The 59,730-nt window shown below is 42.4% G+C and overlaps 3 protein-coding genes across 4 annotated transcripts; 1 reads left to right on the top strand and 2 right to left on the bottom strand.

Annotated features, from left to right (window-relative positions):
- Positions 1–16,626: 16,626 nt before the first annotated feature.
- On the top strand, positions 16,627–20,119 carry pdcd2l (programmed cell death 2-like). The gene is made up of 2 exons (XM_030053064.1): positions 16,627–17,169; positions 19,097–20,119. Exons 1-2 carry the CDS (start codon positions 16,709–16,711, stop codon positions 19,770–19,772), a joined length of 1,137 nt encoding a protein of 378 aa, XP_029908924.1. The 5' UTR covers positions 16,627–16,708; the 3' UTR covers positions 19,773–20,119.
- LOC115360264 (nuclear factor of activated T-cells, cytoplasmic 3-like) lies at positions 19,905–38,445 on the bottom strand. Its single transcript, XM_030053057.1, has 10 exons — positions 38,056–38,445; positions 34,835–35,537; positions 32,532–32,948; positions 31,661–31,823; positions 28,376–28,575; positions 27,546–27,718; positions 26,395–26,535; positions 26,110–26,165; positions 25,006–25,702; positions 19,905–21,236 (listed from the first exon to the last, which is right to left on the bottom strand). Exons 1-10 carry the CDS (start codon positions 38,126–38,128, stop codon positions 21,094–21,096), a joined length of 2,766 nt encoding a protein of 921 aa, XP_029908917.1. The 5' UTR covers positions 38,129–38,445; the 3' UTR covers positions 19,905–21,093.
- A 3,898-nt stretch (positions 38,446–42,343) lies between these two features.
- dus2 (dihydrouridine synthase 2) lies at positions 42,344–58,267 on the bottom strand. 2 transcript variants are annotated; one of them, XR_003928326.1, is made up of 17 exons: positions 58,206–58,267; positions 57,366–57,493; positions 56,740–56,785; positions 56,395–56,486; positions 56,246–56,289; positions 55,906–55,966; positions 55,760–55,807; positions 54,951–55,016; positions 54,221–54,291; positions 51,352–51,438; positions 49,915–50,083; positions 48,843–48,964; positions 47,595–47,735; positions 47,034–47,121; positions 45,931–46,004; positions 43,567–43,967; positions 42,344–42,356 (listed from the first exon to the last, which is right to left on the bottom strand). XR_003928326.1 is itself a non-coding variant. In XM_030053059.1 (16 exons), the coding sequence occupies exons 2-16, from the start codon at positions 57,480–57,482 to the stop codon at positions 43,703–43,705; spliced, it is 1,491 nt and encodes a 496-aa protein (XP_029908919.1). In that variant the 5' UTR covers positions 57,483–57,493; positions 58,206–58,267; the 3' UTR covers positions 42,935–43,702. The 2 variants fall into 2 exon arrangements, 1 of the variants encoding a protein (XP_029908919.1); XM_030053059.1 differs by lacking the exon at positions 42,344–42,356 and having other exon boundaries at positions 42,935–43,967.
- Positions 58,268–59,730: the final 1,463 nt, after the last annotated feature.

Here is a 59,730-nt window from a genome sequence, read left to right on the forward strand (position 1 = left end):
TTACCAGAAGTCATGTGACCACATTTCAAAAAGAGCGTGGATTAAAAAAGCAAAATTCAGAATTACTACCAAAGGTCTTTCTCTCTCTCTCTTTCTCTCTCTCTCTCTCTCTCTCTCTCTCACACACACACACACACACACACACACACACAATAATTTGACAATAATTTAATTTGACTTTAAATCCAGACTGAGAGCACTTGAGACAGCCTCCTTAACCTGTAACTGTTTTATCTAATTTGTATGTCATTTTAATTGTGTTGAAACTGGAAATGTAACTTTTTGCTGCCTCTTGGCCAGGACTCCCTTGAAAAAGAGGTTTTTAATCTCAATGGGATATTCCTGGTTAAATAAAGGTTAAATAAAAAAAAAATAAAATAAAATAAAGACCTGCTGAGATTAGTCAAACAGTGACCTGAAACTGTGTGTTACATGTTATTTTTACAGTCGTGAGGCATCAGGATATTTAAGCTGTTTTAACCTCTGACACTTTTTACAGTGCTGTTGCCCTTCATGTCTCTGTGTCCTGTTGGTTTCCTTGTCAGCAGTGGAAAAAATGAGCGAGCAAGACAGTGTATGAAGTGAGAGAGTGGCGTAACAACCTAGTATAAAGTGAAGAGAGAGAGAGAGAGAGAGAGAGAGCAGCGGTGGGCGAGTGAGCTAGACGGTGAATTCAGAAAGAGCAGAGGAAGCCAAAACAAACATTTTGCAACGGTTTTGAATCACCGCAACCACAAGGGCTTCTTCATCATGCAGGCAAAAAAACACCTTACACTGAGAGGCCCAGTGGTTAGTGAGGTTAGCTGTGGGCACACACACACACACACACACACACACACACAGTCGGAGATCTCAAAAGGTTATGAATGGATTTGCACAAAACGTTTTGGAGAAAGATTTGTCAAGAAAGATCTGATCGACTTTTCATGTTGATTGGTCACAATCAGGATGTGGCGGCGCATCGAACTTCCAATGAGATTCATCAAACACGGGAAAATTTTGTGAAAAGCTCGGTCATGGGGCAAGAAAGAGCTGATTACGCCAAAACGGAGTGTGGTGGTGGGCGTGGCCTATCACAAAAAAGGTGCATCTGAATTTACTAAAGAAAACATTTGATTTACTCTGAATCAAAAGCATGAAAAGCAAGATGTGCCCCTCCTGCGGTGGCCCCCCCGCTCTGGAGCGCAGCCAATTAAAACTCCATTCAGCGGCTCGGCGTCCTGCGGAGAGAGCGGCGGCGTGGTCGGCCTGATAAGCGCCTCGATGTTCGTATTGTCGGCGTATTACAGGAGCGTCACCCTGCCCGCCGAGGAAGCACCACTTAGACCTGAGCTGTCTGCAACACCGCCGCTAACAACAGGCAATTTGTGGGAGGTTACACAGGCTAATTAACAAATACGCCGAGCGCCGTGCTCCTCTGTTTGTGCCTCCCTCGGGGCGTCTGACACACACACTCCTCCCATGTAGGAGCAAAGCGCCGGGTGATTGGAGTGTAAATGAAGGCAGTGTGTTTTGTTGTTGTTGTTGTTTTTTTATTGTTTGTTGTTGTTTTCATATAGCAGAGTGCAGCATCGCTCAAATATTGACTCTTCATCTGGCTCTTTAATTGATGCTGTAATCCAGAGCGGATTACTGATGATCACAGCGGTGCAACGAGCCTCAGCGCCTCATCAAGAACATCACAAGTGACCGACAGCAGGGAGGTCAGAGGTCAGAGGTCACAGCACCCAGACGACAGACGGAGCAAAACATCCCCACGAGCCCAGAGGGATCGTCGCTGATGAGGAACTGAAGAGCATCATCACGCCGTCACTCTGCGATGAGCGGTGCATTCAAGTGCGTGATCTACTGTCTGTGCATCTGCTTCTGTGTGTTCGTGGTTTCCTACATTTCCCAGAATGCCGTTCAGCAACCAACAGAGCACATTTAGATGTTAATTGCACTCGCCTGTGTGGTACAAGTGTAGGTGCAGAGATGAAAAGAGCAAGAAGGCAAGAGTTTTTCCAGTTTAGGAAAAGTGAAAGTAACCCACCCACGCAAGCTGCTGCACTGCATGCTGGTCTGTTGAGGCTGCAGCGTTGCATTCTGGTCTGTTGAGGCTGCAGCGTTGCATTCTGGTCTATGTGCTGCTCCTCCTTGTCCTCCTCTACGATGCATTTCTCCAGGTGTGCTTTCTGAATGTGGGTGCAAAGACAGAAGGCCTCGCTCTGTGACGGACACCAAAAGGTGACGTCGATGTTTTAGACCCTGAAACGTTTTTCTGAGGTCAAACTCCCCCGGAGCCGCAGAAACATCCGGACGTGACGTCAGCTCGTCTGCGATCGGCCAGAGGAAACAGACTCTGAGCTGCTGCACGGAGACAGAAATGCAAAGTACATCACCAAGAGCTGCTTTTAAAAGAATTAAAGGATTTGAGGAGCGAGAGGTTCTTCCTTTAAGAGCTCAGAAAGGAGTAGAGAGGATTTTTTAAAACTCCAGACAGGAGCTAATTAGAGCGAGCAGAGAGGGAGGACTTGTGGGAAGTATTTCTCTTTTAAGCAGAAGTCGCCTCAGTAGACTCAGCGGACTGGACTCTGATGAAGACAGATTTAAGCCGCTGTGATGGACGAGCTCCTGCAGCTCAACGCGCCGCTGGAGGCTCCTTCACGTGACAAACCAAACGCAGAGCGCCGCGTAAAACAGCGCCGGCGTCAGGCGAGGTCAGAGTTCAAACCTTTTGAGCTCTGAGCGTCGCCACTAAGCAGAAATTTAAAGAGCTCCATTATACTACAAATAGGGGAGAGTGGGGTAATTTGTGCCAAGGGGCAAGTAGTGCCACCCCTGTTATCTAGAAAACCATAGAAGAAGTTGGTCATGTGACCACATATTTTTGAAGAGGCATCCATTTCACTCATCCTGCAAAGAAGGGAGACACATGGCTTGAGAGGAAAGCACATTTCAGTTCAAAAAACATTTTTTTGCCCTCCAAAGTAAAATTTCTATGATCAAGGTTTTTTGATTGCTGTGTTTGAACAATTATAGAAAACTTTGAAAACAGTTCACACAGGTTTTAGTACTTTAGTAAGCTACACCATGAGTCTATACAGTTAGCATGATGTTAGCTCAAAACAGCTGGGGGATGCATTTTTTTCAAAATGGTGGGCTTTTATTGTTATTGTACATTGTCTTCTTACCTTTGATCACTAAAACTATTCAGATTCAGATGAAGATGATTTGCAGATGCTCATTTTGGAAGTTTTATTTTGTTCTGGGTATGTGTTCATGTGGCGCCAGGCCTTGTTATAGAAAAGTGGCCTGCGATCTTGTTAAAATAATAAATAAATGTTAAATAAATAATTTTGTATTGAATTTGTTTTGCTTTTATATAGCATTATCATTTGTGAGATTAAAATGATCTGTTTTACTTCAATTATCAATGGCACAATTTACCCCAGTGTATTCTCTCTAATGGCACAATTTACCCTGCACCGGGGGCAAGTTGTGCCACAAAACCGCTTTTTTTTCAAAAGCTATATTTCTCAAACAGTTTATATAAGATCCAGAGTGATTGTTCCCAGGGATGCACAACATCCTAAACTATATGTGCATATTTTAGTTGGAGGCATTACTGTAATCCCCTCGCTTTAAAGGCACTTTAAGTAAAAATTGGCACTACTTACCCCACTCTCCCCTACTGTTGATGCTGTTTTGGCTGCCAGTGCTCCCTCCATAGGGAACGACTGCTTTGACAACAAAATTTAGATTCTTACCATGTTCAAGCAGCTGCACCCATAATGCATCATTCAGCCTCCGACAAAGAAACTTTCACTTGCGAGCCTTCATTTACATTTGCAAATTCAATAGTACAGGTATACTTTGAGATAAAGGTTTACTTTTTTAATTTCTCATGCACATATTTTATTTTTCTTATTTCCTTTCTATTTCTTATAATTTCACTTAAACGTATATTTATTTTTCTCTGGAGCGGTTGAGCAGCTGTGACCGACCCAGTTTCCCCTCGGGGATCAGTAAAGTGTTATGAATTGTGTTTTGTGTTGTGCTGGATGTGACTGCTCTCTCTCCCTCCCTCCTCCTCTTCTCCCTCACTACCTGCAAATCAGTGTGTTCAGTTGCAGGTGTGTGGGGTGACTGGTCAGCTGGCTGAAGGCTGGTAGCTGATTGGATGGGCCCGACTATATCTTCCTGCTGGTGTTGGTCTTCCTCTTACCATCCCCAATAATGGAGGCCATGCAGTGATTTGTTTGAGATGTGATTTGTCTGTCTTTGACAGTCACTTAGAGAGACCCTTTGTTAGCTTTGTGAAAACCTAGTGAACTAGGTTATTTTGTGTTGTAAATTGTAAATAATCTATTGTAAAAAGAAAAACCCAGAGCAGCCTTGCAGGAAGGAGAAGCCTTTTTATTTTGTAACCTTTTCCTCATGTTTTTGAATTTAGGAGGAAGGTAATATGATGTCTTTTGTTTCATTGTTTTCGGTTAGGTAAGGGCAGGGCTCATTTAGTTGTTTTGTTTGTTGTTTTGGGCATTTGTCTCCTGTCCGAGTTATAATAAATAAGCTGCTCTGTAAACTTCACCCTGGTATTCCTACTTTCTTGGGGATGAGAAGAGTGGGGGCTCTTCATGTTATGGGTCCAGGTTTCCCTAGGCCAGGGACGTAACAAAAGTATTTCTGATTCTGATTCTGATTCATGGTAAACTGGTATTCCAAAAACACCAGACACAATCTAATCCAACCAAAAAAAGTATGATTTTATTTAGGAAAACACGATCATAAGTTAGCTCACACTCAGTGGTGTCTTGGCTGCTCGCCTGGTAGAGCGCATTCCACACGTGAAGTCCTCACTGCAGCGGGTTCGATTCCAGCCCAAGCCGTTTGCTCAATGTCACCTGTGCCTCTCCTGTGTCTCTCTGCACCATCAAAGAGAGAGAAAAGTTTTTTAAAAAGCTCCTGCTGTGTGATCCAGGTCTCCAGTATCCAGCTGGAGAACAGGAGCTTCACCAGGAGTGCGAGTGCCAGGGGATTTTATTTATTTAAGATTCAACAATCAAGATTCGTTAATTTCATTGTAGAAGGCAGGACGAATCTGAGATGCAGTCGTCCTGCCGTTGCATTCACACAGAACTAAAGAGCTCAAACCTACTACAACAGAAAATAGTAAATAATAATAATAATAATAATAATAAAAACTAACCTAAAGAGCTACTTAAGGTGCCAAATGTATTAGTAAATATAAAAAATATGTAAAAATATGTTTTCTGTAACCTGTTAAAACAAGATAAACAATGTAATAAAAAATAGTACAAGTTATTAGCAGCGATTTGGGAATTGCAGTGGCTCCGTGTGCAGAAGTGCAGTTAGGAATATATTCATACAAACTATAAAAATACAATATGGACAGTTAAGCAGCTGAAATAACAAAAATGATTAAATCCAAGGCAAACTGCCGGTGGTGTTGTTTGTGCTTTGTGAAGGCGGGTCTGCTCACTTCTCCGCTGTGTTTTTCTAGTTTATACGAACATTTAATGATGCCATGATGAACAGTCATTACCTGCAGATTCCACCACCTGAACACCAGCCACTCTTTATTATTATCATGATTATTTTTTTTTTTCCCTCTCTTCCTCCTGTGCCTGTCTTTGTGTTCTGGAGCTCGTCTCGTCTCGCAGCTCCTCTCCCTCCAGCTTCCTCTCCTTCAAACATCCAGCAGGCCTTGATCTCGCCGGTTTGATCCGGCTCTCAGATGGGATGAACGATGGTTTCATCAGAAAATCTTCCAGTGAGGTGAAAGATCTTCGTCCTGCCCTTCACAGGTTAGCTCAACCCCTAAACTTTTGGTTGTTGTTGTTGTTGTTGTTGTTGATTTGTGCTCAGGTGTGTCAGGGTCGTGTCGGTGACTGGCAGCGTGGGCGTGTTTGTTTATCGTCGCTCTGCGTTGTGTTGAGGATAAATTCTTAAATTGGATGTTGCAGTCGACATCCGTGAATGTAAAAAGCAGCCTGTGCTCAGCCACGTTCACAGGATCGATACAACCCTTCAGTTGTTATCCTGCTAACTTCTGCTAATGCTTGTACACTAATAAATTATAAAGTTTTCCCCGCAGCAGTGGCCCTAAACACTGAAATATAAAAATTAAACCCTTTTTTGTTTTCTAAGTCGTCCACAAAATGACAAAATGAGATTAATGTGAAGTTTTAAGGTTTTGTGACACGTTGGAGCCCTTAAGCTACAGGCGGATTATCACTTTTTGAGACATGAGGGTTTAAAAAAAAAAAAAAAAAAAAAAAAAAAAAAAGCAAGAATATCTACAACCAGGCAAGGAAGGTGCACTTTTTTGTGTGTGTGTGTATTGTTATTGTTGTTGTTGAGCTGCAAATTCTTTTTTTCCAAAGCGTCTGGGGTGAATCTATCCAAAATCTATATGGTTTAAGAAAGGAATGTGAACCTGTTTCCATCAAAACATTCTGGTTTATTTTATTTATATTTTCAATTCCAACACTGTGAGGCCTTTACTGTGAAGCTGCACTGCTGCCCGCTGTTGCCGGGATTGTGATTCACTGCTGCATGATAAAAAAAAAAAAAAGAAAAAGAAAAAGAAAAGAAAGAACATAAAACACCTCGATTGAGACTTTAGAAATCCCGGATTCAGCAGAGGCGGAGCAAACTGCGTTTCCTGAGCCTCTGCTCACGTCTTCGCTCCCCGTACGTTTATCTGAAAGCTCAGCGGAAAGACGGCCTGCCTGGTGTTTCTGCGCCTCCTCTAATCTCTCACAGTAACACAGGCCATGTTGTCCATCTTCACCGGGCCTTTCTCACCTCTGAAGTTCAATACCTGGAGTCTGATAAAACCCTGCGGAGATCAGGATTCGCTGGGAAATCAATTCCCTCTGAGCAGGATGAGCAGCGTCGAATGGGAAAGTTCAGACTCTTGGTATTCCCAGACTTCTGCCACTGCTGCTCTCCGAACTCGAGCCTCAGACAGACTTAACATAACCCTAACCTAACCCTAATATGCATTATATGGACAAACGTATTGGACACACCTGCAGGAGCTTCTCTGAGCTCCATCCTGAACCCAGAGGCTTTAATATGGAGTTGGTCCTTTGCAGAAGAACAGCTTCCACTCTTCTGCCAGATGTTGGAGTGTCTGTGGGAGTTTTGAGCCTTTGTGAGCTCAGACTCTGATGTTGGACCAGAGGGCTCGGCTCACAGTCTCCGTTCTAGCTGATCCCAAAGGTGTTGGATGGGGTTGAGGTCGGGGCTCTGTGCGGGCCGCTCAACTTCTTCCACCCCAAACTCAGCCGGCCACGCCTTTATGGAGCTGCTCTGTGCACTGGGGCTCAGTCATGCTGGGACAGGAAAGGGCCTTCCTTCCCCAAACTGGTCCCACAGAGCTGGAAGCAGAGAATCGTCCAAAATGTGTCGGTGAGCTGAAGCGTTCAGATTTCCCTTCAGTGGAGCTGAGGGGCCGAGGCCGAGCCCAGAAACACCAGCCCACAGCGTGACCCCTCCTCCAGCAAACTGCACAGTCGGCACAATGCGCTCAGGCAGGGAACGTTCTCCTGGAGGCAGGGAACGTTCTCCTGGCGTTCCCCAAACCCAGACTCGTCCATCAGACCGCCACATGGAGAAGCCTGATTGGTCGCTCCACAGAACACGTTTCCACTTCCCACTTCCAGCTGATGATGGAATATCCAGGAGGGAAAAAGCTCCAGCAGCTGACTTGTTGCAGAGGTGGCTTCCTGTTCCATCACTATTCCAGCAGCACCTGGAACTCTGTGAGCTCTTTAGAACCAGACGTTCTTTCACTGATGTCTGTAAAGGCAGACTGCATGGCTGCTGCTGGAGGTTATACAGACTGAATGAAACACCTAAAGTCAATGATTATTGGGGGTTGGGGGTCAGAATTTCCCAAATCAAAGTTGTAAAAACCTTGAATATTCTCTAAGATTAAAGTGGTAAATTTATGTGAGAAAAAAACTCACAAATTTTATGCATAAAAAATCAAAAATTCAGAGATTATCAGAAATTAAAAAAACAAACAAACAAACAAAAAAAACTCTAAGTAAACTAGTTGTTCTCCTCCTGTGGGATTCAGTCAGAAGGAAATCCTACTGGTTTGAGTTCAGAATCACAATCATCTCCTCAGCATCTGGACTCTGAAGAGACGTTGCTGTCCAGGGGCCTATTTTTTCTCAGGATATTTTTCTCACCTGGTTTTAGCCTTTAGTTTAGTTTTAGTTGACTGTAATGGCTTTGGCCTCGGTTAGTTCCTCCTCATTATTATGGAAAATGAAGCAGAAATGAGCTGAAACCTCTTTCTGTTTCCACGTCAGGGAGCATTTCAGTTCCATCTCAGCTGATCGTCCTGACCACCCGCCTCTGAATAATTCAGCAGATTGACCAGATTATTTTGTGTCAGTCATCAGTCACAAGTTATTACCGGATGTTGGATGCGGGAACTTTGCCGTAACTTTCATGTTCAGCGAGTTGACGCCCAGGACTTCCAGCTCCTTTTGATCTCTTGGAAAACGTCTTCATCCAAAGTGCCTCGGCTTCCATCTCAGACTGAAACCAAGAAAGTAAAAATATAAATATGTAAATATAATCTTCATATCCAGCAGATCCTAACTTCTCTGAGCCGCTGTTAGATTGTGAACTCTTTGGTTTGAAGACCAGACGAAATGTGCTTGGCATAAGATCTGAAATTGACGAGTTTCGTTCCAAAATTTGATATATTTGCTTTTTTTTTTTTTTTTTTTTTTTTTTTCATGACACCCACTCTGCCATAACTGGCTGCTGGCTTGAAAGTGAAGCTCATTATGGGTGAGTAAATTATCAGTCAAATTCTGCTTTTAAAATTAAGTTAACTTTTGAGGACACAGTCTTTTTTTTCCTCCCCAAACCTTTGACAGGTTGACTGATGATCAAAGTGGAAGCACAGTGAAATTTAGTATTAATTTAGTCAGTACAACAACTGCAAAAAATTAACAAATGAATAATAAAACAAAAATGAAGAAAAGAAAAAGAGAAGAGAAACAAGAAGACAAGAAAAAATATAGATATATGAATAAAACTCATACATAAACATGTATATACATATGTACACATGTAATAATAATAAAATAAGAACAAAATAAGTAAATAAATAAATGGAGATATATACAGCCATAAAATAAGAAATATGTTTTAGAGAGTGAAGTGCACATCAGCACCCAACAAAAGGACAAAAAAATAAATAAATCACTGTCAGATTCCACTAAAATTATGGCGTGAGAGTTTAGTGAGTTTGCAGAAACTTTATCATGTTTTATACATTTTTTAATCCACTACTGTATCTCTGGGTTAGTTTTCCTTTATGATATTACACCTGTTGTGTTGTGCTGACTGTGTAGTAAAATGTGAGAGTGCGGCGGGACACACTGCGCTGAGTTTTATCTGTAATGGAGCGTCTCGCGGCTTCATTGGCTGTTTTCTTAATTAAGCTGTTAACAGGGAGAAAAGCTGATTTTCTCTGTGATTCCTGACTGTGACAGCCACACTCCAACAAGATAAAGATTTTTGCCCCGAGGCGTCTATAGGAAATAATTGTAATTATAAACTATAACAGCAAATTGCTTGTTGTGATTGTAATCTGGGGAAGGCCGCTGGGTGCCGGCGTGTCTGACAGACACTGGAGCTGAGAGGGGAAAAAAAAAAAAAAAAAGAAAGAAATCAGTCCTGTGTACATGCAGCTACCGTATGGCTCTGCTCCTCCAACAGGAAGTGAGAACTGAAAAATTAAAGCTGAGTAACAGTGTCGTGTGACTGCCCCCTGCTGGCTGAACGCTGCGTGAACAACTTTATGATAGTGAATGGAAGGTTTTCACAGTGAAAGTGGCAAAATGACTGCCTGGCTTTACACTAAAAAACTACTATTACTACTGTTATGTGACTGTTTTGTTATTACAATAAGACTTGTGGGTTTCATTTCTGTTTAAGATCCAGTGCGGTGGTTTCCACTCACACAGAAAATATTTGACTTTGTTCTCTAGGTAGCAAAAGATATATCAATACTTTTTTTCAGTTTTTCATGGTTGAAATTAGAATTCAGAGTCAGAGCTACAGAGGCTTGGTGGTTGTGGCTGGTTTGGCTGCTGTATGCACACTGACAACCAATCAGAGTGTCCGTTAAAAATCTGGTTGTATGTGACATCACAAACGTGGTATTTCACCCGGATGGGCGTGTTTTTGCAGGACGTAGCAGCAGTGCACGCTTTGTCTCAGCCCGTGCTCGACTTTATTTAAAGATAACCTGCATGTATCCAAAAAAAATAAAATAAAAAAATCTAGAATTATGGTTTGATGAAAAGGAGAAGTTGGACTGTGTGGCAAAGTCTTGGCTGGTTTTAATTCTAGAGCTTGGAAAGTTAGGCAAACTAGCGCTGAGTAAAACACACATACAGTATGAACTCAGTTTATGTGATGCATGTCAAGCATGAAGGCATGAATCTGTACATGATACACTGATGTCAAACATAATATAGTCCATCAGACAGATGGGTTGTGCATATAAAATACAGGTCAAACAAAAAGCTGTCTGTGTCTGATCCCATTCATCCCCTCTTTAAAGAATCCATGAACGTGACCCTCAGGAGGGCGCTATAGAGCCAGCAACCAACAACATTTGCTAATTTTTTTTACAAAAGTCTTTCATCTTTCATACCAAATGCAATAACTCAATATAACAATAACTCAATAACTAAACTCATCAACACCGTTCACATGTTAACCAGGTCTGTTACTGTTGTCTGTGCTCTGTATGTTGAGTGTTTTTATCATTTATACATTTTTGTGATTTACTGTGATGTGTTTTTAACCAACTTGTGAAGCTGAAGGCGAATTTGCACATCTCTCTGGACAATAAAGAGATTGTCTTATCTAAATGTCACTATATTTTAGTATTATTTAGTTGTGCGTATTTTCCAATATAATGTCATGACAGCAAAAATGGAGCAAAAATCTAAGTGTATCTTTGTAAGTCGATAAAAAAAATCCAACATTATCTCAGTTTGAAGTCAGAGTTAGACGTGAGGTCTCCTGAAGGTTTAATCTTGCGGTTAGGGTAAACATTAGGTTAATAAACAACTTTTTAGCTTGTGGTTTTGCTAGCTCATCCAAAGCTCCGACGCAAGCCGACGAGAACAAGCATGACACCCCGAGTTTTTAGGAAGTCCTGCTGACAACCAGAGCAGAGTTTTTAAAAGTTCCCCGGTGCTGACGGTCATAATGATTTGATTAATTTTACATCAGCAGCTACCTTGTTAAATTATACCGTTAAATAAATAAATACATTTCTCACTGCACTGCACCTTTAAGCGCTGTCAGCTCGAGTGCAGCAGTTATGAATTATTATGTAAATGACCGACTTGATGAATTATGGAGATGATGAGGCTATAAGGCTATTAAATCACTGTAGCAAAGCTGAAGAGTGGTAACCAAATGCTGAATTTGAAGAGGGCAGCTTCATCCACTTCATGAGAGTTCAGCTGGAAAACTGAGAATATAAGCTGAGGGCAGCATGGACAGGTTTCTCCTCACAGCGAGACAAAGTTTGCAGCTTGAAATTCAGAAAACTCCAGGGCCACATTTGGTTTTCTTCATCTGGGAGAGCATGAAATGATTCCTCTAAAGTTTAGAGGAATCATTTCTCTAAACTCTTCCTTTTGTTAAAGGAAGAGTTTAGAGTCTAAACTCTTCCTTTAACAAAAATGCACCGTGAAAAATAAAGGTGAATCATATTACAAAACCTATGGCATTATGTTGTATGTATTAATGTTGAGGGTTTTGTAATATGATTCACCTTTTTGTAAAAATGCTGAAAACATGGAAACTGTGATGACTGTACTCATCACACCTGTAAACACCTCGTTTTGTTGTTATGTTATATTCACTGTTAGAAGACAATATTTTTTAGGAAGAAGCCTCTGAGTCTCTGTGTCATCACATCAAAAGTTAGAGGCCTTCACTTTACATTCACAGTCTCAAAGGTTAAAGCAGGACGACGGCAGGTTCAGCTTGAATGAGACCTGCTCGGGCTGAAAATTAAATGTCAAAATATGACTTTTTAAACAAAATTTCTCAACCCCTGGCCTGCCTTCACAGTAATTTTTCATGAATATCAACATCATATAAATGTTCTTCCAGCTGAGTCAGACAACAGGACAGACATCATGTGGCCGGCATGTAGATTTTGTTGTCTTGTTCATGTCCAAGAAACACTCAGCCATGTTTTTATCTTCAACAGGTGAGACCGCTCTAATTGTGTTTTTACAGGTCGAGCCAAAAAAAAAAAATCAACTCAGACAGCTTCAGCTCATCTACAACCAAACAGAACATGATGATTCAGAATTAGTTATTATTATTACCTTTGCTACTTTTAAATCCAGGCCTAAAACCTTTATGTTGAGTTGTGGTGTTCCTCAGGGTTCGATTTTAGGTCCCACACTTTTTAATCTTTACATGCTTGGGAACGTCGTCAGGAGGCATGGCATACATTTTCAATAGTGTGTTGTTTATTTGTTTTTATTGTTGTGCTCTGTGAAGGACTTTGTGTTTCATCTGTTTGCATGAAAGGTGCAATATAAATAAAGTCTGATTGATGGATTGATTGATTGATATTCTCTACTGTTTTCTCTTAAATTGATGTAAATTGTTGATCACTGATCACTTTAAGCTGTGGGTTATTTAATATGTTTAATTAGACAGAGGTTTTGTTTGCATTTTGACTTTATATTTCCTGTGCACTTTTTACTTTCTTATTTTTCCCTTTGATTTCTTTTTTCCTTCCTTTCTTTCTTTTTCTTTCTCTCTATGCGTTTAAATGACCTTTCATGCCTCATGTGAAGCACGTTGAGTTGCCGTTGTGTATGAAATGTGCTATACAAACAATGCCTTCACCTTTTTCACTTTTTGTTTTAGTTGAACGAGACTCAATAAACGCATAATATAGAAATTTAACTGAAATATATCAAACAATAAAATACCTGTTTGTGGTGGCACTGGATGGAGCCAGGACTTTGAAAACAGCCAATCACTTGACTTCTGTATTAAATGTGATTATGGAAGAAATTAATCACCAAAAATGATCAGTAACAGAGATTATAGAAATGTTAGAAGAACAAGGCCAGCTGCTTCAGAAAGACACTTACAGTTTTATGACATCAACACTTGACATCTAAAGAGCTTGTTCTCCATTGATCTCATCAGTAAGAATCTACAGGGCAAATTTCCATGGCAGAGTGGATAGGAAATCTATTTTATCCCCCCTTTTTTTGGCTGACCTAATTCCTCCATGCTCTAAATAAATATCCCAGCCTCATGAGCGGCCTGGCAGGTACAGCGTCAGCCTGGTCGGGGCCTCGGCGTTGGTCTGGTGGCTCCGGCTGCAGAGGAGAACAGGAGTTAAAAGCTCCACCGTGGCTTCAGTAATGGGGTCACAGCTCAGAGCCTCATCAGTGTTGGAGTTAATTAGCTGCAGCCCTGAACACACAGACAGCGTGACTGAGACGGGGTCACACCGCACATCTCTATTTATTTTTAATGATTGCTCATTTGTATTGGAGAATGGAGCGTGGTGGAGGGTGCACAGAGTGTACCTTCCACTTTTTCTGGAAAATTAGAATATCAGCATAATAGCCACTGAACTATACAGGAGAGTACAGCCACCTCCACCATGTACATTATCTCTGTAGCTGTGGATGGAGCCCATGTCTTTGTTTGGTATGCCTACATGTCTCCTAATCTTCTGTCAAATATTTAAGAGATCCCACTGATCAATATTCATTTCCCTCTCAAGTGTTTTGTACTCAGTTTGGTTAAAGGAATTCAGATTTTCTCTGTTTATATACATGAGTGATCAAAGATGATCAAAGATTTCATGAGAACATTAAATTTTTATTTTATTTGATCAGTTAAATTTAAACATTATTTGCATTTTGCCAGGCAGGTTCCAGGAAATGCATCACAACTGAACTTCATCCTGATTGGATCCCCAGCTAAAAATTTATTGAAAAAAAAAAAAAACATCTGTCCAATCAGGCCACTTTTTGCAGCAGGTCGACCTCATTTGAATTAGATGAGCTGCTCAGATCAGCCAATCAGAATCCAGGATTGTGGAAAATGCTGATCAGCAATGATGCAGGAGAATCCACCTGCAGGAAGGTGAGCAGGCGCTTTTCTGACTTTTCTCTAACTGGTGTTTTGTTTTTACTCTGCTTTCTTGGTGGACAGAGGGGCAATGGGAGAAAACCATGGAAAATTTGATTCTGTTTCTTTTGTTCCTTCATATTGTCAGTGTGTGTCGGTGTTAGAATCAAGTGTCCAAATACCACAATGAGAGCTGACAGTGATGGATGTTTAGTCAGCACAGTGACAGAGGAAGCTGTTCCTGTTTAAATGCACATTGTCCTTCCTGCTGCTGTTCTCTTGTGTTCTTGTCATTTGTCTGAACCGGCCTGAGCTTCTCTGTTGACCCGTCACAGCTCCCAGAGGAAACAGCACTGTTGGTTAACCTGCTGCATCGCTGCAGAGGGACACGGGGGGGTTCTGCTGCAGGCTGGAGGAATTTTAATACCGGCGTAACCTTTACCGCCCGGGTGCTGACCGAGCGCCGCCGAGCTTCAAGTCCATCAGCTGCTGTGGGAGTGAGTGGCCTGCTGCACACTAGCCTCACCTCAGTCCACATGTCTGCTCGTCTGTTTGCAGCGTCAGCCGAACCCCGAACCTGCAGGCCCACAACTCTGCAGGTTTAATACACAATGCTGTTTTTTATCTGCTCAGCCTCACCAGAGCAACTTCTGGCTGCGTTCAGACAGCCAGCAGGAAGTGACCAGCCCAGATCTGATTTTCTCAGATGTGGTTTGGATCAGAAATCATATTCAGTGTGGTTTTTTTTGCTGTCCAGATTTTCTAAAATCAAGACAATCTGCATATGACAGAAAATGGATTTGGCCTGGCAGTGTGAACAAGGCCTTTCGTTTGTGCTGCTAAATCAGGTTCGTATCTGATGCGCCGCTGTGAGAATGCTCAGATCAGGATTCATGTGATGAGGAGACCGCTCCTTGCCATGTGCACGGCGTCACCCATCAGACAGGAATCATGAATCTGTCATGCTGGAGGCTTAAAGTCACTGGATTTTGAAGAAAATTATCGTACAAGACAAAACAAAGAGAACCTATAGCTGTGATGTGTAATTTCACAAGAAAAAACTTGAGATACATCAGTTTGACTCACACACTCTGGCCAGTTCTATCATCAGCCAACAGGCAGCAGAAAACATGTAATTTGCTCGGAGCCGTGGCTGCAGGAGACCGACATCTCTCAGTCTTGTGGACGTTTACCCATCATGCAACAGCAAGGCTGGGATTAGACTCTCCAACACTGTGACTGCTGCAAAAGAAAAACTGATCCTGAAGCAGCAGTTTGGAAATGAAGGTCATTTCTGCATTATTTCTGTGAGACGGTGAAACGGTAATTATCGTACATCTGGCAGCGTCACCCTCAGAACCATAACACCGTGACAGCTTGCTGTCTGCGCTCAGTGGGCGGAGTCAGACTGGAGCGGTCGCTCTGCGGCTGCCGTTAGTAACTTTCGTCTCAGAGGTCAGAGGTCAGAGCCCGACTCCTGACTGAGACAGATGGAACAATTTAAAGAAGAAGAAGAAGAAGCTGAATTTCTGGTCTTAAAAAAGTTTTTTTTTAACCATAATATTATTATTTCCTTTTCAAACATACAGGTTATGTTTATTGTAGTTCTAGTAGATAATACTAAGACTTTACTATGTTCATTTTAATGTCACGGTGACACACTGCTAACTGAAACTTGGCTCTATGAAAAAAGACAAAAAATAAAACCACCAATCACATCAAAAAGCCGTTTGTCTCAAGTCTGAAGGGATGGAACTGTTTCCATTTTATTTCCATTTTATTGTAAGTCTCTTAATTGATTTTTACCCATTTTCCACAAACGGCTCTGTGATGTGATTGGTTGTTTGTCAGTAAAAATCCTGATGGAGGCCACGTTGGTTTCTGAAGCCATTCCTGTCTTCTTCCTCTTTTCTTCAGAAAGCTGTCAAAACAATAGAGGCCTGCAATACACTACACTATACAGTGGTGTATGCATTTATTTATTTATGTATTATTATTATCATTATCATTTATTATTTTATTTTACTTTACGTTTTATTGTCTTGATGCTTCATCTGTCTGTAAGCGATGTTATCTTCTTTGTTCATGACTTGAAAGAAAGATTTTCAAAAATAAATAAATAAAAAAACAAAAACCTTGACTCTTTTTTTCCTTTATTTGATTAAATTCGGGTCAAGTACATTAAGTACACATGTGACATACATTACAAAAGATTCTGTAAATATTCTTCATCATAATATAAAAATAAAAATAAAACTAATTGCGTCAGGCGGCGGGCTTGGAAAAACTCCAAGTCTTTAGTAGGAACTTTTCTCTGTGTACTGCCCACGCTCATTAATGTTTTTTAAGAGTTTCATGACCTGAGCTTTATGAAGCAGATTATTTGCGGCTGTTTTTGGAGAACAAGAACAACCTGCTGCTTTAAGAGACAGACCCCCGGAACCTTTGCGCTCGGCGTTTCCATCGTGTTTGCGGCAGGATTATGGTGACGCACCTTCCGGCTGCAGTTGTCAACATGTGAAAGATGGCGGCGCCTGATCAGGAGCGAGCCCTGATCGGTTTGTGTGACGGAGAGATCGATAAGAAGAAATACCAGACGTCGTTTCTGACCAACAAGGTGGGCGGGCGGCCGGACCCGCTGCCGGCCGTGTCCCGGCGGCGGCCCCGCTGCTCGGCCTGCGGCGCGGCGCTGGGCCTCGTGGTGCAGGTCTACTGCCCCCTGGCGGCCTCTCCCTACCACAGGACCCTGCATGTGTTCGCCTGTCCCGGGACGTCCTGCAGCGGTCGGCCGCAGGGCTGGGCCGTCCTCCGCTCCCAGAGCCTGGACACCGGGGACACAGCAGCGGCGGTGCGGGCGGAGGGCCGGTCCGGGGCCGCGGGGCCCCCCGAGGCCCCCGAACCTTCTATGGCCACCACAGACTGGTGTGACGGAGCTGATGACTGGGGCATGGAGGATGAGGAGCGAGGAGGAGGAGGAGGTTTGAAGTAGGGCTGCTTTACGAATCATTATTTCATTGTCAATTCATCTTTTAATTGGGGCCAAATTATAAGGACAAAATTTCATACTTCAGTATTTAAACTAAACATGTCGTTAGCAATTCAGTATATGACTGTGGGTTCACATTTATTTAAAATTTTGAGTATAAAAACAGTGAAAATTAAGTATAAAAAAAAACAGCATAACCCCAACTGGATGTAGACAATGTCTAGTTTTGTTTTTTGTTTTTTTTTTTTTTTAATTTGAATTTATTTAGCCAGTCATGTTTTTTCCAGATAACTTCTATGTTATTTACTTCCCAGCTGGTTACATCAGAGGTTTCAGAAACTCCTCAATGTAAATTCCTGTTAGTAACTGATTCAGATGTTGATGTGAACGCCGTTTACTTTTCTGAGGATGACACTTGAGGAAAATACCATAAAACTTAAACGCTGCAGCATAAAGGACAGGGATAGGATGATGCACGTACTTCACAATGCCAATTGATATGATATACAGTTTTTTGTTGTTGTTGTTGTTGTTTGATACAGCTGTGATAGCTTGATGAAAAAAGTTCCATGACAACAGCTGTTGAGAACTGCGGAGAACTGATTGTTTTTTGTTTGTTTGTTTGTTTGGATTTTTTTTTTTTAAGCCAAAAAAAAAAAAAAAATTCTAGCTATTATGGAATTGACCTGCTAGAATGTAGAGTTAAAAAACATATCATTACAAAATGCAAATAATGTAATTTTGATGGAGAGCTTGTGAAACTGCGATACATGAACCCTCTCATTCGACTGCTGCAGGGAAATGAAATGCAGCCGATGTCACAATTCATTTTTATCTCTGACCATATGCATTGTCACTGCCATATGTTGAATTTCTAAGTGTCTTCACTTCACTAACAGTCACTTAATCAGTTAGAGAAAGTGCAAAAATGATGATATTTAGGAACCGTAATGGATGGTTCTCTCTCTTTTTTAGCCACATATTCAGCATTTGGTGGAAAAAACTAAAATTGAAATTAGTTTTTTTTCCTCTCGTTGCTGCAGCCTGTATGTCGGTGCTGGACGGTGGTGATGTTATATCCATGCATGCGTCTTCACAGTGCCTGCCAGATTTTAAAGCCCTAAGTCATCACTGCTCCTTACACGTTCAGGCTGGATGGTTTATTCTTCAGCTTTGTCATATTTTTATTTCCACTCTTAGTTTGCTTCCATCTTACTCACGAAGCTGCATCCTTCAGAGCAGAACAGGAAGTTTTTGTCTTTGCTCCCAGGACATATTCCTGCTGTCCGTCCTTAAAGATCCCATGAAATGGACTCATGTTTTCCTGATTTTCTGTATTTCTACAATTCTATTTGAAAGGTTAGGTGGATGAGAGAGGATGTTTAAAGGTTTGTGAAGGTTTTATTGGTTGAAATTTTAATTCACACCCACTGCAGAATGATGTCGCTGTTTAAGATGCTCAGTTTTACAGGAGGTCAGCTGAGGTCGTTTCCTGGGGACTTTATCCTGCAAAATGACCTGAATCTCAGGGAGCTGCTCTTTTTAGAGACATTTAAAGTAATCCTTAATGACTTAATAACATCTGGCTGCAGATGTTTTGGCTGATTCATGACGTTTCTCTATGATCCATGAAGTCGATGTCTTGTCATGATGGTTGATGAATATTTTTGCTTTTTTATGATTCTGTGAATTATTTCCCATTTTTATTGTAACTTGTATGTGTGTTGCAGCCTGTCTTGGCCTGGCAGGAAACTCTTGTAAAAGAGATTTTTAATCTCAATTACCCTTTGCTGGTTAAATAAATATATGTCATATTTATGATAAATATAAATATGAATGGAGACAGTCTTTAGCATTTTCACTTGATGAATGATTAAAACAGCTGATTATCTCAATTGTAATGAGTGGATTTTCTGATGATTTCAGCGGTGGTGTGAAGGATGAAGGCCGCTCTGAGGAGGAGGCAGAAGCTCCGTCTGTCAACGAGCCGGACGTCAGCAGCCGCCTGCAGGAGCTGCGACTGGGAGAGGACGAGGACGAGGACAAGGACGCCCCCGTCTTCCACCCGTTCTACATCAGCGTTGTGGAGGAGTCAGACCTGGGCGGGCAGGACGACCTGGAGCACGCTCAGCAGCTGCTGAGGGAGTACGAGAACAGAGAGGGCGTGGCGGTGGGCGAGCTGCAGGGTGGCGAGGGCGGTGGCGGCAGCGGCGGGGGGGAGGAGAAGTATGAGAAGGGCGAGGCCAGGCACGGAGACGCCGTCTTCTCCAGGTTCATGAAGAGGATCTCGCTGTGTCCCGAGCAGATCCTGCGCTACTGCTGGGACGGGACGCCGCTCTTCGTGTCGGAGCCGCCCTCCAACATGGCTCAGATGGTCCCGGCCTGCGGCTCCTGTGGAGGCCGCAGGACCTTCGAGCTGCAGCTGATGCCGGCGCTGGTCAGCCTGATGCGCAGGACAGACTCGGGCTCCGAGGCGGAGCTGGACTTTGGGACGGTGCTGGTTTACACCTGCAGGAGCAGCTGCTGGGCGGCCGGCTCGGCCTCGCCCCTGGAGGAGTTCGTCTTCATCCAGAGCGACCCGGACCAGCAGTTCTTTAAGTGACTGAGGACTTCAGCGGAGTCTGAGCTTCACGTGAAGCAGGACAGGACAGGTCGCTGTTACAAACACACACAAAAATGGATGTACACATAAGAGCTAAATCCAACTTTTGTAAACAGATGCTGGTGATGCACCTCAAATTTCTGGATCCATTTTATTTCCATCACAGAAATGCCCGTTCATCACATGAAACTGCAGTGGAAGTTGGTCAGAATATGAAATACTTGAAGACATTTTTAGTCTGTTTTTTGCAGCTTTCTAATCCGGTGCTCTGGTGACAGACGTGTGAAATGTAACATTACAACAGAATAAATGACTGGGGAGATGCAGAGTTTTCATTACATTTACAACTTTGGCTCCAGTGCCTTCAATTTGATGTTGGTTTGAAAATACGTTTCCTTGTTGAATGGAGGCTCAGTTCATTGTGCAACAGGAATCTATTTTCAATCTCACAGACTTTGTCCTTTGCTGAACAGACTCAGAGTACACTCAGTTGATTTCAGTTTAAAAAAAAAAAACAAAACAAAAAAGAGAACATTGTAGTAGTCATGAGAGTCCAGCACACTGAAGCTCTTTAAAATGTCATAACTGATAAACGTAAAAAGACATAATGGTTATTCTCAGTCTGCACGCTTTTATGTTAAACAATGTTCTTTTCATCACAACAAAACACATTTTCTTTGAATTTATTTTACTTAAATCTCAACCTTATGATACAGTAAATATAGCTCAGTGTCTGAAGCTTCAGCTTGAACAGCACTATTGTTCAGCGAGGAAAATGGAAACTGCAGAGCGTAAACGCAAGCTAGAAAATGTAAAATGACAAGCTAGAGCACTTTGTTTGTACTGGACTGGGTCCAGAGTATCAAAAATAGACTTCTCAATTAATCAGCCAATAAATAACATCAACATTTCCTTATTTCTGCACGTCAGCCTCTGTGAAGACATTACTTGTTGGTTAGGACAGATAATGCACCGTTCACCTATTGCTTGGCTTTACAGTTAACTTGCACGTTTTCTTGTCAGATTCTACAGTTCCTCCAATTCTGTCACGAAAGGTCAGGAAATCTTTGGTGTGTCAGTGAGGTACGAGTCCGCTTTGCTCTGAAACGACCTTTCAGTTTGACTGAACGTCCTGAGATAGATAGAAAGTTAAGAACCTGACAGGATAACCACAGAGAAGGACCTGTCCGAGGCTGCAGGTGGGGTTGGAGGCACTTGTACATCGCCTTAGAAGATTCTGTGCAACAGCAGTCGTAAGATTTTCACAAAAAGCATAGAAGAAGCACCGCGGTGGGTCGAGTCCTGAAGAAGGCCGTGGAAGCTACTGCAGGCCTCCACAGAACGGTAAGGCAGCGTCACTGGAGCCCTGCTCCCAGTCATACTGGTACTGCTCGTACTGGTCAAACTGGCTGAGCTGGGCGCCGCCGCTCAGGCCACTGATGTCTCTGTCGATGATCTCATTCACTGCAACAGAACGAAAAGCAGAACAAACTGTTATTTTATCTACAGGCAACTTGTTAATGAAACACACCAAACACCAGTTCCTCTTTAAAATGAGTCAGAAATGATGGTTGGTGACTTGTAGTCTAACTTAGCTTTTACAAACTTAGCAGTCATGGTGCCATGGTGGGAAAAAACAAAAACAAATGACTAACGGACTGCGATTTTCTAACCTACTGACCACTCAAAGCACTTTACAATGTTTGCCTCAATTCACACACTGATGGCAGCGGCTACCACGCAAGGTGCCAAGCTGTCCATCAGGAGCAGTGAGGGGTTCAGTATCTTGCTCAAAGACACTTCACACACTGGAGGAGCCAGGGATTGAACCAGGAACCCTCTGATTTACAGATGAGCGCTCTACCTTCTGAGCCACGCTGAACATTTCTCATTTGTTTGTCACCTTTAAAACTACAATCCAGGTTGATCCAGATTTTTCCCCCTAAATCAAAGAGCTGGAATAACATGAAATGCATGAAGCAATGGAGATAATACAGTCCAAAATCAGGAAAAATGCTTTCTGCAGCAAGTATTAATGTAATTCCCTGCACAGCCAAAAGAGGGCGAACTTATTGTAAATTGACGCTTTAAACACCGTATATCCTGTACCACAGATCAGTTTGATACAGCGTCCTGTTTTTACAGATTTGTGTGTCAGAAGCAGTGAACTGGTGTCTCTGCAGGCCTGCTGACAGGTGCAGCACCTGATTCATGAAGCAGACGTCCCGTTGAGGCTGGGCGGCTCCATGCATGGGACAAGTAGGCAGAACCAACAGGCAGGAAGAGTCTGAAGTCATTTTTTTAAAAGCTGCTCTCTGCTGGAGTGACTGCATCTATTTGCAGAGCAACAAATGTCTGCATCTCTCTCGATCTGCTCGGACTATTCATAGCTCCGCTCTGAAACCTGAACCTGCAACAGAGAAACTGTCAAACCCCCGCTGCCGCTGTGCTGCCCCGTGACAAATCAATACAACTAAGCCAGTGACAAATAACAAGAAAACCAAATAATAAATCACTATTAAACAAATCAAACAGGTCAGCTCGGATCGGCACGTCATTATAAAAAACCTGGGAAACAAACCGCAGGAGAGCTAATTCAATTATTACTGCAATGACTGAAAAATTATCACTCATACCTGCCTTAAATTCATGTTTCACTACTTTTCAAGATTTAATAATTAATAAAAATATAAGATTTTCTGAACATACAGGCTGCTTTCTGCTCTTAGTAGTAGGAGTGCTAACATTATTAGCAGCAATAGCAGTAATAGTGGCTGCAGCAGCAGTAATACTAGTTTGAGTAGCAGTAGTAGTGGTATTTGTAGCAGTAGTAGTAGTAACAGTAGTATTTGGGATACAGGGAGTAGTAAAAACAGCAGTAGTTTTAGCAGTAGTAGGCTAGTAGTAGTGGTATTTGTAGTAGTAGTAGTAAAAAAGAAAAGCCTCATATCACTCAGGAAATTGTTCAAAGTGATAAAAAGCAGCTGATAAAAGACCAAAAAGAGTTTATTATTCATTTATTAAGAATTACACAGATTCCAGAGTCGAGGGGCTGTAATGGCAAACGCTCAGTCAGCCTGATTTATGCACTGCATCTCGGCTCTCTCTCTCCCCAGCACACACTCACACACACTCACACACACTCACACACACACACACACACACACACATCCATACGGTGACTTGCACATGGCTTCAGCCCTGCACCTCGACCATGCAAGGCCTCGTATGTACTGAATACAATTTTAAAATAAATTCTGAAGTTCACTGGTATCCAGCGCAGAGAGGCCAACAAGGAGAAATATGTGAAAAGCCTCTCATTTTTGTCAGTAGCCTAGCAGTGGACAGTTGCACAGTTTGAAGCTGTGCAATGGAATGGCAGCAATCGAGACATGGTGATTTGAAAGATAAGTAAAACATAAAAAAAAAATCTAATTTTAGAAATAATAAAAAGTTGATAAAAAAAACATGACTGAACCAGCTTTCTGGCACGCATCAAGCAAAATTAAAGGAATTAAGGGACCAAGAGATAACTGGATCTGGCCTGAGGACTGAACCCTGAGGCACACCACATGTAATTAATGACTCAGGAAATATTGCCGTCAATGAAAATTGAACATTTTCTGTGTCCTAAGAGAAAAGAACCGGCCCAGAGCAGACCCAGAGATACCAGCCAATGTCCTCATCCGTCTGTTAGGACGGCATTATTCAGTCCGCTGTGTCTCTCAGGCTGGCTGCTTCATGCCGAGGCCGCTGTGTTTCTGCTCCCAGCAGCAGCAGCAGGTTCAGGGTCAAAGTCAAGCTGAAGGGCGAAGTTCAGAGGCCTGAGCACAGCTGCTGCCGCCCTGATCGCCTCAGCCCGCCCCAGCCCGCCCCAGCCCGCCTCAGCCCGAGCCCATCTGCACGGTTCACATGGCAGCCAGCAACCAGCAGGCACGGCTATAATTAACCCAGATCTGAGAGAAACACAATATTCACCGACACAAGCCCCAACACATAAATAACTAAGATCATAGAGAGATACCATGTACACACACACACACACACACATAGCCAAGGCAGCAGTCATGCACTGTGTGTGTGTGTGTTTGGCCCATCACTGCACTGTAAAGACAAACAGGCTGATTCACAGTGAGTTGAGATGTTTTCCTGAGCAGAGAGCCGAGGCAGCGTCTCCTCTGCTCTGCACCGACACGTCTTCATCTTCCCCCAGCAGGACCCGAGGAGAACAGGAAGGTGTTTCTTACCTGACAAACCTGAGGCTTCCACAGCTGTGAGCGACACTAAACTCCCCGGGGAGCCTGAGACTCACCACACCACCACAGCAGGAAACTATCCAACAGTTTACAGAACAGTTTCACCACATTACTGGCTGACCCACACGTTTAAAACAGAACAGGGTTAATGTGGTTAGCTGTAGAACTGTTGAACTTAGCAGACACAGAGGATGTTTTTCTAGCCAAATGACTGGAAAACCACTGGTGGTCATTTCTCCACACTAATAATACCACTGGAACTGTTACTAGTGTTGCTATCATTACCACTACTGCCAGTACTATTACTATTACAGCTACTACAACTACATCAAACAAACTTAACCTCTTCAGCGAGTTCTCATCACAAACACCTGCTGAGCTTTGTTCAAAACTTGATTTTAAATTCTAGCACAGATCCCGAGGTTTCCAGAGATCCCAAACATGAGCTGCTGAGTGCCAGGGAAATGAGTCTAAAATGATGCACAAGACATGCAGATCTTTTCTATCTGATGTGATTCTGCAGCCATAAAACAACGACATGTTGGCTCTGAATATTTCCCTCAGTATCAGAGTGATGGAGCTTCAACATGGAGGAGACTCCCTGTTGAAGAGATGTGGGGGTTTTTTTTTAACTTTGAAGCGACTTAAGGGGAAATTTCAGAGAAAATCAAGATAAAATCAATTATTTAGTTTGTTTTATTTTATTATATATATTATTTTATTTATTTTATATTTTTAGTTTTAGTTTTTTGCAATTTTAATTAAGAAAATAATGGTAGTTTAAAGGTAGTTTTAAAATACCAAACCAACCATATACCACACCATAGAAAGGGATCGGCTGTTTTAACTTCTTGAACTCTTGTTTTCCCCTGAAATTTCCCCTTAAGTAGCGTCAAACAAAAGAATAAAGAACAGTTTTCTTCTTAGTGTTATTATGATATTATTTGTTGTTTTTTTTAGGCGACACAGCTTCCTACCATCGTCCAGGGTGATCTCCTGCAGGCCCACACACTCCAGGCTCGACTTCTCCCCCGGCTCCTGCTTGATGTTGAGCCCTCCCCGCGTGCCGGTGAGCAGGGCGGCCTTCTGTGGGTCAGCACCGGGCAGGACGGCTCTCCTGGAGCCCAGAGAGGGGGCCTGCTCCCCCCCGGGCCCGGCAGAGGAGCTCTGAGGAGGCACAGCGGAGGTTTGCTGAGGGTCGGGGACGTGAGGCGGGACGGAGGAGGTCAGGGGGGCGGGAGGCGCGTACACGTCAGGCTTGCGTGCAACCGGCTGGAAGCTGAGCCTGTGCTCTCCGGGTTGTCGGTTCGAGTCCAGCAGGGAGTCGAGGGGATCGGGCGAGGGGAGGTGCTGGTGGAGGAGGTGAGGCGGACCACAATGCACCGGGAGTTCACAGGAGTCGTAATACGCCGTGTCGGGACAGGAGAGCGGCTGGCTGGGGGCCGGGCGGAACACAGGTGGATTATGGGGGATGAAGTCCACCTCCCAGCGCTCCTGCTTGACCAGAGGAGCAGCGGGAGCGGAGGAGGCGAGGAGGAGGCGTCTGGCCGCCGGCAGGTAGGTAAAGCTCTGCGTCAGACTTCTCCTCCTCTTGCCGTTGGTGACATAGAACTGGACCTGGACGGGACACGAGGTCGCCTTGTGGTACGGAGGAATCTCCACGACGACGCTGGCCTGCAGGGAAACACACACACACACACACACACACACACACACACACACACACGGAGGAGGTATGCTGATGAAGGCAAACAGCAGGAAGGTGTGTGATGTGTCAATATAATCTCCATCTGGAAATTAAATCTATTTGATAAGTTTCATTGTTTTTTACAACTAGACACACACTAACATGTCTGCTACGCTGTGATTCAAAATATAATATTTTGTTAAAAAAATAAATATCTCACCTGACCATCCTGACTTCTTAAACACATATATTATGATCATCATTATTAATATGTGTTTATATGTTATGTATGTACATATGTATGTATTGTATGTTTACAGTTGAACTTTATATATTAATAAATAAATATTTTCCATATCATGTCTAGTATTGAATTGTCGTTGTTGCTACTTACCTCGCTGCTCTTCTCTGGAACAACTTTGACATCCACCTCCCACAGTGACCGTCCATCTGAGGCAAACAAAACATGTTGGTTATAATAATAAATATATATTATTATAATAATATTCTCTGTAATATCAGTGAGGGAGTCAATCAGGAGAGAAACTGGACACAGTGCTGTCTTATCCTCTGCTGTTAAAACTCTGCATTTGTAATTATAAATAACATTTTTCATTCATAAAAAGAGGTACTTAAGGAATTAAATTAAAGATGCATCCTGTCTAATTTAATCTCTTACCGGGCCCTTTCTCCATGAAGATGACCTTGGACTGGGTGGAGATGTTGGGTCCTCTGATGATCATCTCCTGCCCTCCGTCTGCCGAGCAGCTGGCCGGGCTGAAGCTCTCCACCTGAGGAAGCTCCTGCGCCGAGCGCTGGGCTGCAACACCACACAGCAGGTTCTTGTTATTACCGTTGTGTACATTTAATCCTCATTTCACCAGATTATGTCCCATCCAGATCTATAGTGTCTCTTCCAGCAGCAGCAACCGGAAAACATTAACACATGTATAGAAAGTAAGAATAAACACTGAACCTGACCTGAAGTAGCTGCTGTAAAAACTGAGCAGGCATCCAGTTTTATTTTAGTGGTTTTGCGCAACCTGTTGGCAGACCCTGTCAGTGATTATTTCCATTGCTGATTAGAATCAGAATCAGAATCAGAATGACTTTATTGTCCCCAGGGGAAATTTGTCGTGGACTCCAGTGCTTCAGCTGCGAGTACAGTACATCACACTCAATACAACATTTAAAATACAAAAAAGAAAAAAAAACTACATGACATAAACACGAGTCCGTGCCTGACTTCACACTAAGTCATATATTGCATCGCCCCACTTAAGTGTAAAAAGTGCATGAGTCCTTAGCACTGCAAAAGCACTTGTTGAGCTGAATTACATGAAAATAAATTACAATTATAAACATGGTAAACCATGACGGCGTAAGAGATAAGTTAAAAGTAACAATCAAAATTGCCCACCATTAATCTGTCAGTTATTTTTTATGTTAATCAATTACTCATTTGGTCTATAAAGTGTGAAAAATAAAGAAAAGATGTGGTGATGTCTTCAAATTGCTCTGACCAGCAACTAAAAAAACTAAAAGTATGAGTTGTATAGAGACATGAACAGAAACAAAGAAGTCAATCTTACATTTTACTTGATTAATTATTATTGATTACCTCTCTGTTGACTGACAGACTAATTGTTTCAGCACTAAAATATAAATTTAGCATGATGCCACCTGGAAGCCCTTTGCTGGGTTCTTGTAAAGTTACTGATCTGGAAAAGAGTCTTAGTCTTTTTGACGTCACTGTGAGTCGCTGAGGACAGGAACCTAAAGTGTTGAAGTGTTAAAGTGTTAAAAGTTTTAGTGCAGCGGGAGACTCACAGCACTCCACGGGGATGGACGTGGTCTGCAGCCACACCGTCCTGCCGCCGGGCTGCGGCACGTTCACCCGGAAGACGAGCCGCACCCTCGTGTTCTTCCGCCCGATGTCGGTTTCTCCTCTCTTGAGCTCGATGTCGGCGTTCCTCAGCTTCAGGATGCCTGCGCAGTCGAGGCTGTGGAGAAAAAACAGAGAGAGGCCTGAAGTGCTTGTGTAAAAATACGAGAAAAGAAAGAAAAAAGAATAGAAGATAGTAGAATGATAGAAGATTAACATCTTCCCATAGACAAACAGTGTAATATATCAATCAATTCTACACTAAATATGGAATCAATCAAATTGCACCGTATCAGAGGTGTGTGACAATGACATGCAGTTTACATTTTTTAATTAAAGGACAAGACTAATCCCAAATTAAATGCCTTAAAAATCAATCTTACTGCAGAAATGCCAAAAAAAAAAAATCTTACCAAAAAGACGTGGAAGAGTTCTTACATCCTTGACTTAACTTGCTGACTTAATTTATACTTTAATGAAAATAAACTCCTAAATAAATGCATTTCAAACGTTCCTTCAGTAAAAGTACAGCAGAATTTTATTCTCGGTAAAAAATAGTATTTCATTATGAAGACTGGTTCCTCTCAGAGAGTTAAATTCTTGCTGCATGAAGTGTTTTAATGTTGTAGCTCTGACTGCTGCACATCCTGTTGGCTGGTTTTCACTCTGACATGCGGCTCATCTGATGTTTCTGCAGAGGAATCAGATAAATGTCGAGCAGGAAAAGCAGAGAGACTGAGCCGTTCCACCAGAGAGCGGTTCTGACGCGACGTACCTGGCGGACATGTTGTTTTCTGGAAGCAGAGGAATCTCCAGGACCTTGTAGTTACCCACAATCCTCTCCTGGCAGGCAGTGGTGACCGTCTTCCCCGTCACTCGGTGAACCTGGTAGAAGGAGTGCGGTCGGACGTAGCGGTCGTCCGCCGTGCCGATGAACACCAGCAGGCTGACCTGTTGATCGCTGTATCCAGTCAGCTGCACACAAAATTCAACAATTACTGTCTGATTCATTAAAAAAAAAAATTTATATATATATATACATTTACACTGATTGGCCACATGGGGGAGCTATAACTGAATGCCACGTCACAAACAGCTGTCATCTGATTTTAATCAAAGGTGGAGAACAATGCATTTTGGCAATTTACATTAATGACACTGACTGGCCTGATGGGGGAGCTGTTAAATCTGTGATTAAAAGTCAAAATTTTAAATTCTGATGAAACATGGAGGGATGGTGAAGCCTGTCACTGAGAGCTGCCTGCATGCATTACGGTGGACGGCAGGTTGGCGTGTTCCAGAAATGCAAAAAATCAGATTTGCATTTTATTTGTTTGGAGGCCCTGTAACTGTCCAACCTGTTAATTTGAATTTATAGACCTCTACAGCAAAATAAAAATAAATAAATAAATAAATAAATAAAAATTCTGATGTTCCATCACTCTCTCTGGTGTATTAACATTTTAACATTTTGAAAAAAAAAAAAAAAAAAAAAAAAAAAAAAAAAGTCCTCGACCAATGCTTGAGGACAAAACATCACCATCTTCATCATTTTATTTAATTTAAAACCTCGGGAAACACATTTTCATTGGTGCCGAGGTGCATAAAATACATGCAAACGCAACTAAAAAGCAGTAATAATAAAAAAAGAATGCATGGCAAAAAAAAAACTTCAAGTGTAAAAGTGAAGTAAAAGTGTAGAACTTGACAAAGAGATAAATTAGTAAATGAAAAAATAAGACAATGACCTCATGGTGTGAAACTTAAAAAAAAATCAAATAAAGCTTGTGCCTTGGCTGTGTTTGCTCGGCACCGGCGGGCCTCTGGGTCTGCACAGTAAAGATGGTGGGCTTTTCTCAGCCGCAGGAACACAGCTCAGACCAGAATAGCCCTGCTGGTGTAAGTTACATATGGGGCCTCGATGGAGCTTCACTGGTCTGAGCCTGCCTCCGCTCTCTGATCCCGCATCAGTAAAACACAGCTGTAACACACCGGCGGGGCCGCTCAGCCAAAAATACCAGAGATGTTGACAGACTGAATCGGTGCGGCTGCCAGAGCGATGCGTTCTGGGAAACACTGAGATCTGACATGAAGAAGATTCCCTCTGCCGCGCTCAACCGGGATCACTCTCGATCTGATTTTTGAAAAACAAAACAAAACAGGCGCTACTTAAAGGAAAAGTTCGTATTTTGGAGCCTAGGCGCTATTTAACCAAACTCCAAAATAGAGAACTCGTCTTTCAGGTTTGCAATTACCGTTATAGTCCAGTCATTTTATGAAAAAACCTAGGACAAATTTCAAGAGAAGCAAACTCAACTGATTTTGTATCCTCAGTTTGTCCTGAGTGAGGGGGAAAAAGTCCCAAGAAATCCCATTGGTGGAAAGTTTTGAAAATCACCTATTTATGACCACATATTACCAAAAAACACTGTTTTTAACACACAGGGGAAAGGAGTTCAACATTTTACTTTCAGATATCACTATAAAAATTCACCAGTTGATTACACACACAAAGACAGGAAAAAAAGCCAATTACAAGTTCTTTGAATTATTCTGTTTACACATGCATATCACACATTATCTGATTTGATATGCACTAATAAGGAATATAAGGAATAAATGCCAGAACAGATATTTAAACAATGAATTAAAAGGTTACTATATATATAGTAACCTTTTAATTCACTGTTATATAGTAACCTTTTAATTCAAGGTTACTTTATATATAGTAACCTTTTAATTCAGAATAATTCAAAGAACTGGTAATTGACTTTTTTTCTTGTCTTTGTGTGTGTAATCATCTTGTGAATTTTTATAGTGATATCTGAAAGTAAAATGTTGAACCCCTTTCCCCTGTGTGTTAAAAACAGTGTTTTTTGGTAATATGTGGTCATAAATAGGTGATTTTCAAAACTTTCCACCAATGGGATTTCTTGGGACTTTTTTCCTTCACTCAGGACAAACTGAGGATACAAAATCAGTTGAGTTTGCTTCTCTTGCAATTTGTCCTAGGTTGACCCCAATTTTGGCCTAAAATTACTGGACTATTAACCCTGACCCTAACCCTGACCCTACAACGTGTTTCACACAAAGAGCCACAAACCAGCCAAATGCCTTCATGAAATGTGATGACTGCATCCAGTTTTTTTTTTTTTTTTTTTTTTTTTTTCAGTTTTTGGATTTGCTACATCCCCATTTCACTTCTGCGCGTGTGGACTGTCAGTTCCTGTGTTACGTTTAAGTGAATGTCTTCGTCAACCCTGAGATTAACAGCCTCTCTTTTTCAGAAGAAAGCGAGCAAGAAAGCAGCATAAAGTCAAACTCTCATGAACGTTAAGTGCCAAATCAGAAAATGCAGAAAAATGTGATTGGCTCTTTCTCCCAGTTATGCTCTGCGTGAAAGAGCCGCTGTTGTTTCTAAGGCATCGTGGTGTGTGAACATAAAAGCACATGTATTTCTTATATTTCTGCATTCTGCCTGTGGACGCATGAGCCACTAGGAAGTTTTCCTTCCTTCATGCTAACAGATCAAAGCATCAGTAATTTTGCTTCCACTCTCTCAAGATGGTTTGGAGATTTCTCACCATGAATTTATTACGTAGAAGTCAGAAAATAAGGCACATTTGTATTTAAAGGTGTCTTAAAGCAGGTGCACAGGAGGAAAACCATGATCCTGCACACTGGGCTTACTGGACTGAAACGCTGCAAGTGATGCCAGTGTGCAGGATTTCTGTCACCATGCCATCAAAATGAATTTACTGACATCTGGCATGCTGCAGGATGTGGCGCTGAGCTGTCACACACACACACACACACACACACACATACACACACAGGTTTGTGAAGCTGCTTCCACCGGCTCCATGTTGTCTCCACCATCAGTGGAAATCAACACAAACGCGTGGGAGGAGAGTGGACCAATCACAGCTCTCGCACCGCTTCCACGTGCGGTTACATTTTCGGAGAGCTGCGTGTAACTGGGGCAGCGGGAGCCCCAGAAAAGCCTCCCGCGTGACGCCAGCATCACCTCTGACACGCAGGTATGAACCCGAGGAGTCACCTTGACGACGGGGTGTCCTCCTGCCGCCGCCTTCACCGAGCCTCGGCTGCCCTCCGTCTCGTAGTGAGCCCTGTGGTGGGTCTTCGGCTGGACCTCCACCTTCAGCTCCCACTGCTCGTACTGACTGGGCAGCGGCCAGTCCAGAGGAGGGGGGGACGACGGCCTGTGGGGGGGCACGAGCCATATATTGATGTCATGATAAGCCAATTAGAATCTCTGCAATTCAGTTCCTTAGGTATAAGAATATAATTAGAATTTATATGATAATAATGACAATATTAATGATATTTGCACTCCAGTCATGGTAATCTCTCCCTGCGTGCAGACAGACAATATCGAGATATCATATCAGACATTATCACTATCCAGATATTTGTGCAAAATGTCACACATGTTCATACATAGATAACAATATGTATTGTTTAACACTAATTTATGTAATGGGTCACTGTGTAATTCATTTATCGTAGTGCTGAACAATAAGTCAGTTAATTAATTAGCTGATTAGCAGAAAATTAATTGATTCGAATTTTGATAATGGATTAATTGTTTTAATCACTTAAGAGGAAGAAATGCCAAAAACACTGTCTGATTACAGCTTCACTCAGATCATTAAGATGCTGAGATTATCTTCCTTTTCTCTGATCATATTACAAAATTAATACTTTGGGGATTTTATTTGGCTGCTGGTCCGACTAAGGAAGACATTTGAAGACAAAATCACCTTTGGCTCTAGATTAAATGATTTAACAAAACCAACAGATTAATCAAAAAATAGCTGTAGCTTTTATTAACTGTATTATAAAAATAGAAGCGTTTAAATATTTGAGAATGTGTTTCAGTGATAAAAACTACAAACTGTACAGTCTACCTGAACAGAGGTGGGTTGCCAGGTTTGGGCTTGTTCCAGCTGAAGTGGGAGGGCACAGGGAGGAAGAGCTCGGCCAGGCCTCCCTGTGCGCCTCCCTGCTCCTCAGCGGAGTCCAGGAGGGGGATGACGGCTTGGAGCTCCTCCAGGACGGAGTCTCCCTGGCCGGCCACGAGGCCCAGCTGGCTCCCCGTCGTCCTCCTGGTCTTGGACGGGACGTCCAGCTCCTGGCAGCCGAAGCCGAGCAGGGAGCCCAGGGTGCCGCCGGGGCTTCCCACCCAGGTCTCGTCAGTCACGCTGCCCCGGGGCGAGGTGCCCGGCGTGGGGCTGGGCGAGCGGTGCGGGGAGGGGGAGCGGGCCGGGACGTCGGCGCTGGAGTGGCGTCTCTTCACGCCGGGGGAGGTCGGTCTGGATGAGGGCCTGCAGGGAGGGCCAGGGAGAAATACGATTATGCAAATGTTGATTACAATCTGGCAGGAAAAACACTTCGACCTGATGAAGAGCCTAAGAGTTGAAACATTGCAAAAATAAATACTGTTGAAATTTAGTGTGCAGGCAATGACTTCCTTTTCATTTTCCTGTGATTGTGTTCTGCACCTGTGCCCAAACTGGTTGGATGTGCACACCAACTTGTTATTTCTAAAAGGAAAAATCCACCCTCTGATCCTCCAGCTGTCAGATCTGCATCAATCTGTAATTTACTGTTTGTGACTGCCTACGTTTGCTTGCCTGGCTCCAGACCTTTGAGTCAGGCCACTCCAATGACTTGACTGATTCTGGTCTGGCATCATAACATGAAACAGCATCTTCTCGGTTGAAAAGTAATTATCCAATCAGCGCCACAGGTGGGAATTAAGCTGCTACGCATCATAGTCGAAGGCACTGTAGGCTACGCATCAGTGTCGACTTAAAATTATGTCAGGCTCAGGTGGACACGTTGGTCTCTTTAGGGAAACCCCCCCTCCTGTATGGATATCAGTGACAGCAGAGGCAGGTTAGAGTGTGTGAAATCAGACAATACATTTACCAGAATGCCTTTCAACAACCTCCAGGGAAGAGGTATTAACTCGCTGTGCTCAGCTGTGGGTTTGGTGTGTTTGCAGAGAGACAGTGGTGGCGTGCCAGAGCAAGACGGAAAGAAATTCATGTTTGTTGAATGACGGAGCAAAACGGCGACTCCAGAAAGAGCCTCCTCTTGGATTGTGGGGCACTGACACCAAAATCTGGCATTTACTGTTTATTTTTTAGATCGCTGAAATGCTGCATGTGACCTCCCCTTTCCTTTAAAAAGGTCCTTTTGATGAAATTAAATAACAAAAGTGAGAATGGTTAGAGAGGAAAAGTTCAAGCCTTAAAACAGTGGTTGTATTTTCACAAAAAAGTATATTCACAGTAATACAGATCAACCTGAGTGCATATCCTATCTCACATTTGCAGCTGTTGCATGCATTTGTATAGTGACTTGCACAAAACTTATGTGTGATCTCAAATTTACAACACGGAAGACAAATATTTTCTGTGGGTGTCACCTCACAGTCAATATATTCACACCCATGCTGCAAGTTGTCACACGTTTTACTCCAGAGGCTCTTGAGTGTGAGGTCTTGAGGCCGGCCCCGCTCTGCACAGCACGAGAGCAGCTGCAGCCCACTGAAAACATTTAGGATCACTCATCTGTCCTCCTCCCTGAAGTGCGACCACACTTTCAATCCGCCGCTTGGATCTTCGGGAACAAGCTGACCCCGCGTTGTACACTCTCACTATGTGGCATCACAACCACACCGTCTTTGCAATAGACAGTATACAAGACTGTCCCACTGTGTTCTTTTTAAAGTCTTCCTAACTCACCCGCAGGTCTTTTTATACAAAGCTACAACCATCAGCTGATAAGGCACCTCACCATCTAACATTCTGGTGACGCTTCTGATGAAGGCGGAAGATTCACGCCGAAACTGTCAAGGTAAAACATTTTGTTTTCTAAAATTGTCCGTAAAAAGAAAAACGTTACGCTACAACCATTAGTCAGCTACGCTACGTCGCTCTGTATGCTTCCAGATCTTTGCCCAGCAGAGGGCACTCAATGACACCACATACCGAACTTCGCTTATTTCTTGGTGTGTGTGTGTGTGTGTGTGTGTGTGTGTGTGTTTACCAGCCGGTCTGTACAACCAGCACACCAGCTGCTGTTTATTCATGCCAGGGACATTGAACGATTTGTGAATTTTGCTCTCTGCTGGTCAAAGTACATAAACAACGTAACAAAAGGAGATGAGTTATGACCCTCTAGGGTTTCCATACAGCCCTACCTGGAGGTGGGCCGGGGGTTCAGCCAGTTCTCCTCAGTGATGCTGGTGCGCGGGGAAGGGCAGGGTGATTGGCGTGGCGACTGGCGAGGTGACTGCCGTGGCGACTGGTGGGGCGACAGGCCCTGGCTGAAGGCCAGAGGATGCTGGTACTGCTGCTGCCAGATCTCCACACCGAAGGCCCCGCCCCCGCAGCCGGGCGAGTGCAGGGGGGAAGTGAGAGGGGAGCCTAGAGTGAAGCGGGCGGCGGCCTCGTTCAGCTCCCCCTCCACATCATCGTAGATGTGGGAGAAAGACTCGCAGGAGGAGCGGTCGGACAGCCAGCTCCTGGACGACACGCTGCTGCAGGGGCTGGTGCTCAGCGCCGCGTCCCGGTAGCAGGCGTCCAGCGGCAGGTACAGCTGGTCCCGGGACCAGGACGCCTCAGGAAACCCCCCCTCCGCCCCAGCCACAACATCTTGGCTGCTGCCCGCCTCCACATGGCTGTGAGAGGCGATGGAGGTGATCTGGATGCTGGGGCAGTCGAACGCTCTGGGGTTCCCCAGAGAGCCGTACTGGGGCCCCATGGCTTGGTAGCCTACATGCTGGTAGTTATTTGTGGCGGAGAGACAGGGATGGTGACTGTGTGGCTCCTGGCCAACAGGCTGGCTGACCAGGGCCAGGGTGGAGGTGGAGGTGGGAGGCGTCCTGACATCAGGATCCGGACCTGGAGGGGAGAAGAAATGAGCCGATAAGCAAATTACGAGGGCTGATCGTTTGCAATGCAAACAATCTGGTGCTTCAGCCTCAGTGCTGCTAATCCTCCTCTATCACTAGGATACACACGGTGATGACATCAAACCGACCCAGCACAACATCTCATCTGAGCACTCGCCTGACAGCATTTGCATTGAAGTCCATGATTTTTACTATTATGTTTTTCTCTTTGTTTGTTTGCTTGTTTTACTTTTTTTCTTGTCTTTGGTCTTGTGCTGTCTCCTGATTAAACTGATTGGAATTTATTTATATTATTTATTTATACCATTAACACACACACACTGTTATTGGTAGGCTATTAGTAGGCTATTATTACTAATACTAGCATTACTAGAGGCAGTATTACTGGCAACAGTGTCTGTACTGGACTGATCACAGTGACAGATTACCTGCAACAGCTCAGTGAGTTCATTCACTCTGCTCTAAACACACCCCAGCACAAACCTGCTATTAATACTCCAGTGCACGTGCACACATGCACACATACACACACACAGACACACACACACACACTTGCCATGCATGCAAAAGGCGTCAAAGGGCTGACTGTGATGTGGTTCATCGCCCCCGGCCTTTACTTGTTTGCAAAATCCATGAATGTAATGAATATAAACAAATGTAATGTGCGTGTGTGTGTGTGTGTGTGTGTGTGTGTGTGTGTGTAGGTAGGATGGAGGGGGGCGGCCTGTTGCCAGCTGGGTGACAGTGTGCGGTTAGAAAACCAGGAAGTAAAACCTGCTGGCAGACAGGCTTGGCGGCACACTGCCTTTCAATGTGAAGCCTGAGTCTAATCATCTGCTTTGCAAGACCCAAAATATCTATCTATCTGTGTATCTATCTATCTATCTATCCATCTATCTATCTATCTGCCCATCTATCTGTCTATCTAAAAAGGATCATGCATAACATCACCTGCAGATTTCAGTTTATCCGTTCCCCTCTCCTTCTGGCCCCTCAGTTTCTCTCTGAGAGCTCTGACTGTAAACTGATGCAGGCATGCAAATCAGACGGGGAGGCAGTTCACCCACCACTGACTCTGACACTGAAATTCCCCTACGGCCGATCAATAAAGGTACATCTTATCGCACAATACCAGGAACAAAAGATACCTGACACTGTCAAGAAAGCATTAGTTAACAGTGTTTCTCTATGAACACACGCCATCTTCACAGGAGTTTGACACCACGATGCTTCCAAACATTACCACAATATGCCTGCACTAACTTATACTCTGTTTCCTGGTGGTAAATAATAAGTGCACATTGACTTTAAGGTGGGTTACTTCATTTTTCTCTCCTGTGGTGGTACTGAGGATTCCCACTGAGACCTGTAGCTTCTGAAACCAGCGTAAAATAAGAGATTAAATCAGTTTGCATTGAGCCTCCACATAAATAATAATGACTGAAGTCTGGCAGGAAAGCATGAAACGGGATCACAATTAGGCAACACCAACTAACAACAACTTGTCCTACATTAACCAATATTAACCGGTGCTAATAAATACTGGTCGATACTGATCAGTTCTGATCAATTCTCTACAAACTGCCTCTGTGTGTTTTCTGTGGGTTCCCGAGAAGCTGATTTATCCGCATACATTCACCTAAATAACATTTGAAAGTTCACTTGAAATTAATTTAAGTTGCATGTGTCAAATCCACCAAAAAGTATAATACACTTCCGGTGATGATTTTCAAAATAAAATTCTTAGGCTTTAACTTACTGCATGTCGCACCAAGACGCCAAAGTGGAACCATAACACGTATTTAATTTGTTTGTTTGTTTGTTTTTTGTTTATAATATCTATAATATCTATCTTTGTTTATAATATCTATATAGGCATTTATGCATGCGTGGCGTTAATACAAGAGATGCTAAATTGTGATCTCTTAAAGAAAACAAACATCAACACACAAAACTTAATTGGATTTTTAGAGAAATAAATGATGCGCCTTAAAACAGTCTATTATCATACAACATAGATAAATTTATTTGACAAAGGAGCCAAAATGATGAGCCAAATGTTTTATGGTTTTCTGTCTCTATGTTAGAAATAAAAATGACATTACAGCATGGCATTATTATTGTTATTATTAGCCTAGTGTCACAACACTATTACTGTAAAAATAAAAAATAAAAATAAAACGTATATGTACTTCTGTTTCAATAATATCACGCTAAAGTACGCACTGGTTTTACTACTGCATTCATGCTCTAGTTCAATAACTATCATTTTGTGTTAATTAGATTTCCATTTACTACTACAGCGACTCAGTTTCTCTACAGACATCAGTCTTATTTTCATATTTTCGTAACTTCAGTCTGAAGTTTTGACTGGTCGCCTTAACTACGATACCCACGTCATGACAGTAGCTTTATTCTGAAAAGCCAGGTGCCTGCGCTTCCTGTTGCCTGGCCTTAGCACGTGTAGCTTGACGCGGCTAGCTAAGCGCCGCTAACACGACTCGTACCTGCCGTCTGTCTCCCGTCTTCTTCAAAAATGAGTCTGAAGTCCAGTTCCTCTGCCCAGTTTGCTGCGGACATTGGACTGCAGAGACCAAAATGTCCTCGGTGCGTGTCGTGAAGCCGACCTGTCTGTCTGCAGTCCGTCCTGTCTGTCGCTCCTCAGTCCCCAAAGACAAAACTCCAGTCTGTCTCAACAAGTCGACTCCGCGGCCAAACTTCTCACACACATCGACAGAAAATGACTAAATGTGTCTATTAAATTAACAACAAAAGCCCCATAATCCGTGTTGTGTTGTTGTTGTTGTTATTGTTGTTGTTGTTGTTGTTGCTCGGTGTTTCTGTTCAGCTGCAGCGACTTTTACTGGAACTTCCAGGTTGATCCTCATGCCGCCTTCACGGTCCCCTCGTAAAGCCGCTCCACTTCCCCCTTTTTTTTTTTTTTTTTTTTTTTTAAATTCGTTGCGTTCAAGCGCCCTTGGTGGGAAGTATCAACATCAGACGTGCCCTGCGTTCCAAATCGCATACTTATACTTTTTACTTTTAGTATGTACTGCAGCTGCCCTTACAAAGTATGTGGTTTAGTATGTATTGGGACATACTAATTATTTTTTTCCCTACTAAATAGTATGGTAGTATGAGTATTGGAACGCAGGGTCAGAAACACTTTAATAATATCCGAGGGGGGGGGGGGGGGGGGGGGGGGGGGAATTTGGTCAGCTGTGGTTGCTCACATTATCAAGAGAAGAGGCAAATTATAACAAATAGAAAAAAAGAAATGAGAAATATAGAAATATTATGTGCCTTAGAAATGTGTAAAGAATCAGAGGAACCATTCATCTGTTTTGTATCGTCTTTTCTCATGAAATTCGGTTTGTGCTTGAATGTTTCACGGAGGGAAAAATACTGTGAAACGTTGCAAATGCACAATTACAAATAAAGTTAAAAACTGAATTAAAATATAAACATACAGTATTTACATGGGATGCCACACAGTGTGTAATAATAAAATACACCCTGTTTTTGTTTTGTTTTTTTCATTGTAGTGTTTGTCAGTCGTATTTATGCTCTCATATCGGGTCGCTCACATGGGCTGCACTCTACTTAACTTATATTTCCCAGAGCACTTGAAGGCAGCATCAGCCCCCCCTCTCTCTGATGACGTCAGAGACAAGGTGTCTGCACGGCATGAGGTTCAATTTACCTTGAAGCTTTCTGTCAGTGACAGGTGGCTTCATAAAACAACAATTATGGCTTTGAAATAAACATGAACATGAAACCAACGGCGTCCTTTCAAAATAAAAGTGCAGGACTCGACTGGTTACTCACTAGAAAAATGCAAAAAAAAGAAAAAAAAATGTAATAATTGTAATAATTCTTGGATTGATATAACTATAGGTCTATAAAACTAGCATTGTAGTGTAGGAGATTTAATAAATGCACAAAAGGTACAATAAGCTTATTATAAACTCAGTACTGAGCACCAAACTGTCTTTACAAATCCTTACAAGAATATTTTTTCTGTTGCACCAAAGAGTGGCAATACTTTCAGACTCATAAAACTAAAGAACTTAAGATACTTTATGCAACAGCCTAAAGTTCAGTATATGTATATTACAAGTTCAGTGTTAGTATATTATGGCTGAATTATTTTTTTTTCCTCAGGAGCTGCAGACACATTAGGAAATAAGGGCAGTAAAGAGAATCCCATCACACATGTTGAGTAACGACTCTGGACCAGCAGAGACAGTCGCCACCAAACCATTTAATCCAGATTAACATTGTTCTTTGCTACATAATGCAATCAGGAGAGAAACAAAGGGTTTGGATTCATAAGGTTTAATATATATATAAAAAAAAGTAAAACATAAGGCACCGAGGTTATGAGTCATACATGCATCCACGTTACAATATTTGAAATGATAAAGCATTCAGAGGAAGGCTGAGTGCTGCACCGACTCCTTTTGAAAATAAATAACGCAAAACATCCTCGATCACGTGTCTTATCGACGGTTTCATCCCCGGGATTTCTCCAAACAGAACCACAGAAATGAACCGGCTCGTCCTATTTCTCAAATCATACCAATAAATCAACAGAGACACCTGATTGGCTCTCAAGTTAAAACATGAGTAACAAATAAACAAACAAACAAACAGGCTTGTGGCCAGAGGGTGGGTGGTTTGAATCCCAGTGCAAAGTGGGGAAATCAAATTAGGGGCGCGTCAGACATTCCCAAAAACAAAACTGAACCTTGGCAGAGGGTTGGAATATCATCATTAGATGCTCCGTGCTCCTCTGGGATCATTATCATAAAACAAAAAGATTAAAAAACAAGTCCAGGCACCCATTTCTTGAGAAAACTATTGTCTTGTTATTTGCCTGTTTGAATTGGAAAGTAGATCCGGCAGGTAACGTCCACAGAGGAACCCTGTTGCAGGAAGAATACAAGCTGACGCATAAATAATTGCAATTACAAGAAAATAAAGGGTACCAGGACTTGTTGTCTCTTATATTGGCATAATCTGATTTGTTCACATTTATGAGCTAAAAAGTCTTATTTTGGGAGCTGTTTTGCGACTCGTCACACACGGGGAACTAGACAAAACAACACTATCAAGACTGAAATTTGCTTAAACACCACCTCTACTGCCTTTGAGCAAGGCACTTGGACTTCCAGCGGGTCCAGTGCAGCTGGGAGTGAAGACGCTGGAGACACTGGGCTGAATTTCTCCAAGAAAATGAAGGTTAAAAAAAAAAAAAAAAAAAATCAAAATATGAGAAACAAGAGGAGGGAGTCGGGCTGCAGGATGTTCACCTCGTCCTCTAAGGCTGAGTTTTCCTTTTTTTGGCTGACAGAATTCAACTTAAAAAAGAAAAAACATGAAAGTATGTTAGATTTTGCATTGTTGAAGAATCCTGGTTGTGTTACAGAAAAGCCTGACTCCTCCCATGACAAGCAGAGTGCACACAAGTGTTGTCAAGATGAATAAAAAAAAAAAAAAAAAAACACTGATTCGATGCTAACCAACACTAAAAATACCCCAGAGTGCGACGCCGGGGCGTAACGTTTCTGAAACCGAGACTGAAACCGAGACCAACACCCATCCAAGCGAACCGGGACGCAAACATCAAAGAGTGAAGTGAGTCGTGCGGTTAACCGGATGCACCAGCACGACGGCGCTCCTCAGAGAGGTTCACGCAATTACTCATTCATTTATTTATTCAGGCTTACTGAGTTAAATTACGTAAATGATGAAATCAATCAATCATCAGTGTTCTTATGTTCTTCATGTTTCCAATTATAGTTGATTTAATGAAACAATCGTACAAGAAATATTTTTGTGTTTTTTTCATATTCTAAATCCACACCGCCTACAAAACAAAAAAAAAAAGGTATGAATCAAACTGTTGTGTTAAAAATTGAGATCTGAACCAAATTGTGGGTTTGGAGCGTGATTACATCCCTACATCGAAAAACACTGAGCAACGTGTGAGCAGCTGTGTGACTACTGGACATTTTATGGTTTGGTCTTCACCGGCTCCATAAACGGGTCAGTTTGCCTCCTTGCATCCATTTTATCAGTTAATTTAGATTTGACTGGCATTTCTGACTTTGTTCAGTGTCTCCAGCTGTTTGTTATTAAACTCAAATTCTTCCTCTACTGTTCATTTTTACCATCCGCATGCATCCATATAATCCGAGATGGAATTTCATCTTGCGGAACGCAGCGGGACAAAGTACGGATGTTCATGAAATTCAATCTGGAGTTTAATCCCCTGCAGCGGCACAGAGGCGGCGCTGGGATTTCAGATATCACAACAACACCGGCGAGAGTCGCTCATCCTCAGGCGAATCAGAGAAGCAGCAGCAACAGGATGAAGTTGAGGAAAAGTCCACAGCTGTTCAGGTCCAGCGGCTCTCCGGAGGGAAGAGCCATCAGGGTCTCCGGAGCAGGACGATGAGTTCAAAGCTGAAGATTCGGTGCGGAAACTGAGCTCCCAGACAGCAGCAGCAGCTTCCCAGATCATGTTCACGTTTGTAGAAGCACACCTGTAACTTCATCCAACGTGACGGACGTGTGTGTGTGTGTGTGTGTGTGTGTGTGTGTGTGCCTCTTCTTCTTCTCTGGTGCTCACACCGGCTTTGTCCTCACCTGGAGAGACCAGATGACCTGAAGGAGAAACGCTGCAGAGCTCAGATAAACCGACGTGAAGGTGAGGACAGTGAACGCAGCTTCACGGACACGCACCGACAAAACGAGGAAAACAAATCTGCGGCTGCAGCGCCGCCCGGCCGACGCTCTTCAGCTGAACACAGGCAGACAGCGAGGACCAATCAAACAGATCCTGGAGGTCGACGGCTGGTTAATCAATTAGTCAGCAGAATATTGATCATTCCCATAGTCAACTCATTCAGTCATTTATCAACCAACAACTGTCTGAGTCCAGCTTCACTAAGATGCTAAGATTATCTCTCTTTCCTCTGTTCATATCTTTATAAAATGTATTCTTTGTTTTGTTTTTGTTTTTTTGGCCACTGGTCACACTGCAAAAACGCAAAATCTTACCAAGATTATTTGTCTTATTTCAAGTCAAAAATGTCTTATTCCTAGTCAAAATATCTCATTACACTTCAAATAAGACATGATCACCTCAGAAGTAACTTGTTTTTAGACAGTTTTCACTTGAAACAAGTGAAAATTCACTTGAAACAAGTGAAAATTTGCTTGTTTCATTGGCAAAATTTGCCAGTGGAAAAAGTGAAACTTCACTTGAAATAAGTGAACATTAGCTAGAAACAAGAAACAAATTTTGCCAATGAAACAAGCAAATTTTCACTTGAAACAAGAGACAGTTGTCTAAAAACAAGTGACTTCTGAGGTGATCATGTCTTATTTGAAGTGTAATGAGATATTTTGACTAGGAATAAGACATTGTTGACTTAAAATAAGACAAATAATCTTGGTAAGATTTTGAGTTTTTGCAGTGCAGACTAAGGAAGACGTCTGAAGCAGGTCTGAGTGATAAACCGATTAAATTCGATTTGCATTTTAAATCGATGCAAAAACAAGAAAAAAAATTAGATTAAAATCGCAACTGTGAATCGTGAAAAGTCTGAGAAAATAAAAAGATTTTATTTTCTTGGCCATATTGCCCAGCTCTAATTTAAAGATGCCACTCTGGGCTCTGATCACATCGGGCTCTGATATTTTTCACATTTGAAAAAACTAAATAACTCACGATTAATCTCAAATAATCATGAGATTAACTGATGATCCCCTAAAACCCCGCCTGAGCACAAGCACACAAAAAAAAAAAATCACCAATAGGGCTGCAACTGACGATATATGTATTTTTAAAAATTATAAACAAATCTTAGTGATCTTTATGAAGCTGGAATAAGCAAATGTTTTGCAGTTTTTACTTGATAAATGACTAAAACAATTAATTATCAAACTGTAAATCAGTTTTCTGTCATGTGACTAATTCATAAATCGACTAACTGGTATGATCAAACACCCGCCGTCCTCTGACACCGCTGCACAGGTTCTTCCTCTCCACACAAACCCGCGTCTCGTCTCCAGGAAAGACGCTGATTTTGACCCGACACTTAAATATAAAAGTTCATTTGTCTTTTCGTGTCTTTCTGAGCTCTACTGATGATTCGGAGGCGTCTGTGGATCGTGAGCGTCGCCGTTAACGAGGACGGCGCTCGCCTCGCTCCCAGCTTCCTGCTGGTCTTCGGCGACGTGCCGTTTCTTGCTTCCTTCCTCGTCTGCGGCGCCGTTCAGCTTCGCCTCCCTCTTCCTCTTGCAGACCAGGCCGGAGTCTTCCTCGCCGATTCGACCCTCCGGGATTCCCAGAACTCGCAGACAGACGATGGCGGCCGCCTGCTCCGCAAACTTCTTGGACTTCTCCCTGGAAACAGGATGCAAATCAAAACGTAAACAGGGTGCAGCTCTGCAGAAGGTGTTAGTGTTGGCAAACAGTGAGTCTGGATCGATCCATCGACTGAACACTTATCAATCATCATCGCCATCTTTCAGATCACGCCACCTTTACTTTGAAATTCTCCCAATGTGCTTATGTTGCCGTTTCCACCTCGGCACACCTGAAACTGTGGTAGTAGCTGCTAGCCAGCGTCGCACTAATACCAGCAAGCATCAGAGATAAAAACGAGGAGGAGGACATTTGCTTCCCTCTTGGAAACCATTCAGCTGTGTGGAAATACTTTGGATTCAGGAGAAAAGACGGGTCGACTGACAAAACACATGCTGTATGCAGGCGACGCCGTCACGAGATAAGATACTCAGGAAACAAGACGAACCTCGCCGGGAACCTGAAAAGCAAACACGGCGTTGACTAGGGCTGCAGCGATACACTAATCTCACGATACGATACACGATATTCAGCTCACAATAAGATATATATCACGATATTCGGCCAACGATACGATTCGATGCGATACGATTCGATACACTTACATCATTTTCTGAAAGATTTTAAAGGGACAGAGTGATTTTGGTGACATCTTGTGAGTGTTCCATTGACTTGGATTGAATTAACTGAACTGAAAACTGAAAGCATCAATCAGTTACACAATATATGGCTCTGACTGGACAGAGAGTCTACAGTTTGCAAATGCTGGACAAAATGAATCAAAGATGTGATGAGAAAATTAATTTTGCTTGACTCCAATAATTTAACAATATGTTAAATTATTATTATTATTTTAAAAATGTAAATTACTTATCAAACAGACCTAACAATTCAACTACCAATGAATAAGCAGTGGTGTGCATGAGATAACATAGACTGAAAAATAAGCCGAAGTGATACCTCTTCTCTAAATAGACAAGCTAAGCCAGTGTGCTGCTGTTAGCCAGTGAAAATAGAGCGGAGTGGCAACTCTTTGCTTTGTTTCACAATCTATGTCAGTGCGCTGCTGTAGTGCATCTCTCCTGAATCTCTGAGCTCTGACTGTAAACAGGAAGAGGAAGACGTCGGCGTCTGTGTAAAGAGAGGATCTAGACGGTAACTTGCTAGAAATGCTCTACATGGACACTCGCGGCTGGCTGACGTAATCGCTCTCCTGCAACGCCAACGGGGGAAATGGGCAGCGAGCAGAGTGCCAGACGGATCACGGGGGATTTGAATGGGGCTTAATGCATCGATACTCGCAGCTGAAAAATCTATACTTTCTGGGGAAACAAAATATCGATATATATCGAAGAATCGATAAAACTGCTCAGCCTTAGCGTTGACCGTCACGCTGCAGGTAAAGTTAGCACGCCAGCTGCCGCCTCCTCACGGCTTCCACCAGCGTTTTTCCACAAAAACTGAATCCCAACTCTAAAAGAGCAGCGAGGATCACAGCTGCCAGTTCAGACTTCATTTGCAAAGCTCTTTTTTTTTTTGTTTATTGAAAATAATGTCATGTTTTTCATTTAAACGCCTGACAGAGTTCAGTAATAAACCTGTCAAATCATATTTTAGTTGTTTTGTGAGTTGATATAAATTCATGAACCAAGGATAACGCACCAGCTGGTCAGAGCGCCGTGGCAATCCTACAAATAGATCCGGGCGATATTAAAATTTTCTTAAAATTTTGTGTCTATTCATCTTATAAATTTTTTCCCCAGGCTGCCCACGGGGTCAGCCAAGAGTTATGAAAGTCTCTGAGTCACTCTGACTCCTCACTGCTGAAATCCACCCAGCTGACGAGGCCGAGGCTGAGCCGAGCTGGACGAGCTGACGGGACCGAACACACGGGACGCAAGAGACGACACTTCAGAATCAGACAGGAAAGTAACAAACAGACTCTTTCAAGCATTCCTCCTCCCAGTTACGTGTGTGTGTGTGTGTGTGTGTGTGTACTGACCACAGTGTGGATCTGTATTTCCTCTCGGCCACAGTGACAGTGGACTGGAAGGCTCGGTCCTGACAGCGCTGCACCTGCACAACAAACACACAGCGACACACACACTCAAACACAAACACTGGATGTGAAGTGATTCAGGAAACCAGCTGAGACCGGCTGAGTCCTCTGATCAGCGGCGTTCAGAGCCAAACTGAGACCAAACGATCAAAAACTCACAAGTCCTGAACAACATTTGACTTCTTCAACATGTCGGCTGCTGTAGTTTCTGCTGCTCGGCAGTTTCTCCTCCTGCCGGCTGATTTTATGAACTTTCAAGTGTTTATCCCTCATATCAGACTGGACCAGGTCCCGCTGCAATAAAAGGCCTTTATCAGCCTCATCCGTCAGTCTAATTAACTGGTTTCCATCCAAAATGTTTTGCATATTTTAAGCACATTGAGAAAATTTGATAAAGGAGATTAATTCAAATTAATGCAGGTTTTCATCAACTATGTTATGTGAACCGTCATGCTGCTTGTGCCCTGTCACTTAAAGTCTCCAAGTTCAAGTCCAGGTTTATCCCTCGCCGCTGCACGCCCCCTACAGTCCACTGATGGTAGTGATACAAATCCGTGTCAAATTTTGCCATTTCCATCATTTCAACCTTTTCTAAAGCAATACTTCAAACTGTAAATAAAAATACACTGATGGAAAAACTGAAACTGATGTTGAATGGATGTAAGATGTTGGCAGATGTCTTATCGAAACTGCAACGGAGGATGACTGGCACAAACAACCATCTCCATGGTAACCAGCTGGATGCTTCTGTTTAGTGTCCATTACTTTAAAGCCAAAAAATCTTTATACCACTTATATTTTTACTCCCTTCCTTCTACCCCCCAAAAATCAGTCACACAGCTGTTTCCACAGAACCGGCGGTCCATGATCCAAATGAAAATGCAGGGCAACACAGAAAACGACAGGTACCAGAAAACACATTTTTCTGTCTTTCAAATGTCATTTTGGCTGAACGCGTCTTGCAGCCCTGACCCAGCCTCAGCCCTGCAGCAAACGGAGGTGAGCTCCAGTCTGGGCTGATGAAATCTTATTCTCTGGTTCCTCACCGTCTCGTACAGCGGCTGCTCCAGCTTCTCCTTGCGGCTCCACTCCAGCAGGAACATTTTGGGGGTGATCTGAGGCGGATACTCCCTCCTGAGGCACAGACAGACAGACAGACAGTCAGTTTGGTTATTATTTGGTGCGACTGAACAATAAGAAGCAGAAAAAAAACAAAACACAGTAGTATGCTCTTGATCTCGATACACAATATGGGACTCACAATATGAAATAACTGTGACACAAATTCAAATTTAAATACAAATGCATTAAAAAAGGTGCAGAATTATTCGTTTATTTCTGAGCTACAGACCCTAATTTGGAGAAAGAGCTTGTGAAATACAGCAGAATGAAATGTAATTAATGTAATAAGTCTTGTCCAATTTTTCTACCCAGATACATTTAATTTTCCCTGCAGTTTAATATTCAAAATGACATGAGAGCAACAAAATCAAAAACAAACAAAAATGCTCGGAAATCTGTTTTGCACCTATACAAACAGACTGCGATTTCAGCGTGATGCACTACATTTCCCATGGTTCTCTGGCGAACGAGGAAGTCAAACTGACCGTTCAAACCTGACGGGCATGGTGACGACGTCTCCGTCCAGGACGGGCCGGTCGGGCCGGCTGCCGCTCTGCACGGCGTCCCTCCTCGCCTGCAGCTGCTCCTGCGTCTGCCGGTAGAAGTCCTGCAAGCCGTACGCCTCGCTGCGACACACACACACACACACACACACACACACTGCTAGATCAACTCAAACTGCACTGATCCCATGGGGAAGCAAGAATACAGCAAATCTGAATATCACATTAACGGCAATAAGAGGTGTGAAATACAGCAACTGATTTTTTAATTTTTTTTTTCAGTTATGTTGACATTTTTTAATTCTTGTTGTTCATTTTTTAATCTGTTCATATCCTCCAGTACATGATGGCTGTAGCTGAACAATAGTGCCGCCTGTTATGGATGGAAAATGACAAAGGACACGAGGAAATCTTCGCTGTACAGCAGCACAATATAGGATTTTTTTGTCGGTATCCAATATGACAATATTTTCCAGCTCTTTTGGCCTGCTGTCTTTGTCGATACCAATATATGAACATATTTTTTCATCAAATCTCTCCTGTAGTGGAATTGACATTTTACTATGCCTACTCTTATTGTGAAGGCCCACTGGCAGACGCAGACACATTCAGTGGGAAAAATAAGAAAACGACTTCAACTCTGGTTATGGTTATTTTACAGGTTATGTAAAACATGCCATATTTATTTTTACGTAACATTTTCGTTCAAACAAAAAGATTCATTCTATCCTGACAGCAGCCACAGCCAGGGCCCATTCATTCATTCATATACTGACATGTCATATCGATTTTACTGTAACAGCTGATATTAAACTGCATCTCTACTTGGCGAGGTTGTAACAAAAAAAAAAAATCATGTCTTTCTTCCTATTTGTTGATTCATTTGTAAAAAAAAAAGCTGTGTTTGTTTGTAAAGCATGATCTATTAGTGGTCTACTCAGTATTTGTTTGACAGGCGCGTTCTGTGTTCGCTGGTGTTTTTGTGACTCCCTGTGTTTGAGAATCATAGTGAGCAGTGAGAACACTGTACTCATAAAATATGTCTTTGTTATGTTTTGCCACTAAACAAGTGGGGAAATGACAACTGAGCCGCTTGAAGACGAGCAAAGACACTCGGGTCACGCTCGGCGCCGGGTGTAAGATCAGGCCCTTCATGTTTTCGGGCTGAAGACAAGACCGCCTCCTGTGTCACCGTGAGCTACATCTGGAAATAAATCGAAGCTGCGGTACCTGATCTCGGCGTTGGTCTGGGCCGACTGGACCTGCTTCCCCAGAGGAGACTCCACCTTGTCCCTCAGCATCTGGCACAGGCAGTACTTGGTGTTGAAGGGGTTGTTGTCGTACCGGATGGCCTGGAGGCATCGGGGAGCAGACACAGAGTCAGATCACTGATGACAAAGACCACCGGCACACAGCATCCGTCCGAAAATTTTAGAAATTTTAAAATAGCCTGTTTGATGTTTAAAATCTTGCATGGGCTGGCACCGCCGCCACTAAATGACTTCATCAAACAGAGGGCAGTCAGCCACTCCACCACCCGAGCCACCCGAGCCACCAACAGAGGGGACTGTGAGGGGCCTTTTAGACGAACCACATTTGGCCAAAATGTTCTATCGTACAGAGGCAGTACGTTATGGAACAGCCTCCCTCCCTCCATTAGAGAAAGTCCCAGCTATTTAACATTTAAGGGACATTTGAAGGTCTGGCTCCGAACAAACCAGATCTGTGATCATGGTTAGTCATGAACAATATGCGGTCACATCGTGGACCATTGTGCAATCACATCTGTTTGTATAAACTTGTCTTTGGGTATTTTTTATGTTGTTTTTTTAACTTTATTTTATGTTAGTATAGTATATGTTTTGTATTATGTGTCTTGTTCTTGTTGAGCTTTCTCTCTTTCTTATCCTTCTTGCCCTTCTTTTTTTACATCAACCTGCCAAGGGACTACAGCTGGAAATTATCCTATGGCTACAAACTGGCATATTTATTTACATGTGAAATGTTTATCAATATGCACCGTCCCTTTTAAATAAATAAATAAAAATAAAAATAAAAATAGACCCCACGGAGTCAGGAATGGGGACAGACAGTCGCAGTTTGTCAGTGTTTAACAGGAAATAGTTCCCACTGAATCTTTGGGAGAGCTTTGTATTACGTCGGGCATCCATGTGACTGTTTTTTGGAAAGAGCTGCTGACTTCTTCACATGTAAATCTTTGACAGTTTGTCAATCTCCACAAATGAAAACCGCTCGAGCCCCGTGGTACTGAGCTAATGTTTATATTTTGCAGCACACTCACATATTTCAGGTATTCCTCCATGACCCTCTCCACAGGAAGTAGTCCCTGGCCGCTGAACACAGACGGGTTCCACATGGCGGCGCGCGCCAACATGACGGACGAGGCGCCCGCCGCCTTCCTGAACTCCTGGATGTCGCCGTTGGACTTCACCAGATCCAGAGAGCCGCCGCTGCAGCAGACACACACACACACACACACACACACACACACACACACACACACACACACACACACACACACACACACACACACACACACACACAGCAAACACAACACCGTGAGAACCACAGCAGCTCAAATACACTGGGACTAAACTGGTGCTGAAAGAAATTATAATTATAATATATATGTGATTAATGTCTTTAGTCATTTATCAAGTAAAAACACCGTCTGAGTCCAGCTTCACTGAGACGCCAAGAGTGTCTTCCTGTTCTCTGTTTATGTCGTTATAAAATTAATACTTTGGGTTTTTTTGGCTGCTGCTCAGACTGAGGAAGCCACATGAAGACGTCACTGTGGGCTCTGATCACCTCCCATCAGATTTTGGCTTTATTTTTAACAGATTAATTAATTTGTCAAAACAAAAAAAGATTAGAAATTAAAGATTTAAGATTAATCAGAGATGAAAATGCACGGGGGGGGGGTCTTCTACCTGCCTCAACACTGTCCCGGTTTGGTCCTGCCCCCCTCTCGCCCCATGGATATTGTACAGATGTGCGTTTTATATCATAGAAATATACGTAATTAAGTACTGCCCTTTTTATTATTATTAATATCACACATACATACATATACATGAGACTGTAAAATCTCTTTTTTTCCTGTATTGTTTCGTTTTATCATCACTGTTAATATTACTATTTGTATACCTACTTATTCGTCTACCGTCCTTTGTGGTTTTGTTGCTGAAATATACTTATCACTATTATATATAAACTAGTATTGCTATTAGTACTATTATTACTAATATTATTATAATTACTAATCAGTATTATTAATCAATATTATTGTTAGTACTATTTTATTGTGGTTAATATTATTATTATCAATATTATTATCGGTAACACTCTTTTATTAATACATACAAGGGCATCTCATTTAACCATCCGAATACACACACACACACACGCACACACACATCACAATAGAAGCGAACATGTACTGTTATTTATTATCTCTTTCTGTTTTTGTTGTTGGTTCTTGTTTGTTTGTTTGTTTTTTTTTGTTGTTGTTGTTTGCCTTTTTTTTGTTTTGTTTTTTTTGTTTCTTTTAAAACTGTGTATCTGTCAACATTATGTCATGTATGTCTAGTTATGTCAATGTCAGCCATGTTAACCGTCAAAATTTTAAAAAAAAAAAAAAAAGAGAGATGAAAATGCACATTAGTAGCTAGTATAGTTTTTTTTTTTTTGCAGACGGGGTGCAGCGTGTTCTTACTTGGCGATGACGGGGATGGACACGGCCTGAGCGACGGCCTGAATGTAATCACAGTGGACCGGGTGCCGGGGACGCTCCTCTTTAAACCTGAGAAACACAGTCGACGACACAACAGCAGGTCATGTGACACACGTCGTCCAATACTGATGATGCAGGCGCCTCTCAGGCCAATCAGCAACAAGATGCATCGCCGTCGTCGTCGTCGCTGAAACTTCAACTGACCTGAACGTTGACCCCGTCGCTCCCTCAGTTGTCATGGCAACAGCAGAGCGTTCTCTAACCTCAATATAATTTTCATCTCATAAAAGAGCCTAATCAGCCGCAATGGAAGATCAGAAATTTGTTGAGAATTTAATCAATAAAATTACCCTGTGCCCCTGCCTATGTGACCAGTGGTGTAAAAAGTAATCAGAATTCATATTCCAGTAAAAATAAAGTCACCCAGTATTATACTACTTAAGGAATACTCCTAAAGTATGTGTTATTAAGTGTAATTAAAGTAAAACTAAATTCTACTGTTTAAAAAAAACAAAAACTAAAATTAAAATCGTGAAACAAATCTTTTTGGTGACACCTACAAGTAAAATGAAGATCAACAAAGAAAAATATTGTGTTTCCTCGCCTGCACAGATTGTTAATTATTATCAGCTGCTCCTTTCTACCAGTAGAAATACCAATAAATACCAACAAGCCCAATATCCAAGAAATAAAAAAGGTAATTCAAAAACTGAAAAACAATAAAGCACCAGGACACAACGAAACAGCAACAACACTACTCCACCAACTCTCTGGACAGATCTGGGAAGAAGAAAAGGTGCCAGGCGACTGGGCACAGGGACACCTGGTGAAACTCCCCAAAAAAGGCAACCTGAAAGCCAAACTAAGTGGACAACGTGGTCCCAATTAGAAGGTCTGGACTTTGCAGATGATACAGTCCTCCTGTCACGCACACAAACACAAACACAGACCAAAAATCACAAAACTTGCCACAACTGCAGCTACCACAGGACTCCACATCAATAAAGTAAAAACCAAGGAGATGAAGATAAACCTGGATTGAGAGGCACTGGAAGAGGTGGACACGCTCACACACCTGGGAAGCTTTGTGGGGAAGGGCGGAGGCAGTGACGAAGACATTCAAGCAAGAATAGGGAAGGCAAGAACAGCATTTTTAAGACGAAGAATGGAGCTCAAACCTCATCTCCACAAAAACTAAACTCCGGATCTTCAACTCTAACGTCAAATCAGTTTTACTGTTACGGGGCAGAAACATGGAGAACCACAAAAGCAACTCCAGATCAACTGCAAACCTTCATAAACAGATGCTTACGACACATCCTGGGAATCTACTGGCCTAACATCATCACAGATGAAGAGCTCTGGAAAACCACTCAGCAAGAACCAGTTGAAACCCAAATTAAACGCAGGAAATGGGGCTGGATCGGGCGCACCTCGAGAAAACCATCCTCCAACACGACCAGGCAGGCCTTAACCTGGAATCCACAGGGGGAAAGGAAGCCAGGACGACCTAGAAACCGCTGGAAAAGGTCTGTCGAGGCGGAACTCAAAGAAACAAGAACCAGCTGTATTGTTGCAAAATTCCCGGAATTTTCGAAGTTGGAAAATTTCCATGGGAATTTTCGGAAATTAATGAGAATAAACAGGAATTTGCCAGGAATTTTTGGGGAATGTATATTCACTGCATTCACTCGATCATATACATCTATACATAATAAACATTTTGGTTTGTTTTAAGCAGATATGCATGCAAACATGTTACATTATAATGAATTTCCAGGGAATTTTCAGGAATTTTATAACTGGCAATGAGTCGTTTACATCGCTGTGGAGGAATTTTGGCCTACTCTCCTTTACAGAAATGTTTGAATTCAGCCAAATTGGAGGGTTTTCGAGCATGAAAGGCCTGTTGAAGGTCATGCCACAGCATCTCAATTGGATTTAAGTCGGGACTTTGACTAGGCCACTCCAAAACCTTCATTTTGTTTTTTTTAAGCCATTCAGAGGTGGACTTGCTGGTGTGTTTAAAAACTGTATTTTATATTTACTCAGGTTATCTTTGTCTAAAATCAAAATTTGTTTGAAGATCTGAAACATTTAAGTGTGACAGATATGCAAAAAAATAAGAAATCAGGAAGGGGGCAAATTCTTTTTCACAGCACTGTATGTCCCCCTCAGCAACTAAAAAAAGTGGTGATATTGATGCTGACATTCATTTTATTGATTATTGTTTATTTTTGCCCCATTCACCTTAACAACAAAAACGAAAATTTCCAAAATTCCCAAAATTAAATTTCCATGGAAACTTTTTAAAAACCTCATTCAAATTGATGACAAAAAAAATGAAAATTCCCAAGCCGAATTTTCCTGGGAATTTTCGGAAAAATGGGAAAAAACGTGATAGCAAAAATCTCACGATCATTTTCGGAAACTTTCCAGGAAATTTACCGGAAACTTTCCACCCCTTTGCAACACTAACCAGCTGCAGGAAGTTCATGAATGACCAATGCTCCCCAAAGAGCTAAAAGGTTTAAGCCTTTCTGATCAAGGATACTGGGTCAACCCTGGTCAGGAAAAGACTCAGCATGCCAGGCCTCATCGATGACGGATCTGTAAACTCTCATGTGTTTGTGCGACTGCGTCCAAAATCAAAGCGGAGCAATGACAGATGTAGACAACACTGCAGCAAAGTCAATCGGGCGATGATAAATTGCCAGACTACAAACTAACCTTAACGCAGATGCCTAGCTGGGCCTGCTGGTGGCGCTAGAGGGAAGGTCATGGGGTCACCAACATTTCCAGGTGTCACATTCAAGCAACATGTGAACTGCATCAGTCAGTGATGTTTTACCTGCCGTGCACGGCGATCGCAGCGACGCCCGTCTTCTCGATCCTCCTGACCAGACTGAGCGTCTCCTCCAGCTGAAACCAGCCCACAGGAAACCAGTTTAACCATGAAACCATTTTACTAGACACTGGTAAGGACACTCCATACAGGCTTAAATATATATATATATGACCAATCTGTCTCAAACATCACAGCTGGGTAAGGTTTTACAAAAGATCAATGAAGGTTTCACTGTTTGTCTTTTATTTTTTTTGGCAAACAGCAGAGGACGTTACCTAAACACCATCAGCCTTCCAAGTTTGATAAATTCTAGATTTTTAAAAAAGGGTGCCATTTTTATCACTCCAGTATAATTTCTAAGTTTGACTTCTAATTTTACCACCTTCATCGGACCAGTGAGTGACATGTTCATCAGTTCATCAAAATCACACAGCTGGAGGCATTAAATGTGGCACAACAGACAATCACAATGTTTCTAGGAACGTATAAAGTGAAATAACATGAGGACACATAAAAAATTACAGCAGGATGTAATAAGACAAAAGGTCAAGGAATACCGAAAAAAAAACTATAAAATCTAAAAATATGTTTAAAAGGTCAACTTTATATACGCAGTATATACAAATAAGAGAAATTAGGCATATGAAGAAACCACATATATGTGAAGTAACAGCTCATATAGGCACAGATTTAAGATAATTTGCATCAGGAATCGGTGACCTTTGACCCTTACCGAGGGCAGGATCCGGATTTTACATGTCACCGGTTTGGAAACTCCCGCAACGAGTGTCCTGAGGATCTGCGAGAGACAAATAACACATTAAAACTGACAGATTCATGATGCATTCAGAGTCTTATTTAGTAATCTACATGTCTTCATGTGTTCACACACACTGTTAGAGGCAGTACAGAGACAATCCAGTTTGGACGACAACTCTTTCAGACCATTTTCCAAAAACCCGCCATCCAAACAAAAATGCCCCAAAAATGCAAATAGTCCCTGTGGTTCAAGCACACTCTATGCATCCTATGGACTCCAACGTGGAAGCGTTTGCTAAAACACAGGACGATCTCACATCATCATTTTCAGAAAGCTCAGTTTTCTCCACCCACAGGAAAAAGCCAGGCCGGCGTTTTCAGATTTACACACCTTGGAGACAGTTTCTGAAAAGATTCAAAAACAGTCTCTAGCCCAGAGCTGTCACCACACTGAACTCTGAACCGAAGCGAACCCATTGAAACACATTACAGTTCTATTCTTTAGTGCAATAACTGATTTTACATGCAGCAAAAGGCCCGGGCTCAGATTCACAGCCAAGACGCTGCGATCAGGACTCGGCCTCGACATGTTTCCTTATTCTGACAAAGCCCAGGTAGGAGCAGCATGTTGTCTGTGTGCTCCTGATTAGATACGATAAAACCACATTTACAAACTGAGGCACGTCTCTCCCTTTTCACCAGTGGGTCAACGACGCTGCATCAGTTTGGTAAAGTTTACTGCAATCACTGATTAATGTGGGAACAGAAGGAGGAAACACTCACCGCCTCGATTTTGTCGGGATCTGAGAGAAGAGCAGCTCCCATGCCCCCCTACAGAACAAAGGTCAGAGGTCAGAGACTGAGGCACTGATGAGCAGAAACAGGGGTCTCTCATTTACAAAGCATGAAGTCAGCAGCAGGAGGCTCACCTTGGTGGAGTATTCCTTGGGACAGCCCATGTTCACGTCAATGGCAGCCACGTCCTTCTCCCTGCAGAGCCACGAGGCATGGTTCAGCAAGGCATTATGGGACAGAAAATACTACTGTATATGTGTATGCATGATCTCTTAACACACATATTTTATGTTGTCAAGAAAAATTAAAAATGAAAATTCAGCCATTAATACTGAAATTGATATTATATCATATTTAGTAAACTAGCGGTCGATATTGATATATTGGTGCATCCCTGGTGTGAAGATAACTACTGACTTTTCATTTTGGGTGAAACAGTCCTTTAAAGTACAAAGTTTCAGGCTGTGAACTCACACAAGCTGGGCAACAGTCAGCGCTCGCTCTGGGTCCGCGGTTCCCTGCAAAATAAAACGAGAACGAACTTACTGCTCTGAAGTTATGAAACTAGAGTGAATCAAACCGACTAGTGTAAGGATAAAAATTTTTTTTTTTTTCTGTCTCACCATCTGGAAGACGACTCGGTCCTTCTCCCGCTCACAGGTCCTGAACATCACTCGGTCATCAGGAGCCACAAAATCCACCGTCTGCAGCACGTCTGGCGAGAGAAACCACACCAACGCAGAGTTAAAACCACAGCAGAGCGCCGTCACGCTGAGCATGGCTGCTGGGACGTGACGGGCAATACAACTACAGAAGTAACTGAATGTTTTTATTTTTATGTTTTTAATCACTATGAAAACAGCTCAGCCTTGTTGGTGAACTTTGGAAATGAGCCTCAGTCTTATAATCACTGTAAGTTACTGTGGATAAGAGTCAAAAGCAGAAAATATGAAATGACAGATTTTTACCGTTCACCTGCCTCTGACACAGAGCCATCTTAATGTCAATCAGCTCCTGGTACACACACACACACACACACACACACACACACACACACAGATTACAACATAGTAAATGTGCTGTGTGTAACAACTGAAAATGTAAATCACATTTTTTATAGTTGTTAAAATAGTTCTGGGTTTTGTAAAAAAAAAAAAAAAAAAAGGCAACTTTTATAATGTCTATGACTATGAACACAATAACCTTTGCATACATTTTTTCAAATGTCTTCCACCCCTTTCTTGAATTTATTTATTATCTCTTCAATTTATTTTTATATTTTAATTGATTAAATTTTGCCTTGTTGTTACATGCCTTATTTCATAAATAAAGGAGGTTGATCATCGATGTTTGTGCATTTATATTTTTGTAAAGAGAAAAAAAAAAAAAAAAAAAAAAACATATATTACAGAATTACACACCGAGTTCAGTGATAATGCATTTTTTCTTACAATTTAAATTAATTAAATGTATTGTATTTTTATACGCATTATTTCTTAAGTGCTGGAGGTGGATCCTCTATATTTGTACAATGATGTTTGTGGAAAATCTATATATTTCAGCATATCTCTCAGTGTTCAGAGATGTAACTCACCTCGCAGTAAACCACATCAGCTCCGTAGTCCAAAGCCAGCAGCCTCATGGGCAGAGTCCCCACCCGGACCATGGGAGCCAGGGCGGTGATGTTACTGAAGCTCAGCCTGCCTGCCATCCTCACGGCCGCTGGACACACACACACACACACACACACACACACACACACACACACACACACACACACACACACACACACACACACCTGCCTGTGAGAAACCTGTCCCTCCTGGGTGCTGGCAGCCCCGCGGTCCTGTTCGCTCAGCCGGCAGAGCCGCAGCCCAGACTCCGTTCGAAAATCTGTCAGTTCACTGTGGTTTTGGTTACAGCCGAAAATATACGAACCGTAGAGTTCAACCAAAGCTATAAACCGAGTTGTTGGGATTTGTTTTCCATTTCGGCAAACATATTTGACACCAAACACATCTTAGTTAAACAAAAAATAACTTTAAAGTAGGGTTAGCAAGCAACATCATGCCGGCAGCGTCGCACTGAGTAACGATAGAATAAACGGCACAAGGTGAGATTTTATGAAAATATAATGTTAATAGACGAATCAATTGTATGCCGAATTTACCAGGGTACACTAGAAATTTCAAAATGCGGGACTTTATGTTCTGCCAGGCAATGTTATGTAACTTTCAGGACAAATAGAGCAGATTATGAACGGAGTTTGGTGTAACGCGCTTCGTGTTACGGCGAATTCAACGTACCGATGCTAACGCCAGCTAGTTGCCTGGTTTCAACGTTACACGAGCCGAAACAGACATGATAACGACAGCAACGCTGGCATTAAATACATTTATAATAAACCGTGGGACTTCAAACTTAATAAACTCACCGGCATTTACTCTGCGGATAGCCGCTGCAACGTTGTCATGTGGGGCCAAGAAAAAATGAAGCGTGTTCGTCTCAGCACTTCCTGTTTAGAATTTGTCGTCATCACGCCTCGCCCACAGAGACGCACTACTCATCAGAGACAATCCCAGTGATTGATGTTTTTTATGTAAATATGATATTGATCAAATGAGTTTGCTTTAAAAAAAAAAAAAAAAAAAAAACCCCTCCTTAAAGATTCTGATTTTAAAACACATTTGACTACAACTGGAAAATGTAAACCTCAGAAATCACAAACTGGCAAAACTATTAGATTACTTAGACATTCCAAGTTCACTCCAACTAGTCAGCTCTGTTGCATAAAGTCAGCATTACTATGCAGATCTGAACTAGCCTACACAGATATCTGGTTCCAATGGGTTTTATTGGGTCTGTTTTTGCCTGAAATTTCAATAATGGAATCTGCACTTCACTGAATCAGTTTAAGTCAGTAGAAACAAGATACAGTTCACTTCATTTACCCTGATGTGGAATAGAGGGAAAAAGTGTTTAATTAGCCCAAAAGAATGAAGCTGTCCACCTGAGTATCATATTCCTATCATATCATTTTCTATGAGAAATGGAAAAATCTTGCCACTTAAAAAAAAAAAAAAAAAAAAAAAAAAAAAAAAACAGCCATTGGTGATGTTCTTTGTCATTTCTGTCTCCGTCCAGTCGTCTGGTGTCTGTTTCTTCTGACGTCACGTCCCAGGAGCTGCAGCAGGTTCTGTAGAGTCTGACGTCAGGAAATATTTCAGCGCTGGAAAAAATAACCTGCAAGCCTCAGGTTTTGTTGTCAGTCCCATGTAAATCAAAGAGCGAGGCCTTCTCTCTCTAGAGCTGCAATGATGTTCAACAATCACACGGCGAGAAATCCAGCGTCGAAGAGGAGAGCGCAAACGAAACAATGGACCAGAATGCAAAGCAGCAGCGACACAGGTTCGGGGGTCGTTCTCAGAAAGGCAGGAAATCAGAAAATGAAGGTGAAATAGACGAGGCAGGCTGACGAACAGCGGCTTTACAAAGAGCAAAATGACACTACAGCACAAATTAAAATTAAATGTTTTCTGAACAGCACAGCATGATGAGATCCAACGTTTCCCTTTAACGTCCACAAATTGAGATGACTGTGCATCATCCTTCACACACACACACACACACACACACACACACACACACACACACACACACACACACAAGCAGAACACCAGCACTCCTGTTCAAATTCATCCTCAATTTATTCTGCTGCTACTGTTATTTTCTCATTTACAAAAAAAAAGTGCTCTAAAATACATCCCAGTTAACATTCCATGTAATGAACCCATTGTAAACACTGGACGATTTACAAATAATTTACAGTGTAAATCTGTCTGCACATCGAGGCAAACAGAGACAGGTGAAAACAAAACAAAAAAAACAAGACATCGGTGTTGAGCTGCATGGCGCTGCTGCAGATCCTGCGCTGCGTTTTTCCTGATGGTCTTAAAGGG

The sequence above is a fragment of the Myripristis murdjan genome, chromosome 6, assembly GCF_902150065.1.
Source record: "Myripristis murdjan chromosome 6, fMyrMur1.1, whole genome shotgun sequence".
Classification (NCBI taxonomy): Eukaryota; Metazoa; Chordata; class Actinopteri; order Holocentriformes; family Holocentridae; genus Myripristis; species Myripristis murdjan.

Excerpts from the sequence above, each read along its gene's own strand:
- LOC115360264 (XM_030053057.1), bottom strand. The coding sequence starts at position 38,128 with ATGTCCGCAGCAAACTGGGCAGAGGAACTGGACTTCAGACTCATTTTT. Across the intron at positions 35,538-38,055 it reads AGACGGGAGACAGACGGCAG|GTCCGGATCCTGATGTCAGG; the intron begins GTACGAGTCGTG and ends TCTCCCCTCCAG. Across the intron at positions 26,166-26,394 it reads CTTCATGGAGAAAGGGCCCG|ATGGACGGTCACTGTGGGAG; the intron begins GTAAGAGATTAA and ends TGTTTGCCTCAG.
- dus2 (XM_030053059.1), bottom strand. The coding sequence starts at position 57,482 with ATGGCAGGCAGGCTGAGCTTCAGTAACATCACCGCCCTGGCTCCCATG. Across the intron at positions 48,965-49,914 it reads TGGAGGAATACCTGAAATAT|GCCATCCGGTACGACAACAA; the intron begins GTGAGTGTGCTG and ends CGATGCCTCCAG. Across the intron at positions 46,005-47,033 it reads AGCAGCCGCTGTACGAGACG|GTGCAGCGCTGTCAGGACCG; the intron begins GTGAGGAACCAG and ends TTTGTTGTGCAG.
- pdcd2l (XM_030053064.1), top strand. The coding sequence starts at position 16,709 with ATGGCGGCGCCTGATCAGGAGCGAGCCCTGATCGGTTTGTGTGACGGA. Across the intron at positions 17,170-19,096 it reads GGAGGAGGAGGAGGTTTGAA|CGGTGGTGTGAAGGATGAAG; the intron begins GTAGGGCTGCTT and ends TGATGATTTCAG.